Source organism: Cryptomeria japonica, chromosome 1, assembly GCF_030272615.1.
Source record: "Cryptomeria japonica chromosome 1, Sugi_1.0, whole genome shotgun sequence".
Lineage (NCBI taxonomy): Eukaryota > Viridiplantae > Streptophyta > Pinopsida > Cupressales > Cupressaceae > Cryptomeria > Cryptomeria japonica.
Window position 1 is genome coordinate 608,858,399 of NC_081405.1, and position 72,089 is coordinate 608,930,487.

The following is a 72,089-nucleotide window of genomic DNA, read 5'->3' on the forward strand; positions in this document are numbered from 1 at the left end:
TAGGGAAACAACCCCTCTAATGGTTGAACATATAGCATTAAGAAGAGCTCTAATTGCCAAAACCCCAAAAATAAACAAGGTTGAAATTAATAATCCAGGGGAAATACCATCTACATCTCCATCACCATCTCCCTCATCAACCTCCTTTGCATCTTTCCCTCCTCCCAAAACCCTAGTAGCACTCTTCCCTCTCCCACTCATCGTTGGCTATATTTTCTAACTTTTAGTTTTAGACCTTATTTTTACATGAAATTTTCATATCTAGATGCATTAAATTCTAAAAGCTATTTTTTATGTTCTTGCATTATCAAATGGTCATAAAACTTTCACATCATTATGGTATATATCATGTTTATATCAATTGAAAATGATAATTTTTTCTTTCTATGTTCAATTACTTAGTTCATGATGCATCTATTTCATTGTTCTAATAGTGGTCTAGCCTCCCTTATATCACTCTACCCTCTCCTAAATTTCCTTCTATTCCTAAGAAATTTTTGAGGAAATATGATGATGACGCAAGCATGTTTCTTAATGATCTACATTCTAAGGATGAAGCATTGATGAATCATGTTCATCCCTCTCTCAAAATTAGTCCCAACCATCAAGACATTATAATGCAAGAAGAGTTTATTAATAATTCTTTAAAAAAATATTTATCCTAGGGGTGAAGCTTTGAGGAAAGATGTTAATGCTTCTCCTAAAATGTTACCCCCCTATGATGATAATTTGGTTCAAGAGGATGATATCATTGTTATTTTTCATAGTGATACCTTACCTTCTATTCACTTGACTAACCTCCCTTCTATAGATGAAGCATTGATGGGTTATACTTGTCCCTCTTCCAAAAGTTGCCTTACTCATGAGGATACTTTGGTAGAAGAGGATTATAGCACTAGGACTGTTTCCAGTAGTCTCTCCTAAAGATGAAAATTTATTAAGTATAAAGAGGTCAATCACATCAATTTCGTTCATGCTTTCAGCCATGTGAAACCTCAAATTGTTGTCCATATTCATCAAGATACCCCACAACTTGAAAACAAACATGTGCTTGTTACAAAAGCTGTTAAAAATCCAACTATTTGTCGTAACTAAATCTCAAACTATGCAAAAAATTTCACTAAAACAAATATCATGTCACAAAAATATGATTATCATGCAGTATCTCACACATATAACACTCATAATAGTAAGCAAGATGTAATTTTTTTCTCACTTTTCAATGTTTTATGCCTTCATATCCACATCTTTCACAACATGTTCATTAGGAGTATGTACTGTTATGTAGCTCAGTGCTACTCTAATTAAGATATCCCTTTCAGATTTTATTCAAACTTCACCTACATACCATGGGATGCTCTAGGAATCCTTAAAGAAGGTATTTGTCTCACTTTCTACAAGACCAAATGATATAGAAAAATATTTTGATCATATTCATGAATCAAAGATAGATATTATGTTCAAATAACGTGAGTTACCTCCTCTGGAAGTTCAAAATCAATATGATCTCATTATCATTGTTGTGTTCATCAATGGTAATTCAATAAGATATACCATTTTTTATAATGTCATAGGTCTTAATTTTGGCATCTTAGACTTATTATATAAAAATCAAATTTGATACCTTTGTCATTCTTGACCAAAATATTTGTGCATTGATGATTTAGATAATGTTTGTAGATAGTCGTTAGGTGCAATTATATTGTTTATTAAAGTAGGTCTCATGATCTTACCCATGCCTACCCACATGTCATGCTTGATACTCTCAAATACAACCTCTTTCTACATAGACTATGACTCCATGCCATTGAAACAAACTCTTCTACTCTTCACTACAATTTTAAACTCATTTATAACAACAATATGCACACCCTACCAATTGATACGCATTTTCATATTTATGTTGAAGAAGTAGGATGCATACTATGTTTCTTTCTACAAATTAGTATCCATCGACGATGATTTATAAGAGAAACATTGGACTCCTTTATACTTTACACCTTCCTTTCATTGAAATAAACCTCATTGAGGGACTATTTAGGGTTCTTTAAGTGGTATAGCAATGATTGGAAACTATTTGAAACATTTCCCATTCATCTCTACTATCATTGGTGTTGTGTTGAAACCTATTATAGTATTTCCATCAATTGGGAGTGATCTCATTTGTGGGCTAATTTTAGGAAAGATCGAGTGTCTAGAAACCTCTTGATTTTGTGATCATTTTTATGTTGAAGTCCATTTTTTATTTCCTCATCTCTTTGTAGTTTCTTAGTGTTTTGCATAATTTGAGGACCCAAATTATGTTTGGATTTTCTTTTTGGCTAGGATTGAATTGTTAGAACAAGACTAAAATGCCTAGGATGTACTACAACAACCATCTAAGTAAGAAATAATAGACTAGGAAACTTGAACATTGAAACTAGTGTCCTCTATGGACACTAGAATTATCTTTGGGTGCTAGTGTCCTCTCTAGATCTAATGGTTCCCTAACTATTTAATTTTTTGCCTATTTGGTCTTTCAACCATTTCTCAAGGAAAATTTATAACTAATTTTTTTCCTCTTCACCTTGACCATCTTACCAGGTCTTCATTCAATTGATATAATAGCTTAAATTTTATGGCATGTCTTTATTTTGAGAAGCATGTCATTTATTGGATGTGACATGACATTGTTCCAATTAGAGAGTCAGTGCCTCTTAGTAAGGAATCCTCTTTTGAATTTTTTTTGCCTAGTGTTGGTATTGTTTTGATTGGATAATAGATGAGTGTGTCCTCTTCCTACTCTTCATTCTTAGAAACTAATGGTTGCATCATCTAGTGGTGATGTGTTAGCTCCTAGTTTCTCCAACATTTGTGTGGATTTTTGTAGGCATTTTAAGAGATCCTAATTATTTCTTAGTGTGTTTTTAATATTGATGATTCCATCAATTTACCCTTTTTTAGTGTTGCAAAAGAATACAATTGTGGTTTACCACTTGATAACCATTTTCTTGTCCTCGGGTTGGTAAGTGTTCCACCTTTCTCGTAGAAATGGTAAGGTCATCTTTTAGTTGTTATCCTTGTGTTATTATGTTACACATGTCACTTGTGTGCATTCTCTTGTGCAAGTGTGACAAGTTATTTCATCTTTGTCATCATTATTGTTTTAAAAATATTATTATAATATTTTTTTTAAGGTGTTTTGACATGGGGAATTACAAAGAGAGTCTTTAAGATATCTAATCTTATGAAAAACTGGTTAATCCTACATGAGGAGGGAAGATAAGTTGATTTTGGTAATATAAAAACCCATAAAATGGAGTCATTATCAATAATCTAAATATTAATCAACTATAAAATAATCAAAAACATATTAGTCAATGCTATATGTAAATATAAAAACAAAATATAGAACCACCAAAACTACAATGTAATTACTAAACTATAACCTACGCAATAAAAATACTAAAAAGTGCACAAATTTGATTAGAAAAAAGAAACATGGTTCTCACCAAGTATGCTAAATATTTGTTAAAAAAAATGTAAGAAAAATATTCAATCTAACTAAATAAATCCGTATACTCATAATTAGATGTAACACATAGATTAACAAAAGGATTAACAAATGTAAATAAAACAATATTAATTCTCACCAAACCTACTCTTGTTTCACATGGAATATCGGTTACACTCAATGATTATGGATGTGATTGCTCTTTCCATTAGCTTAAGTTTGTATAAGAGGTGAGAGATGTTAAATGGTTAGGGTTGGTTTCTAATTTATAGATTTTTAGAGAAACCAATGAATGTCTAGTATTAAAAGATGAGATCACTTGCTTATAATGGTTGAGAGTCATCATTAAGAGATCAGATTGCTTGCTTATAATTGTTGAGAGCCATGGGAAGATGGGAGGAAGAAAAGTGCACTAATTCAATTTGAGGAGATATGGGGAGGGGGAAAGAGGAGATTTTTTTTTTTGGAGATCCTCCTTGGAAATATTTGGTGGACAAGATGGAAGGAGTACATTGGAGTACCCTTGATGAATAGAAATATCCTTTGACCCATGTTACATGGTATAAAGGCCATTTCAAAAGTACAAAGCCCATGAATTGTGTACAAAGGACCGCAAATTTGTACACCTTGGAGGAATGTGCTTGAGTTGAGGGGAGTTTCAAAGCATTAGATTATCCAAGTGGGCAATTAAGTTGGTTTTTTTAAGTCCATGTAATGGAAAGTGTAGAAAATGGGCAATTAGATAAATAATATATTTATTTAATATTTAAGATAACTTGGACATTCACTTAGGTAAAGAATAATAAAAATTTTATACCTAAGGTTGAGTATGGGAGAGGAATGTATAAATAGTTTAGACTAGAAACCTATGTAGGTGAATAGTGATTTCATTAATCATACAATATAAAATTATTTAATTAATAAGTGGATAAGAATTGGATAACTAATTAAAAAAATAGGATTGTTTTCAATCCATTATATTATTTAAGAAATAGTTTGTTGCTGATGATGATGAATTTTACGTGGCTACAACACATTTCAATTAATGCAATAAAAAGAATCTTGTTCTACACAAACATTTAAGGATCATTTGGGTGACTAAAGAATATTGTTCTCAATCATTGTTCAATTTATGGAGCTTGACTCAGGAGAATTTGACCCCTTATGATTAATTGATAGCCCTTAAACAACTTCTAAAAAACACCAAATCCACAAACACTTTGGAAACACATAAAAGGACAAAAAAGAACAAAAATGGTGCGGTGAAACATAGGACAAATTTAAATAAAATGATGAATTTATTGTTAATATCAATATAAAATTATTAGATTCATCCCTACATAAAGAAAACAAAATTATTATGGCTAAATGATTTCTAATCTATCATCCATTATTCTTGATCTTAAAACTTATCAATATATTATTTTTATCAATATTTATAAATTTTTGAATGACTGAGCTAAATACATTTACTTTTTTTATTTATGCCCACACATTTTAATTTTTTAACTCAATATCAAAATATTTCCTTTAAACTTTTATCCCCACTATACCCTATGAAGAATTCTTCTATAATTGTATGATTCGGTATGTTTAAGTGTCACATTGACTAAGCACACTTAAGTAACAAGAAAAATCTTATTCATCTCCCCATTTACTAAAAAATAATATTATCAAAGAAACTCCACTAATCGTTATTTATTAGGAAAAAAAAGGTGCGGCTGTCAATCGGTCAAAATTTGCGTAGAGGCTAAGTTTTCAGGAAAGATCTGGTCAAAGAAAGTGAAATTTAAGTATAACATATTAAATGATGTTCAGGAGTGCGGTGGCAATGTCTATCTGCTAAGTGGAATGCATTTATTAATTAATTAGAATTCAAAATCCTTTAATTTCGCCGAGAGGCGATCTACAATGGGATTGAAGTTGTCCGTAAACATAAAATGTCTTTAAAAAAAATTTGACGCCTGTTTGGATGAGCTGAGTTGGCAGGTAGTGAAGAAAAGTCATTGTCCCCATGAACTTAAAAACAATAAAAAATTCGTCGTCAGTCTCCCAGAATAGAAAATGCAACGATGCATGGCTGGAATCTGTCAGAGTGGTCTTTGCAGTAACAGAAGGAGATTGAGGGCCATAAATACACCACTTCGGGTTTTTTTTAAATGTATTGAAGAGAAGGTTGTTGTTGGGCGATTCAGATTTGCAGCAGATATCAGTTTTATCGTGAGAAGTTGAGGGTTTGTAAGGACATATGAGAGTCTGGACCAGGCTTGAGTGCTGGGTGAGAGTTGCAGAGATGAATGTTAATCTCTTTATTTTCTATATCGTTTTTGCAATAATAATTTTTTTTTATCTTTTGGTAAATGTATTTCTTTGCAGGTGAAATTTAAAAAGAGGTTGTCAAGGAAAGGAGCTAAATCCTTTCCATGCTCAGCACATGGATGAATCAGTGAACTTAGGTACTCATAATACATTATTTTCTCTCGACTGTGTAGCCATGCCAGGATACGTATTTCACAAAGATTAAGTAGACAACTTGTGATTTCCATATTATTCTTATTAATTTAGTCTTCCTGTATGATGCCTCTCCCAGCTAGAATATCGCCATGGAGAGTGGACGGGGATGAATTTAGTAACATTTCATTTTATTATTATTATTTTTTTGTTTATACGGCCCATGCATTAGATGACTCTATCCATAAACCGATAGCCCTTAGTCGATAGGTATTGATCCTATAATTATATTGATTGTAAATTGTTACTACGGTGAAATCCAAAAAATTGGTAATTGCTCATATGTTGATCTACGCTAGATATATGATCTATGCTAGATATTGAGAAAGGGATGACGAGGTAATTTTATGAATGATAATTCGTATATTTTTATCAAAGCGACTGGGATGAGTAAAATCCTGCTAATAATTTCCAGTGTATACATTCTCTATTCCTGTGGTTGTGAGGAGAGAATAGGTTGAAGAGCAAGCTTCAATACCTTAGTATGGGACCATGTGCAATAGAGTCACGTGTTATTTTCTTCACCTTTAAACGATAATTAGCCTATATGTTAGAGGGACAATATGTACCAAGTTGATATTACATATTTCCTGCATCTTCTAGCAACACTAGCATATTAAATGAATAAGGCAGCATGTGTTATATCCTTCCATGCAAACCATTTTGGCATGAGTATCTTCTCTAATATTGTCATCAAACTGTTAGAAGTATAATTAATGTGAGAGGTATAATTACAGTCCAGCAAATGATTCTCTTATTTATTACTATATATATTTCCATACATTAAATTTAAAAGTGGTAATTAATTTAATATAAAAATGTCCAATATCAATTTATTTCTTTGTATGTAACTTTTGAAGGATGGTGTTAGACATAGCTGGAATAACATCCAGTTTCGCTGGTACATGAGGAGACTGTTTCATATTTAAGTTACTAAATTTGAGAGTTTATATTTATATAGTGAATTATTTTTTTATTATTTCTTTAAAGTTTGTGTATATATTTTTTTTCATCTGAAAAGTTATACAAACAAATTAGTTTAAGTTTCATTCAGTTTTATTATTTTATTATTTTATGTAATGTTCTTTAGTGTGATGCAAGTTTCACTGTGAAAGTATTGAAAGAGATTTTCTGTGTAATTTGTTTTTTAGTCTATTCCCAATTACATTTTAATACAATCTAAATAGAATATTTTTCTTTTTTTGACCAATTTGTATAGACTTTGAAATAACAATGCAATACAATCATAGTAAACCATGAGAAGAAGTTTAATGCATAATTTTATTCAGTTCATTTATTTGTTTAATGCCAAAGATAAAAGATAATAGTGCTCAAATTTCCCTAGACGAATGAAAACACAAAAAGTAAAGATTATTTCCTTTCACATAGGAAAAAACAAAATGATGTTAAAAATAGAATGAATGGTTGGAGGATGTTTAAGAGGAAAAATTATTATAGAGTTGATTATGTATGAGGAAGAAAACCATAGAAGTTTAGGAAAAGATACTAAATTATAAATATCTCATGCCTTTATGTGAAAATGGAAGAATTGTTTTTTCAATATAGTATGTTCATGTCTAAGAAATATGAGAGAATTTAAGAATTATGAAATATTGTTTTAGATTTGACAATAAGATATTAGGAAAATAAAAAATGAGAGAATCTAGATAGAATATTTTAAAATAGATTAAAATTTAAATAAATACATATAATTTTAGAAATAAAATGTAAAACAAAGATAATCAAAATGATTAAAAAATTTAATAAAATGGTATAATTTAATTTAATTTACATTTGTATTAGGATTTATTGAAAGACAATATATTTTTAATTTTTTTAAATGAAAGGGTCAAATATAAGATTGTATGGAAGTTGCATCCAAAGTCCATGAAAATCCACTTAATTTAATTTAAAATAAAAAAAATTAATAGATTTTCTCTAGCAAAATATCCAAAATACATAAATTGTAATGATCAAGTATTAATTGGTGAGTGTTAAAGTGTAACTACCAAGAATTGGGATAGAAATAATTTTGAATGCATGCCATTTTACTTATTTAGAATAAATAGTTGTAAAGTAAAATAAAATTGCTATTTAGAGTGCATTTGAGCGGCAAAGGTAATTGTTTTCTTGCAAGATACCAACATATTACTTCAAAATCAAAATTTTGTATAAATATTTCATAATTTCCATTAAATAGCATGAAATTGTATTATTTGCATATGCAAATTTCAAAATTTAATGTGACTTATTATAATTTTTATTGCAAATTTTGCATGCATTTTTGTCCTTGTAATTTGAAATGCTAAAATTTGAATACACTCTTAATAACAGGATAGTGAAGTGCTTAGCAAGTTAGCTTAATATATATGCAAATCTCAAACCTTAGTTTGATTTGGTGCAACTCTAAAAGTTTTAATTCATTAAATAGAGAGACCAAGATGAAATACTCTATTGCACAAAATTGAAAACAAAAATTATAAATTGCATCTAATTTTTTTCATTTAGATAAATGCTTTATTAAATAGGATGAACATAATTTAGTGTTGTGAAATTTTGCATCCATTTTAGTATAAGGACATACTAGACTACAAATAAGAGCTATTTGTGCTAGAAAAAACAATTTAACTTGAACATTTAAAATATTATCAAATTGTAATGTCATTTTCTTGGAAAAAGTAAATGTCATCTAGAAACTGGAATATGAGACACAAAAGAATTATTTATATCCTTTGCCTTTGGTGGCAATAGTCGTTGTTTTATGGAAGATACTTTGCATATGAGATTATGAGTGGTGGTCTTTTAATTGAATTTATTGCCAAAATAATGGTGGAAACAACCATTGTTTTATGGTAGATATATTAGTATTTGCAAGTATGCAATGTATTTTATGCAGTATGGTAAGTTTGAGACTTTTTTTTATCTATATATCACTATAATCTATAGTTGAGTAGGGATTTTGTATTTTGCTACTTAACAATTCTTTTTTGAATTTGAAATGGTGTAAAGTTGAAAGTTATAGTTGAGCATGGATATTAAATATATATATTTTTTTCTATTGAACAAGCTTGGTTTCAAGCAACAAGTCTTGGTTTTTTGATATTGTAGTATCTTTTTAGCTTTTTTATTTTTAGGGTTTACAAATTTTTTTTTATAATTTAATATTTTATTATATATTAAATTTATAAATTTCATATCACATTTCTTTATGATTTTTTTTTTTTAAATTAATCTTTTTTTTCATAATTATTGTGGGAGTTATTTACATCTTCTTGCATAATTAAGGACATATTTATAGTGAATATTTTGATTGTTGCAAGTATTTTCTTGCATAGCTCTCATTTGTCATATAGAAAGTAGGGTGATTTATTCATTTTTATGAATGTTAAATATTTTGAAATTTGATATCTCTCGGTGAATTTTATATAGATTTTTTAAAATATAGGTATACTAGTTAATAAATACGGTCAAATGCGCATCCTTAATGATGGATACACTATACTTTCTGTTTGTTGAGTCAGCATTCAATGACAAAATTGAAAGAAATCTTGTAGTCGCCAATAGTCATACACATTTGAAAACATTGTCGACTTGGTGTTTCTTATGGGCCTTTACACTTATCATTAAGATAAATGGTCCCTGCTTAAATGTCAACGTGGTCTTTTTTTTTCATAACATTTAATCATAGAGATATTATCCTGTATTCCAAGTTTTACATTGTAATCATTTAATTTTTGTATATAGGTCTATATATAGCAATACATACCAAGTTTAAAATGCATTTAGTTCAGCTTTATTTTAGTTTTTGAAGTGGTAAAATGTCCTCAATTCATGGTAAGTTATATTGTATTTTATTTCAAATTATATCTTTGTTTGACTATCATTATATTTTATTTAAAATTAAAAATAAAAAATTGACTATTTAATTCAATACATGTTAAAAAAATATATAATTTGATATGAATTTAAATTTAATAGAAATATATTTTTTCAAATAAAAATTTGAATTTGAATTTGAAAGAGGTTTTAATAAATATAAATATTTATTGTTTATTATTATGAGGAAAACATATTTTGAAGGGACCCAAAACCTTATATAAATAGATTTAACTAGGATTTGAAATCTATAAGAAAAGTGTTACTAACAAATAAAAAGTGCTAAATAGAACCTAACAATGGCCAAAGCCACCTAAAAAATCAACTCATTATAATAATAGCATTGAGTTTTGAAAAGGCTCCCATAACCCTTAAATAATACAATAATAAAATCTCATTACCTTCTTTATGCACCACCTCTATAGGAAAAAAATGATAGAAGTTTGAACCACACACTGGCTAAACCAAGAAAAGGAAAAACTCCTTGAGGCAGCAACAATAGAAACAATGAGAGAACCAAAACAAGAAAAGTGAAGAGAATAAAACTACTACTACAACCAAATTATAAAATTCCATGACACAACAAGTAAACATTGTGTCTTAAAATGAGGGATAAAAGTTGTAGTTGAAAGATAAAACACCAAAAAGATAAGCAGATTCACCCAAACCCACCACAGAGAGGACATCCCAGGATTTGGTTGGCACAAAACCATCTTCATCTTTATTAGACCCATTGTCTCCCTCATCCATAAACCCTACTAAGCCTCCACCTAAAACCCTACCACCACCCGTCGAATTGTCACTCATGCTCTTTTCTCTTTTGTTCTCAATTTTCATCTTTTATATAAATATTGACTGTAAATTTTATAGTTTAGGTTATTATATGAAAATATTAATATATATTAATGTCCCTTACATCAAAATATATGTTACTAATTAGTGTAATGGTGAAAAAACTATAAATGTACATGAATGTGATGTGATTCTCTTTGCACAAATGTTTAGGGACTAGTCTTAATTCTCAATTCATATATTCTTATGTAATTAGATAAAATCCACGATGAAAAATTGACCTTAAATTTTACATTTAAATTCATATTTTTTTCAGAACAACTCCTTCAAAACTAGTTGTTATGAGTTGACTCAATTAAGAAAAGTTAATTTGTGTTATGATATTTAATAAATGGACAAAACCTTATTCTCTTTTCATCAATATAAAAGCTCTTATATTTTGATTTTCAATGAGTATAAAATGACATTAGTGGATCACATCAACATTTACATCTAACAATACTATTCAATATAATATATAGTTTCCTACTATCTTTAGTGTTTGCACAAAAACCAATATTAAATCTTAGGGTTTTTACTTGAGGTAGAAACCCTTCCCTACAAAAATCCTCAAAGGTGTTTGTCAAAACCACATGTTTTACATATTTATGTTTCAAGAAATGAGATTATTATCTTACAAGTAACTTAAAATTTGTACACCTTTTACAAGAATGGCACCATTAGATCGAGACAAAAGGTTTTATTTTCCAACTAAAGCATGGGTATGGTGATTGATCAATGAGATGCACGTGTTTAGTAATTTTTATTTGGATCATATAGAAATAGACCATGCTACCTAAGAGATCTCAATTTTTTTAAAATCAAATAGTAACAAAGTATTCTAGTTCAAGTTATTTATTCCACTAGCTATTTTCATGATTACTAGTGATAGCGTATGCTAAACCTTGAATCATGCATTCTTATCTCATGATTTCCTAGTGGTAAAGTTAAATCATGAATATTTTATTTTATTCTATATTGACAATATTTCTTGAATGTTTTACATATTTGTATGTTAGTTTCCTTCAGATACCCTTTCTACCTTTATATGTAGATTTATCTAGAGGAACATAATGTTGTTCAATTCATCGATTTGCATCAATAGTTATTCTCATTTTATCTGTTCTATTTTCATTATATTTTGTTGAAAATGTAGGGTAATGAGATAAATTGCACATTTAAATGTCTTCCATTTTTACCTAATTTTTTCTTTACTTATTTATGATGCTTCATCTTCTTTTATTTGTTTATTGTTTATGTACCATGTTTTAATATTTGACACATATAATGTAAGAATATGTTATGATTTTTTATTGTATAAGATGTTTTTTTTTTTTTTTTTTTAATCTTAGATTGAAGGCACATGTTCTTCATTCAAAGAGTTGTTGCAAATTATTTTTAATATTAGCTTATGATACTATTTAATTTTAATTTTGTTTTATATATTTAACTATAACTTATCATCTAGATTTATTTGGCCACTAAAGTGGGCATAAGATTTAATATAAAAGGTATATTGCTTATATTAATCATTTTATGTTTTTAGATTTGTTTAGTGTTCATAACCACTATTATTATTTAGGTTATATTTAGTCCATTCTTAGCCTTTTAGCTACTCCTAGTTTCTACATCATGCGGTGCTTTATATATTTAGTCAAGTTTTTGTGTATTTTTTCAAGTTCTCCAATGGATTTTCATGTTTCATTCTATCCTATGAAAATTTTATAAGTGTTTGGTACTTGGATACGAAGACAAGACATCCACATTCATTTGATACACTAATACACTTTGACAATAGATTCACACATCAACCAATTTTAACTTTCTAAAATCTCTTTTGCTTCCAAACAAAAATAATAACTATCTTATACTCAATAGTGAAATTTGAACAAACAAATTTACATGTTTGAATGCATATTTAGATTCCCTCTCATTATTTGAAGATTTAAATCACATCTTCTCATACAAGTTTGAACTATCTTTCACTTTCTTTAACATTTTATACTACTCTCCTTTGCTAGTGTCCTATTGCACCTTCCTAACCTTGTGATAAAATTCTACTATAAAGAAGATTATTTCATTGTTATTTAATCCTCTATTTATTATTTACATATTCTATTTATTATTCATGTCATGATGAAGTCATCACTCCTTCTTCTACAATACACACTAAGATATTTCTCCCAAAATAGTAGCGATTATTTGTTAAAGATTTACTTTATCGTTGATTTTTATAGTCCTAGAAACACATAATGGTAGAAACATCAAGTGAAGGTATTGGAAATTCCTGATAAGCTCCCAAGAAGCCTAAAATATTTGTTTCTTAGCTACAAATCTTAATATGTTCAACTATATAGAGGTTTACAAGTATCTATTCCCTTCCTTTTCCATTTTTTTCTTTTAATTTTGGCTAGTTATAGTTACTTTTAATCATTTCTATGTTATCTAGTATCCCTAATTTTGTTTCTCTAGATATCCTATATTCTTGTTGCACATAAGGGTTTAATATATATAAAAAAAATTATTTTTATAAATTATATGAATTAAAATGCATGGTAAGGTTGATACCACATAATTGGGTTGGTAGAAAAACGCACAAATGTTGATATGATATGACATCATCCAAAATAGTTAACTTCTTAACTTAGTTACTAGACACATTTTGAGTTCCTCTCTTTTTCTATGAGTTTTATTTTTCTTTTCTATTAATCAAATTTTAATAAATTAGATTGTATCATGTTTAGAAATATGAAAGACAAAAAGGTAGCCAAGACTACCCTTTTATCCATAAAGTATATAACATGATTGTGTTTCTTTATATCATGCTCATTTTTGTGAGTTATAATCTACTCCCTTTTAGTTGATAATCTACTTTTTCTATACATAAAAGAAATTGTATTATAATGTGATCACATTATCTCACAGTTTAAAAAATATAAAACCTTAAACTTGGATTTTTGTCTTCAAAATACAACCCAAAGGGTTGAACTTGTATGTAAACACTTACAAACATCATTTCTAAAAAATATAGAAAAAAATGAAATGTTAAGTATGCCTCCAGTAAGTTTACAAACTTTCCACTATATTAAATTGTTGATTACTTTAGAAAATAAAATTTTAAGCTAGACACACCAAATTTTATGTTACATATTTTTTTGCTAAAAGTTGGAGCACTTTGTGTGCTATGCCTATTTGACCCCTATTAGCATGAACTATTATATTTTCAATTATTTTTAGTCAATTTTATATTAATGATCAATATTAAATGATTATAACATGAAATATATTTTTAATGGATTTATTTTCTATAATCTCCACTCCAAATTAATTCAGTACATTAATTTTTATAAGTTTTTGTGATGGGTTTGAAACGAAATGTGAAATTAAATATATAATATTTATAAATAAGATAAGGTTATAAAGAGTGTCATGAATCAAATGGGTAAGGTTATCTAATAAAAAGGGATGGTTTATAAGTAGGATTATAAAAATTTAATGGTGTGATACAAAATGAAATTAAGTTGTGTTGAATTTTACATCATATTAATGTAAATTATATAGCTTAGTTTTAGTTAGTTAATATATTAATAAAGGTAATGCTTATCCAAAAGGTACTTCTACTATTGGTTACAAAAGAAAGATGTACATATTAATAAAGTAAAAAGTATACATATTGAGCCTCTGCAACAAAAGGACAAATGAATCAGGAGAGAAAGGTAAAAAATGATCCATTTACAAGAATATTTTGAAGACTGCTCTATTGGAAGGTGTTTCTCTTCATCCCCTTGGATGTTCAGTGCCACCCTTAGAGATTCACTACATGGCTTAACCATCGCCTGTGCTTTGTTATGTTTTTTTATTTCATATTAAGCATTAATAGGTCATTCTTTTGGCACAATAACAAAACTTGGCTAACAAATGGTATATGAGCTCAAGTCATGGGTTTAGATCAACTGGTCAAAATGGGAGGGATTGTTGGAAGGTCTGCATACTTTTTTCCCTTGGTTGTTCAACACCACCCTCAGGGATTTGTGACATGGTTTAACTCACTCCCTCCCATAATTGTTTATATTTGGTGTTTGTATCAGGCATTAATAGGTCAATCTTTTGGTCCAATGAGTGACATTAGATAAAACACTATTTTACATAGATATGTGATGGATTTAGTGGATATAAAACTGGATAAGAATGATCCCTTGGTGAAATATTATCTCATATATCTAGTTGATAATTTAAAATTATGAGTTTTATTTAAATTTAGTGCTATGCTTATTATCTATATTTGAATTATATGTTATATTTTTCTTCTTTGTTTCATGTTCTTAGTTAACATGTGGATGACAAAAAGGAACATTTTGTGATGAATGATAACATGAATTTTATTATGCATGGAAGTACTATCAAAGTGTGCCCCACTTGTGATTAGGGTAAAACATAATTTTGGTTATCAAAAAAATGTTGAAAACATTAAATAGAGGTCCTTTAATTAAAGCTACAACACATGCTACTTATTATTTTTAAATTTTTTTACATTTTAAAGCTTTACATGTGTAAAACACCTATAGTAAGTGACGTTGATTTTAAAGATCCTAAAAATTACGGCCATCCATATTAAATTCCTTTGGTGAACATTGAACTTGTATTCACCTAGATTTTAATAGAAAATTATAATTTTTATCAAGGTTTAAACAATAAAGTGATAGTGAAATGACAAGAGATTTAATAGGATTGCACCTCTTGAAAAGATATTTTTTAAATTATTTCATGTTTATCTTTTTATTATTATACTTTTTTTTAATTTTCTAGTCAACATACATTTTCTTATGAAATATAAATCTATTTTGTTAATGAACAAGAAAAATATAAATGTAAACAAAACTAAAATATATGAGTACCCAATATATCGATATATCTTTTTAAAATAAAATAAAAATAATTTGAATATATGCAAATAATATAAATGATACTGGAATAGTAATCTATATTATAATTAGTTTAAACTAAATATATTATTATAAATAAAAAACATGATAAAATATATTAAAAACTATGTATTCTCTTCATATCATTGTAAATTATTATTTTAAAAAATTTATGAAATTTTCTTATTTTTAGAAGTTATTTATAAAGACATAATATCACTAATTATAAATATTATATATTATAAAATAAAATAAAATAACAAAATGTTCAAAACATTAAAAGAATTCTAAAAGAAAAAATTTAAAATGCATTTCTAGACCCACATACAAAATATCACAAGATAACTATTTCACATAATGGAATACTTAATTGTTTCCAAGTGCTATAAGTGATGTAAAGTTTTACTATTAAAAACTAATTATTTAAGTATGCAACATACCACAATAGTATCTTATTGTATTATATGATTCATATCAATTATTTATATACTTTTTTATTTGTTTTCCTTTTGTCTTCTCTCTATGAATTTGGGATGATACAAGCTATAGAGTGATTGCTAACTTTTCATATAATGTGAAAAAAAAAATACAACTTTTGTGTTCTTTGTTTGACCTTTTCCATTTTCATTTATATTATACATTAAATTTCACATCTTCTTTCATGTCTCCCTTATTATGTTTCTCCACTTGGGATCATCCCATTTTATACCTCTTTTTATTATTTTTTATTGATTATCTTGAAGTTACCTAAACCTAATAAGACATTGAAGAAGACATAACTTAATATAGAATATAAACAATGATCTTTTACTTTCATTTGTCTAAAGTGATGTATACAAATGGTGTCAAGATTGATTTAGGTTTAGGTTATTATTTTAACTCTTGTGCAAAGTTAACTCTTGACATCATTTGTATACATTACAAGAGACCAATCATGATAATTTTTTCACCAAATCCTTTAGTCAAGTCAAATCTATGAGTATTTAAATGAGAATAAAATTTTTAAATTCAAATTTATTTTTGACCCTAAGATGACCCCTTTCCAAAAAATTGTTACGAGTTAACTCAAGTGGGATGTGTGTTAACTTGTACATTAAGGTTTTATCTAAAAAAACAAACATTAATTCAATTTTCATCCATCAAATATTTTTTTTTCTAATTTACATCATCAAATAGAGTGCATTACATCATTAACATTGATATTTGGCAAATAATTGTTACCTTCGATATTTATATGAAAATGGTTAAATCTAATACCAAGGGTTTGATCAAGTGAGAGGACTCTTGACAAACAAACTCGTCAAAGTATTTCATTAAGGCAACTTATTTATAGACTTAAATCCAAACACGTGAAGTACTTCAATTTAAATCACTAAAATTTCATAGAACATTTATGTACATAAAGGTTATGTCCCAAATAGAATTCACTTTTACAACCATAGAATTCAATTTCTTAAACATCTATTTAAATAATATAAAATAAATGTCAACTCGTCATTTATTAAAACATTCTGAAACCAGATATTATATAGGAAAACATATTAGATGAATACACTAGATCCTATAATCAATATCAACATACTAAACTAAATTCTTGTCCAAAATGTATATGCTTATCCCGTCAACTTTTTAAATAAATAGGATTAACTATTGTATTGAATTATTGCTTTTCCCTTGCTTTTCCCAGTACAATTGGTTTCTACGGGTAACATACTGCTTACTTCAAACGAGAGCAAGTAATTTGATACGGTGTAATACAAAGTATGTTTTCTTTAACAATGGCAAGCCAGATGGGAAGCTTTGATAAAAAATAAATTAAAAATATCAAAGAGATGTTTATAACGTCATCTTACTGCTACAAAACCAACGGAAAAGAAATTCTGATGAGAATATCTTATGGATTATCATTTATCCTTTTGTTTCGTATTTTTGAATAGTGACATAATTTTTCTTTTTTCTTATAGCATTTTATAAATCTATAGTTTTTTTATTAGATTAGCAAGGAGGTGGTCTTGAACTGGAGAAACAACAACCAACTTATAAGATCATAGAACCATCAGCATACAAAAACCGATCTCTCTTAAAAAATAATAAAAAACTTTCATCACCTTATAGCTATTTCTACTAATAAGAAAAAGCTTTCAGTTGTTAAACCAAATAACAGTAGCTAATCCATTAACCTTCTCCTTAGAGCTAATAATCATAGAGTTCATATCAACATTAAACCTATCATAAACATTTCTAGAAAAGTCATAAACTAAACAGTTGATTGAAAGGGGTTTGCAGACCCCACAATTGTTCTCAAAACGGCAAGTCATAGCCATAAAAACACTAACAGAAACATAGCTAAGAATAGCTACTCTTTCTTGAGTAGATTCCAAAAAAATTTTAACCTACCCAAATTCGAAATCCATGTATCATCCTAGTCCGTGTCCTCCTCCTCATTCAGCTTGTACTCGCTCCTCTTAACCTTCTTCTTTTTATTCCTCTAAATTCTGCCATGACCAGAGATCATCCCCATAACAGCGTTGTTCATGATCCCATCAGTAATTTGCCAAAGTGAATTGACAACATCGCATAATTCATTAATCTTCCTATCTTCCTCATTTTTCTTCTCTAGAGTAGACAATCTTTCTTTCATTTCAATTAGCTGCCCCTTCATCTTATAACTTTCATCATCATCGGTAGGCATGGGAGAGCACTTAACCATTTCATCTTCTTCCGAGTTATAAGATTCCATCGGGCTTCTAAGCAAGAAATCGTTTTCAATTTCCGTTTTACTACTCTCATCGTCTCTTTCCTCTTCACCCTCAGATTCATTTTCAAAATTACTACTAATTCCACTTCTTCCTCCATATCCTTATTGAGGTTATCTTTCTTCTCTTTCCTCTTTATAAACCTATAGTTAATCTAAAGAACCAAGACGATATATTTTTTATTTGGGACATTTGAAATTCCAGTGCGAAACCTCTAAGAAAATTTCAAGGCTACCTAGCAATAAGCTACAGGCTAAGTAATCCAATACTCCAATTTAAGTAGATTACACTCCGTTATAGAAATACACACTTAAAAGTGTATGCTTTGATATATTTAATGATGACACCGGCTTTTGACACAGGTTGTTTATGGGGAAAATCAAATTCCACTAAAGAATTAGTGCGGTGTATTGACATGGTAGAACATTGATTCCAATCTACACTGAGATCTTTTTACTATAATAATATTTTTCTTTTGAATTTATTTGTAAGTGTATGATAAGATCTATTATAATATTTTTTATTTTGACTTCAATTTTAAATGTATGATTAAATTTCTAAAGTTACTATTAATTGTTTGACTAAATGATATTTAAGTATAGGGCAAATGTATCCCTACCTGTGTAAGAAGCATGGAAAACACTCGGACCAATGCTTTCCAAAATGCTTTCAATGTTATTCCTCAATCAGTCACACCCAGAATTACATACGATGTTTTTATCAATCATCGCGGAATCGACTCGAAGGAAACCCTGGCGAGTCTCATTTACCACAATCTCCAAAACAAGGGCTACAATGCCTTCTTAGACAAGAAATCTATTCAGGTGGGAAAGAGAATACCCAAATCAATATTGGGGGCTATTCGCACAGCTTCTGTGCACGTAGCCATTTTCTCGGCCAACTATGCAAACTCAACATGGTGTCTGAAGGAACTCTATCTTATGCTCAAGAGTGGGGTACCAATAGTTCCCGTTTTCTGCGGAGTTCAGCCTTCCGAACTTCGCATGAAAGACGAAGACGGAGAATATGCTCGAGCTTTCCAGATTCACAAGCGCACTAGAAAAATCAGGGTACAAAAGCTTAAGAAATGGAAGAAGGCTCTGAGTAAGGTTTCACGTATACATGGCTATATTTTCAAAGGGTAACGTTCGATGTAAACTCATGCCTGCTGATTGATGTAAACTTTTAACGATCATAAAGTCAAAAATAGTTTATGGAATTATCATTCTTATTATTTTCAATTTTTCTCTTTCAATCTTTCTTTCATTTAAGAGGTTGACGAGCTCATCTAATTTCTTAACAGTTTCTTCACTGACTAAGCTGTACTAAAAGTCTATTGTCAAGCTATTGACATGTTGTATCTACTTCATAATAAAGTATTTTTCTGATTCTATTGTTCAAATATTACAAAGGATAAATACCTTTCTTTCTTTACTTCTTTAAATCTTCTCCACTGTCCTATTTCAAATGGAAGTTGATGATAGTTAGTTGTTAGCTGAGAAATAAGGATTTTGGCTCTTCAAAGAATACTAGTTCAATTGTTAATGATCATACGTAGGGTTGAATTACTGAAGACAATATTTCTTCTTTTCCACTTTATTTCATAAATGTTTTTAGATATTGTTCATAACAAAAACTTTTATCTCTTTGTAATTGATGAAACATGAATTCAAATAGATATTTCATTTGTTCATATATTTTCTATTTTCTATTTTCTTTTCTTTAGTGTTTTTGCTGTGCTTTTTTTTGGGTTTCCTTAGAGCGACTAGCCTCCTACGCTTACTTATGCAGGTTGTTTTTAATTATCTGCTTTGTTGTGTTTGCCAGGGACCAGGGAGAGATGCTGGAGCAAATTGCAACTTCCGTACTTCAACATATTAATGCTGCTAAACATCTGAGACAGTAGCTTCATTGTTCATTATGCAGAAAGTCATGGTTCGAAAATAACTGAAAGCGTGTTAAAACAATACCCATATCGGACGGGTATAAAGCCGTCTGTCTGTAACGCTGTAGGCATAATTAAGTGCCGAGTTCGAATCTCCACCACCCGTCAAGGATTATATACTTTAGAGAAACAATACCCATATCGTTAAATGGTTATCTGATGAATCGCCTTTGCATAGTGAAGTCTGTAAGGCCTGGCTGACAGTCAATGTTTGTAAATATGTTTGTTTATGTGGGTTTACAATTTTATGAATTGTTTATGATTCCTCCGACTGAATACAATTTTTTGTTTTCCATCTACGACAACGATGAAATTGATTACACAACAATGTTATTGATATATTGTTATTTCTTCAGGGAAGAGATTCGAGTACCTATTCAAAACAAAAGTTTGTTAGCTTTTCTTCTTCCTTAATGTTTCACAAACAACAGATCATATCGTTCCAGCAAACCTTTCGACCTGCTTGTTAGCTTTATAGTAAAAACCTATCACCAAATTATAGTACTGTACTGTATTTTACGGGTTAGGAATAAACAAGCTAGCAGAAAATTGAGATCCATTATCATCTTTGGAACATGCTTTTCATTAGTCTTCACATTGTTCTACGCTACCATCGTCATTAGTTAAGATTCCGACTCTTATATTGTAATATTTGATGAATGTCTAAATTATTTTATCTTGAGATTTCTTTCTTCATATTTCTTGTAGAAATGAGAAGATATCTTGGATACATCATGGTTTTTTCTCTCTTTTAAGGGGTTGAGAAGTGGTGTTTTTCGATCTTGGACTATCTATAGCATTTCATGTCAAGCATCCACCATTAATATAACAAATTCCCATTCAACGTGTTCATCTAAACTTCTCTTTTTATTTTCTATTATGGAAAAACTTTTTTTTTTAACATTGAGTTTTATCTTTTCTTATCTCTCAAAGAGAATCTTTCATGTTTTCCTTTTTTTAAGGACTTTTTTACTAACTTTCATGTTTTCTTTCATTGAGAGGATTTTTTTACTCAGTTTTTTTTTTTTTTTTTTTGTCTTTATGAGAGATTCAGTTATACATAGATATTTAATCAAGTATTGTAGATGGGACCCATTTTTACATCAAGTATTGTAGATGGGACTCATTTTTGCATCTTTGTATATATATTTTTTCTTTACGTTTCTCTTCAGGGGTGATTTTAGTATGAATATAGGTATTTTTATAACCATTTCTACTATTGGATTTTATTAAAAAAAATCACTTAATTTTCTATTTATAGATCTAATAGATGCAGAATCTATTGGCACTTGTTAAAAAATATAGGTAAATAATCGAACTGAGAAGTTATTGATTTAAAATAAAAAATCATAATTTTATTAACAATTATATTTATATACAATGAACACAAATTTTCAAAATTAATAAATATATGCTCTTTCCTATCCATCAATTTATTCCATGTATATGAAAGATATGCAAATTCATCTTCCTTAAGACTTGTGATATGCCACAACACCCTAAACATTTACATATAATTTATTAAACATATAGTGGAAATAGTTAGTTCTCTTTAGTAATGAATTGGATCAAGTTTCTTGGTGAGGTAAACACATCTAACATTAGAACTCATGATATGTACAAATATTTGTTCAAAATCTTATTATTGCTATGTGAATATTCCACTACTCAATCTTCATAATGCAAAGCACCTTTTTCAAATTTTTGATAGTAAATTCACCAATTTTTGTTATGATAAGAATTTAAACTAAAATATTAAAAACTTTCACTATACAATTACTTAAAAATCTAAACAAGTATAACATTTCAAGAAAAACTTAAATTTATTTTAATATATTTTTTAAAAAATTTCTTGATAGAAAGTAAGCTTTTAAGTAGAATGACGAATTCTCATTGATAAAATATTAATTCGGCATCTATATTGTAGATCAACATTAGATTTTGATCCCTAGAAAGATGATTTCTCTATGATTAAGTACTAGTTTGGCATCTATATTGCGAATCAACGTTAGCTTTTGATCCCTAAATATGACCAAAGTATAAGCATAAAGTAATGAAATGAAATGACTCCAAATTTTTATAGATGTACACATGTGTGAACATTAGTGTTAGAAAACAATAAAATTATAATGAAAAGTGAATGGATTTGTAAAAGAACTATGGGAGCACTTTAGACACTAATTGTAAATAGTAATTTTCTTTTATGTTTTAAGAGTTAGTGACAATAATTTGACATTATCTTAAATAAAAATTTATTGGTTTGGTATCTTCTTTTAAATCAATGAACATGGTTTTGAAGAATTTTTTTTAGTATTCAAACACATGGTCCTATGTGTTGAAATCATATTGCTTCTTTAAAAGAAAGGTTAACTGACAAAAGATATATTAAACTAGATATATATCTTTGATGATGAATTATTGATGATTTCATTGATTTACAATTGATCTCATCATGTTCTAGTAAAATACATACTTATATATTTCATATTGTTTTTGAATAGGGTAAAATAGGTTTTGAAGGGACCCTGAAACAATTTACATTTAAACAGTTGCCATCAAATAATAGGCAAGATATTCTGGTAAAAAATCATAGGTTTTAGAAATAACCCAAAACCTTCTGGACTTATGGGCATCTAAATTTCAAAACAAAAGTTTGCAAACAAAATAAATAGGAAGACCCAACATCTACAAAACAACCAATACAAGCCAAACAACACATCTAAAAAATTAGAACCAAGCTGGCAGAAATAAATGGTCTAAAACAACAAACACTAGACCTTAGAAAACATAGATCGCGGGTTTATCAAGCACCCTCAGCCAAAAAGAAGGGTTTTCCCAGGCTCCTCCACAACCTATAATAGTATGTCTTGGCCACAACAAACCAAGATTGAACCTAACCAAAAACAAAAACTGGCCAAACATGGCCCTTTAATATTTTCAGCATGTAGTCTATTCCTAACATGAACAAGAGACATAGGGTTTTTCCAGGATCACTCAACCATAAAAGTGGGTTTAACAAGGCTCCCACAACCTGAACGAGTGGGTTTTACAAGGCTACCACAATCAAAAAAGGCCCAGACAACAACATCTCCTCTTGAAGGCACTTTCTGGGACAAACGGTTTTGAAAAGGCACCCGAAACCTCCTACAAAGAAAACCAAGAGGATTTTGACAAGCTCCCTCAATGAGCAACACAAACAACATCAACTTGAAAAGATCCTCAACCCACAACCCATGTAGGCACTCCACCTCCATAGGAAAAGAAATCATCTAAGATAGAGATCCATAGGAGTGGACAAGAGGATCTAAAAAAATCCCATGTGGGTTTTCAAAAGGCACCCAAAACCTTTATCATGAAGAAGACCAAAACTAAGAACATAGGGCTTGCCAAGATCACCACTGTTGGCAACAATAATGAAAGAAAACTGAGAGGGGGAGGGTGGATCAGTTTTCACTGGTATAACAAACTTAACCACATATACAAATCTGATTAACTACAACAACAACAAAGATAATAAAATTGATAGCACAACATACAACACCAAGATTTTGACATGGAAAACCCAGTTAAGGAAAAAAACACGGTGGGAACCTACCCACAATAAGATGATACTTTGCAATAGTATGTGAAAATAATTACAATGGGAAATCCACCCGCATTTCACCACACTACCTAGATCTCATTACTCAAGATAAAATAACTCAGAAGACTACAATCATCAAAGAAGTCTGACTGACTTACAACAAGATTCAGTCTACAAGCCGGAAGAAATGAACAACAATAATAGCATCTGCTAATGCCTTATGATAGTTCTCTTTAAGCATATTTATCTTCTCTACACCAATCTCTGCTCAATACTCCCTTTGTTCACACATACACCACTCCCTAATAATGCAGACACAACCTTGATACCTAAATTACATAAATATGAAGAGGATAAAATCGTGAAAGGTGAGATTAGATTGTTAGAAATCCAAAGAAACTTTCAAAATGCAAATAAAACCATTTTCTACCTTGCAAGCTATCATCTCCCTCAGATTGAGCTTGATGAAGGTGCCCCTTGATGATGCTCCACTTGATGTGGATTGATCTCCTTTGTGCTCAACAAGATAGATTGATGGATTGGATTTGGATTGAAAGATTAAGGATGGATGGATTTGATAGAGGATTATGAAGAGAGTGTGATAGGTGGAGAATTTGATAGAATAAGGATAGAAGAATGGAAGATCCTTTCTGAGGAAATGATCATCCAACTTATAGATTGGAGGAAGCCAAGGAAGGGCCAAGATTTATTTCCTTATGGATGGTTGAGATTAATTTGAGATAGAAGGCATGGATCAAGGGTGCCTTGGGAAAATAAACAGGAATATTAAATTCCTTGGGAAAAGCGGGGAGAAATTTGAATTTCAAACATGAGGAATTAAAAATTCCAAAATAAGGATGCAATGAGGGGTTCAAAGAAATTTGAATTTCTTTGAGAGACTCAATGTTGATGTGACATGAGTGGGAATTAAAAATTGAGGGATAATGATAAGCATGATTATGAAAGATTCTAGAAGGATTAATTAGGTTGAGTGGGATTAGGAAAAGTGATTTGTAGGAATCACATGACTATGTTAATTAATTAAAATTAATTAACTGAGTGGGTTTAGAGGAAATAATTATTGGAGGGGACCTTAGAAGAATAGGAGAATAATTAATTTATTTGATAAATTAATTATTGGAAAATAGTGATAGAATTAATTAAATTAGATTTAATTGATTCTGAGAGGAATGAGGACAACACAATTAAATTAATTAATTATGTTAATAGGCTTAAATTAATTCAATATGAATTTAATTAATTTTAGGTGTCTGCATTTTGCCCCTCTTTGATATAGCATCGTGAAATGATGTTATATCAAAGAAGAATAAAACATAGTGGAAGAAAAGGAAAAGTACTAGTAGCATGATGCCCCAGTCATGAGATGAGGAAGAATGATAAGGAGGAAGGATGATGGGGAAGTAGTTGTATGTCCCCTTGAGAGGACATGTGGGTTCAAAGAACATGGGTGTGCTCTTGAAAGGACTTAAATGAATAAGTGATGAAAGGATGAAGATAAAGAAAGAGGGAACTAGGATGGGTTGGAGTGTTGTGAATGAATGAAACAAAGAAATGATAAATAGATTGGATTTCTTTTTGAGCAAATAGAAAAAAAACCTAAATTTAATATTGCCATGGATAGTCTACACCACTGATTATAAGAACCAGGATAATATGAAGATCCGAGGCGTGTAATCATGCTTAGTCAAATAGGAATGCCTTGCACACAATCATGCAAGTGTTGATAAACACTAATGTAGGGTTGTCGGTTCGTACAAGAAAGACCTTCACACACACCATGCCATGAAAAATATACCCCATTATACATTAGCCAAGACATACTAAGATATATGGTGATTAAGGCAGTCCTGAACAAGTATAGTCCTGGGACACAAGATGAAAACAAAGAGAAAAGCTTAAGCATACAAACAACATACACATGACCAACTTACATCTCTTTCCAAGAGTAGGACATGGATTTGGATAAACTTCTAGACTAGGGAAGGAGGCATCCTGACGGGCAGGTGATGGATTGATTGATGGATGACAAAGGACAAGTTGGATGTGCAAGATCTGTAGATGAGAGGATTGGCACTTGGATTTTATTAGCAAAGTTAGTGCAAGCTTAGGTAGGAGGGGAAAGCTCGGTTTGATGGATTGGATATGATTAGAAGAAGGATAAATGATTAGATAGCATGAAAAGGGGGATGGATGATTGAATAGGATTGGATTGGGGATGGGATTATTGATTAAATTGGAAGAGGTGGAGAATATGATTGTATGAGATAAGATTGGATTAGAAATTGGATTGGAATTTGGATTGGATGTGGTGGATTAGTGGATAGGATTTGATTTAATGGAACCAATGTGTTGGTAAGGGGATGGATGAATGGAAGGAGGGAGTTATTGTTTGGATAGATGGATCAAGTGGATGGATAGGAATTGGAGGAGTGGAGGGTAGGGTGATGGAGATCCAAGGACTATGTAGCAAAGGAGTGAAATGCGCCACACTAGAGGTAGTGGAATTAAGGATACAAGGATGTTGGGAAAAGATGTATGAGGTAGAAGAATAATGTGTAATGGATATGGATGGTAGAGGATTAAGGCTTGAATTCATTTTGATAGGATGAGGGATATGAGATGGAGGATATGGATATGATAGTCAAGATCAAAGATAGGAAAGGAGAATGGACTTAGATATGATGTAGATGGATGGTAGGATTGCGTGGATGAAGCTTTCCCCCAAGTGTAGAGTGCAAGGGGATGAGGAGATTACACATGGCACTTTTTTACCAAGTTTTCATCATGGTACTTACCAAAGGCTCCACAAGAAGTGGTTTTCACCATTGGATGAAATGATTTTTCTTTACTTTTTTCTGATTTTTTTTTGGTATTTTTTTTATTTTTTTATTTTTTGAATTTTTGAATTTTTGGAATAGTTTGGATGGATAAGGATGAGGATGAGTAAATGTGGAAGATAGTGCATGTATGAAAGAGGAAGGGAGGACTCAAGAATCTAGTTCCATAAATGGTATCCCTTAGTATTTCTTTGAAGTGGAGGTATGCTCATAGATGTTGGTAAGAATAATTAGGGAGATGAAATGGATAGGGGATGGAAGATAAGGATTTGGAAAGGATTGGACTAATGGAATGGGATTGTGAAAAGTGGATGGTGGATAATGGATGGGGTTTTGAAGAATTTGTGGAAGATCAACATTGGCACACACCTTGAAGGGTGGTGGAGTAGTGAAGGAGAGTGTTTTGAATTAGATGGGGGATACAGTGTGGATTTTGGAAAAATGACGACCCAAAATAGAAGAAGGGGATGATGAAGTTGGGATGGTGGATTTTGGGACATAAGGACCCAAAATGGATTTTGAAGCTGGAGGAGTGTTAGATGGAGGATTGGAGGACTTATGAATGGATGGAGGTTTTGGATTAACAAGTTTGGATGCCAATTTTGATTTTCCTTTGGGATGCATTGCTTCTTTGGGAATCCACATAGTTTTTGATTTTTTCTTTTGGGGTCTTTGTGGTCTTTTTGATTTTTCTCTCTTTCGGATCACATTTTTCTTTTGAGCATGTCCTTTTGAGGGGACATGTTGATCCTTTAATTTTTGTAGATTTTGAGCTTTATGCTTTTTAGATTGGGCATCCAAATTGCTTCCAATAGAAATGGGATGGGTGCATGAGGATGAATGACTTAAGTATTTTATGGATGGTGGGATGATGAAAGGAGAGTGTTGGGAGGAATTCAATGTTGTGTCTGTTTGTTGATCTTGCTTAGGGATAGTGGATGGAGGGATGTAAGGACCCAAAATGGATGGAAGGAATGGAGGATTTAGTTTTGGAATATCGGGTCCGAAAATGGATATGGATGACAAGGGATAACGGGATTTTGATTTGTATGAAGGAAATTTGGATTTAGGAGGAATAGAGGATGTACCAACATCTTGAGAATTGTCTTGAAGACCCTTATTATTTTAGAAACAAGATGCGAGTCCATTTTGAGGGGGATGAGCCGTGGAAGGAATATTAGGATCTTTAGATGGAATGGGATCATGACATGGAGATGAAGGGATACTTTGATCTTGACTAGGAAGGGTATCATGAGATGGAGTGGGAGGGGTGATTAGACCATGAGATTGAAGAGGATCATGCGATGGACGGAGAGGGTTGGATAGAGGAATCATATGATCATGAGAGGAAGTGGAGGAAATACCATCATTAGATGGAGTAGAGGGAGATGCATTATGAGATGGAGAGGATTCTATGCTAGCATGCTTTAGAAGAATCTTTTGGAATGTTTGGAGTTATGGGGATTATCTGATGGAGTAGGATATGGAAGCTTTGGTGTGAGTAGGTGGGGAAATGGGGGTATCATGAAGTGTGGAGGATTGGGATTTGTTTTGAGGTGGAGGTGATTGAGGTGGATGGAGGACTTGAGAAGACTTGGCCACTTTGCTTCGAGGTGAGGATTTTGTCTCCTTTGCTAGCATGTCTTGGATAAGATTATGGATAATGGATCTGGAGGAGGTGGACAATATGGATTTTGGAGGATTAGGATTAGATGGAGAATTGGGATTAGATGGGGGATTGGGATTGGATGGAGGATTAGGATAATGGATTTGGTAATTAGGATTAATGATTGGAGGACTATGGAGTAAAGGATTTGGATGGGGAGTAGAGGTAATGAATGCATTGTAGAAGGATGTGGATTGGGATGTAGATGGGTGGGGAGATGGAGGTATAGATATTGTATTAGAGGAGTATGTGGATGAGGGATAATATGGAGATATGGATGGGGGATAAGATGGAGATATGGATGGGGAATAAGATGGATTTCCCTTGTCAATGGTAGAGAAAGGATAAGAGATGTGGTATAGATTGGGATTGGGTGTAATATGTTGAGATGGGATGGATGAAGGTATGATAGGCGAGTGGGAGATTATGGGTTTAACTTGGTAGGCAGATTCATGAACTTCCATGAGCATCTTATCATACCAAGCTTTGAAATTTTGGCTAGTCATGTTGAGAGTGAAGGATTATATTGGAATTGGATGAATGTGTTTTGGAGGGGAAAGATTATGAAGATGATGTTAAATGAAAATGAGGATTAGGACATGGATTGGAATGATGATGGATTATATTTGATTGAAATTAATTTGATTGGATTAGTCCTTGGATTAGGACTTGTTTTGATTCAATTGGATTGGTGCTTAAATTAGGACTTGATTTCATTTGATGATTGATTTATTGGATTGGATTAAATTGGATTAGATTGGATTTAATTTAATTTTATTTGATTGGATTGGATTGAGTTGGATTGGATCAGTCCTTGGATTAGGACTTGGTGTGATTGGATTTGATTTGGATTGGTCCTTGGATTAGGACTTGATTGGAATTGGATTGGGTCCTTGGATTAGGACTTGATTGGAATTGATGATGAATTGGATTTGATTTGATTAAAGGATTGGACGATTTCTTGATGGAAGATTGGATAATCGGATTAGGAAGATGGATGGATTTGATTGGATTGGAGGGAGGATGATTATGGAAGAATGGATAGATAGAAGGAAGAATAAAGGGGGAGGCTACCCAAAGTTGGATGAATGATTTGGACAAAAATATTGGTTGAGGAAGGATGATTGTTTGAATAGATGAAACTAGATTGGGGATTGGATAATTTCTTGGATAGATAGAAATGGATTAAAGATTTGATGATGACAAGATGGAATTTGGAAAGAGGGATGATTGATTGGCTACTGGGGATGGACTTGGCAAGAGATGTCAAGTAAAGAAAACACAATGGTCAAAAGAAGTTAGACTCAAAAGACACTCATGCTCCTTCACAACATATCCTATGGTGAGAAAAGACAATAGTCAATGGATCCCAATTGGTTTTCCAGCTATGCTTACCTAGAGAAGACACTTAGATGCTTGAACCCACTAGCTCCCCTCCATGACACTCACTTCTCTGGGGTAGCCAAGTATCAATTCCCATGAAAAATCCTCATAGAGAACTATGCAGAATGTGTTTAGTATGGCTTCCCATTAGGAGCTATGTTTCAGAGTTGCGCAAGTGCAATTGAGGCCTATATCCCAACGAAGAACCAAGAACTTAGTAGTCATGCAAGCATGATTGAGATCTCTAGGATCTGACTAAGCACCCAATGTGAGAGTGAACTCTCAAATAGCCCCAACCATTGATTCTTTCACTCTCAATGGTCTATTTATTATAGTGAGTTGGGAACCGTAGGTTCGGGTGTACTCACTTGGGTCGTTCCCCTCTCACTGGCTCTAAGAGAAACTTGGGAGGGCAGGCCCGCTAAGGGTAGCACAAGAAATAAAATTATAAAAGACCAAAGGGGTCTAGATTTTTAATTTCCTAGATAGGCAAGAGAATTCTCTTCTACCCTTTGACTCTTCAATACAAGATTATTTTACCCCCTAATTATATCTAGGTGCCTAAAAATTGAAAACACACAGTTTAATTGAATCTCCAAGGCAACCTGCAAAACCACATGGTTAGTAGTTTCAAAATGAAGTCTTTGACAAATGTAGGTTTGATTGATGAATCCTTTGACAAATGAGATCTGCAAACACCTGTTAGACTATCAAAATGTCCAAAAACTTCTGATCCTGAAAAGCCCTAAAATTTGACTGTCTGAAATTTGGAAAAACCTCCAAAATATAGATTTTGCATTATAACTCCTAGAAGTTTGAAACCCCTCTCAAACATCCTCAAAATACATATGGAATATAACTTAAAGTATAAGAAAGAGAAAAAAAAAGAGGAAAAGGTCACTTATACTCATGAGTATTCTCACAGTTTTATACAAGTAAATAAAAACTCGCAAGGTTTAGAAAAGAAACTCGTATGGGTGGGAACATAAACTCGTACGAGTTTCTATGATAGAGAAGAAGAAACACAAAATTAGAAAGAGGAGAGATAGAAAGTAGTATCAATCAGAAAATTGTATGAGTTTCTTCAGAGTAGTACAACGATTCCTTAATCCCAGGATGATAAAACATAGAAACTCGTCCTAAGATATGCAGAATGTCATATGAACTTTCGAGCTGAAATGTTGCCTACAACAAAAAACTCACAAAAACTTGCAACGAAGGTTAGATTAGGGACATGGGTCCCACCGGGCATGCCAGAATGAATAGGTTAAAATCGTGGAAGGTGAGATTAGATGGTTAGAAATCGAAAGAAACATTTAAAATCCAAACAAAACCATTTTATACCTTGCAAGATATCATCTCCTTCAGATTGAGCTTGATGAAGTGAAGGCACCCCTTGATGATGGTCCACTTGATGTGGATTGATCTCCTTTGTGCTCAACAAGATAGATTGATGGATTGGATTTGGATTGAAAGATTAAGGATGGATGGATTTGATAATGGATTATGATGAGAGTGTGATAGGTGGAGAATTTGATAGCATAAGGATAGAAGAATGGAAGACCCTTTCTGAGGAAATGATCATCCAACTTATAGATTGGAGGAGGCCAAGGAAGGGCCAAGATTTATTTCCTTATGGAGGGTTGAGATTGATTTGAGATAGAAGGCATGGATCAAGGGTGCCTTGGGAAAATAAACATGAATATTAAATTCCTTGGGAAAAGGGGGGAGAAATTTGAATTTCAAACATGAGGAATTAAAAATTCCAAAATAAGGATGCAATGACGGGTTCAAAGAAATTTGAATTTCTTTGACAGACTCAATGTTGATGTGACATGAGTGGGAATTAAAAATTGAGGGATAATGATAAGCATGATTATGAGAGATTCTGGAAGGATTAATTAGGCTGAGTGGGATTACAGAAAAAGTGATTTGTAGGAATCACATGACTAGGTTAATTAATTAAAATTAATTCATTGAGTGAGTTTAGAAGAAATAGTTATTGGAGGATACTTTAGAAGAATAGGGGAAATATTTATTTATTTGATAAATTAGTTATTGGACAATAGTGATAGAATTAATTAAATTAGATTTAATTGATTCTGAGAGGAATGAGGACAACATAATTAAATTAATTAATTATGTTGATAGGCTTAAATTATTTCAATATTAATTTAACTAATTTTAGGTGTCTACAAACTATATCACCTATTTATACAGTTCATCAACCTTGACAACAAGGTCGGCCAAACCCTTAACTCACAATTATAAAATTAAATCACACAAAACAAAGATCGACAACCAAACCAATATAATGATATACATGATATAAAATGGACCTAAATCATATTCTCAAACACACAATAGCACCAAAAATCATTCCAAGATCCACTACAATAAGCTACACCATCAAGAATACCGCATAATATGAAGAGTATCACATGCTCATGGAAATCACCAACAACTCACACAACGACCAATGGGAATCATCAAAAGAAATAGGAAATAATTATAAAACACTAGCAAGCACGTTACAATTATCTACAATAGCTGGACCAACATCACTTATCAAATCTTCATCAATCAACATCTGAAACTCAAGAATACTCAAACAACAACAACTATCACAAAGAAAGATAACTTGTGAAGCAACAAATCATGAACCATCTAAAACAAAGATACACATGAACATCCTAGACAATCTCCTAAAATATCAACTCAAGATCTGATCACATAGGAATATACCGAAGGAAATACCAAACTTTACAAAGAATCGATCAGAAAAATAAAACTGCAAACTGGATCATATGATATAATCAATTAAGCTTTCAGATCACCAAAACCAATATAGAATGATATAATGATACTAGAAATATTCTATATGCTGAACCATGATCCAATAAACCACTGGAGCATTAAATCATAGGAATATGTTGACATCAATGACAACAACATATCCTAGCAATAGAAATGTCCAATAATCTCCCCCTTTGGCATTGATGGCAACACATGGATGTGAAAAACAATCAATGAAAATAAAGAGAAAATCTCCAATAGACTCCCCCAAGATTGAGTAGATAAAACAATTTTTCATGTGCTTCTCTCCCCCTTTGACATCAATGACAAAGGATCTCAAAATAGAAAACCAAAATCTCCCTAGGCTCAGATAAACATATCAGCTCGTCTAAACCACAAACAAACTACTCCACTAGTGGAAAAGTATAAACTCATCAATCTGAAAAAAAGATAAGATTGTAAAGTCCATCGAATTGATGCCACTCAATGCATCTAGTTCCCATCAGGAGGGGTGGATACCCCTAACTTGTCTCTCAAATATCAACAATTTGTTTCTTTGTAGACACATATTCTAGCTTCACTTCCTCTTTACTAACTTTTTCTCTTAAGAAGTGATATTTGATTGATACATGTTTAGGCTTTGAATGTTGTACCTGGTTCTTTGAGATATTAATAGCACTGGAATTATCATAATATATGACAGTAGGCTCATCATAGATAACTCTGATGTCCTTCAACATTTTCTTCATCCAAACTACTTGAGTGTAGTTACTAGCAGCAACAATGTATTCAACTTCAATAGTGGATAAGGAAATTGAATCATGTTTCTTAATAGCCCATGAATCCAATTTTTTAACCAAAAAAAATGCACCACCATAGGTACTCTTCCAACCAAAAACATCACTAGCCCAATCAGCATTAGTGTAAGCACATAACATGAAATCATCATTCCTCGGATACCACAAACTATAATCCATAGTTAGTTTAAAGTATCTGAATATCCTCTTTACAATAGGGACATGACTCTCTTTTAGATCAGCTTGATATCTAGCAGTCATGCACACAACATGCATAACGTCCGGTCTATTCTGAGTTAAGTATATCAATCCACCAACCATAGATTTGTACAAAGTCTTATTATCTTTTGGAGATTCATGATTTTTAGATAATTTATAGCTAGTCACCATAACAGATCCAATCAATATAGAGTCTTCTAACCCAAACTTATTTAGTAATTCCTTCATATATTTAGTTTGAGATATAAAAATACCTTTTCCAATCCGTGAAATCAACAAACCTAAGAAAAATTTAATCTCTCCTATCATAGACATCTCAAATTATTTCTGCATATTACTAAAAAACTTCAAACTCAAGTTATCATCTCCTCCAAAGATAATGCCATGAATAAAAAATTCAACAATCAAAATGTTATCATTCTCAATCTTGAAATATAGATTACTATCAGTAGTACCTTTATTAAATCCTAATTTTAACAAATACTTATCCAATATAGCATACCAAGCTCTAGGGGCTTGTTTCAATCCACAAAGAGCTTTCTTCAGTTTGCATACCATGTATCCATCATCTAATAATGAAAATCCATCAGGTTGCTCAATGTAAACTTCTTCTTCAAGATCACCATTCAAAAAGGTTTACTTGACATCCATCTCATATACCTTGAAATCCTTTTATGCAACATATGCAAGCAATATTATAACAACTTCAAGTCTAGCTACCAGAGAAAAATTCTCCTCATAATCAATCCCTTCCTTTTGTGAATATCCTTTGCATACTAATATTGCTTTATTTCTGACAATTTCACCAACTTCATTTAATTTGTTCCTGAATACCCATTTAGTACCAATCACATTCTTATCTTTAGGTCTAGGCACAAGTTCCCATGTGTTATTCTTTTCAATCTGATTCAATTCTTCTTCCATAACACTTGTCCAATTTTCATCTTTGAAATCCTCAACAACATCTTTAGGTTCAATTTTAGAAATCAAACATACCTCTTCAGCAAGTAGCCTTCTTCAAGTCATCACACATTTATTGTTATCACCAATAATCTAATTTTTAGAATGATTCAATCTTACATACCTTAGAGTCTTCTGATTACTCTGATTTTCAGGTTCCTGCACCTCTCCATCGACAACAACAATGTTCAGGTTAGCTATCTATACCAGATCATTCTACTTCAATTCTTTAGTTTGAATAGGTGTTAGAACAACATGGTGACCATCATCATATTCACATGCTCTGATCTCTTTCCCACAATTCTAATCAACTTTCACATTTCCAATTTTCACTATCTTTCTTAGTCTCTTATTGTAGCACCGATAGGCTTTTCTCTTTGTTGAATATCCCAATAAAATAACTTCATCACTTCTTGCATAAAAATTTCTTATATCCTCATCTCTCTTGATATAACACTTGCTTCCAAAAATTACGAAATATCTCATAGTAGGAACATGACCAAACACTAGATCATAAGGAGTCTTACTGGTATCACCTTGTATATGCACTCGGTTGAATGTGTAAACAACAATGCTAACAACTTCTCTCCAATAGATCTTCAAAATATTTCCTTCAATTAGCATAGTCCTTGCAGCATCCAGGATAGTTATGATCTTCCTTTCAATAACACCATTGTATTGTGGGGTTCTAGAAGCAGATAATTATCTTCTAATATCATTCTTTTCACAAAATGAATCAAACTCACAGGAACAAAATTCTCCTCCTTTGTGAAATTTTAGACATTTCACCTTCAGTCATGTCTCAGTCTCAACCTTTGCTTTTAATATCTTGAATTTGTCCAATGCTTCTGATTTTTCTTTAAAAAAGAGAACCCACATCATTCTAGAATAATAATCAATCAGTAACATAAAATATTTGTCACTCTACACACTTCTAATGTTTGTAGGTCTATAGAGGTTAGTATGCACAAGATCTAGAAATCAGTTACATGTATACTGATTACTCTTGAAAGTAATTCTTGTTTGCTTCCCCATTTGACATTTCTTACATACTAGATTAGTAGGCTTAATAAATTTAGGAAGATCTCTAACAACTTGTGTGGAACTGATCTTAATCATTGACTCAAAATTAATATGACACATTCTCTTATACCACAACCAACTTTCATAAATCTAAGAAATCAAGCAACTTTTGTCACCAACATTCAAATGAAAGATATTACCTTCATTCTTAGTTCTAGATGCAATCTCTATACTAGAGGCATTTAGGATCCTTCATTTTCCATTCTTGAACTGTATATCATAACCTTTGCCAACCATCTATCCAACACTTCAAATATTATGTTTCAAACCTTCAACATACAAGTCATCATTAGTGTTATTCTTACCATCAAAGGAAATAGATCCTCTACCATGGATCACACATGCTTTGTCATCTCCAAATATTACTATTCCACCATCATACCTCTCCATACTCACAATTTTTCTTTTATCACCAGTCATATGATGTGAAAAACTATTGTCAATTACCCATTCATCTTTCTCTTCAACTTTAGCAGCTAAAGCTTTCTCCTCAATAGTGCATCTTGTGGAGTCAATAGGTACCGATCCATCTTCTTTGATAGAAATAAACATAACTTCATCACCTTATGATTCTTCATCTGTAATACCTTCATCAACAATATAATAACAGTTATTCTCATACCTATCATTCCTATCATATTTATCATGCCTATCGTATTTAGAAATTCTCTTCTGGCATCTAGAAGAAAAATTTCCTATCTTATTGCAAGAGAAACATTTTTTAGGCAATTTTCCATCATACTTACCAGCTCCCTTAGCCAATCTCCAGGCAATCAATGCTTCAAGCTCATCCAATTCTCTTTCTTTCACCTCCATATCTCTTCCATCTCTTTCATATCTGGATATTGTACATTCATCGGGATCATACTTCTGCAATCCAGATATAGATGCTCTAAATGTTGTTTCAGATTTTCCACGTGATTCATCAAATTTGCTCATCTCAAATGCAGAAATCTTCCCAACCAACATATCTCTTGTCCTAGTAGTTACACTTTGCATCTCATCAATAGAAGCTACCTTATGTTTGTAAGTAGGAGGCAATGATATTAGCACCTTAGCAATAATTTCATCTTCTTTAAAAGTTCTGACAAGTTCATTCAACTTATCCATAAAGGATTTTATATTCTCATCTTCTCCCATCTTCAACATCTCATACTTCCCTTTTAAAGTCTGTAACTTAGAAACTTTTACCTGTTTATCTCCTTCATACAAGGTCTGAAGCTTCTCCTAGATCTCATGTGTAGTTTAAAGTCCCATTGCATTAGTCATTTCTGAATCAGTCAGGGTGCTCAGCAATGCTTCCTTAGCTCTAATGTTATTTTTAGCATCCTTGATCTCACTAGTAGTAATCGGTCTATTCTGGGGAACATAATAGGCATCCTTTGTAATCTTCTAGTAATCTTCTCCAAGACATCTTAAGTGCACCTCCATCTAATTCTTCAATATAACATAATTAATTCCATCAAATCTTAGACTCTCCTTCATAAAGAGAACACCTCCAGTTGCCATCCTGGATCTCCTCGAGTGGTTAAGATTCTTCTAGAGGACCTAGCTCTTATACCAATTATCAACAATAATAATCAAAAGAAAACTGAGAGGGGAGGGGTGAATCAGTTTTCACGGGATTAACAAACTTAACCAAAAATACAAATCTGATTAACTACAACAACAAAGATAAGTAAATTGAGAGCATGACACACAACACCAATATTTTGACGTGGAAAACTCGGTTAAGGGAAAAACCATGGTGGGAACCTACCCACAATAAGATGATACTCTATAGCAGTATGTGAAAATAATTACAATGGGGAATGCACTCACATTTAGGTACACTGCCCACAGGTCAGTGCTCAAGATACAATAACTTGGAAGGCTGCAATCCTCAAGGAAGTTTCACTAACTTACAACAATATTCTTACTACAATCCAGAACAAATGAACTACAATAATAGCATCTACTAATTCTTGATGACAGTTCTGGTTAAGCACATTTGTCTTCTTTGCACAAATCTCTACTCAATACACCATACCAAAATATGAATCCCTGTGTTCACACATACAATACTCTTTGATAATGTAGACACAACCTTGATACCTAAATTACATGACAATGTCACCTATTTATACATTTTTTCAACCTTGACAATAATGTCGACCAAATGCTCAACTCACAGTTATAAAATTACATCTCATGATACAAAGATCGACCACCAAACCAATATAACAATATACATGATATAACATGGACCTAAAAAAATGCTCAAACATGCAACACCACTGGAAATCACACCAAGATCCACTGCAACACGCTTCACCATCAAGAATACCGCATACATGAAGAGTACCATTGGTTAATTTAAATTACCAACAAATCACACAATGACCAATGCAGATCATCAAAATAAATAGGACATAATTAGGAAGCACCAACGAGCATGTTAGAATCATCTGCAATAGCTGCACCAACACCACTTATCAAATCTTCAACAATCAACATCTGAAACTCAAGAATACTCAAAAAAACAACTGTCACAAAGAAACATAACTTGTGGAGTACCAAATCATAAACCATCTGAAATAAAGATACACATGAACATCCCAAACAATCTCCCAAAATCTCAATTGAATATCTGATCACACCCAAATATCGGAGGAAATACTGAACTATGCGAAACACTGATCAAAAAAATAAAACTGCAAATCAGATCATATAATATGATCAACTAAGCTTCTGGATCACCAAAAGCAATATACAAAGATATAATGATACTAGAAATACTCCATACACAAAATCATGATACCAATAAACCACGAAAGCAATAAATCACATAAATATGTTGACATCAATGACAACAACATATCCTAGTAGCAACAATGTCCAACAACCACCTCAATAGAGACAAAAGGAGGGAGAATAACCATAAAAAAAGCCTCAGAACCATTCCACCCACAAAATAGAGCACCAAAAACCTCCCAATAGCACTTGCCAGAAAAAACCACAACATCCTTCCCCACCTTAATAGGAGAGGTTATCTCCAATTCCAACCATTTGTACCTCAATAAAAGACAAGGTCGCCTCTATAGGAAAAAATTGAAATAACCAAGAATATTGAGATAAAAGTAACAAAGTTAACATCGATGAGGCATAGAGTGTAAAACCATCAATAGGGGCTAAGGCCTCTTATAGCCCCAAAGACCAAACCAAAAGCAGTAGAAAATCTACCAAAGCTTTAGCCGAAGGGGGAGGAAAACCCTTGAAAGCAACAAAAAATCCACCAGGGTTGCAAACTCCCCTTCCACATCCACACACGAGTAAAACAAAAAGCTAGCTGGAAGAGAAGAGAATACCCAAGATCAAGTATCCAACCAAACAGAACTAGGCACACAGGGCACGACTGAAGAAAACACTCATCGTGGGCCACCAAAGAACTAAGGCAACACAAACCAGATCCACCTCAGTCCCCAAAATGCAAACTCCATCTACATCCCCTACTCCATCTTTCTCACTGGAAACCCTACCCCCTATGCCCCCTTCACTGCTCCCGCTCATTACTCTCTTTTCCATATATGCTGCTTACATATTTCATATTGTTATATACACTTTTATTTGATATAGGTTAGGTTTTATTTATTAATTAAATTTTAGTCATAAAAAAATTTTAAGTTTAATATTTGAAAGAAAAGCTTTAAGAATTATAAACTTGAGCAAAATATCGCTACCTTATCAATAATCATAGAATAGAAATTAAGATATAACTTCTTATAAATCATGGAAATCTAATGATACGAGGACTATTCATATACAAATAGATCATAGTTTATATGTAAAAAGATGGATACACACTTTCTCTAAAAAATGGATCCACTAAAAAATTAAAAATTAACAATTAAAAATTTGAAAAATAAAAACAAATTAAGTAACACAATTAGTATATATCATGGTAAAACTCAAGATTGGGATTGTTATGATGGGGTGATCCCACAATACTAGTCTACACTTTCTAGCCAAACTTGACATTGAAATCAATATTTTGCACTAGATCTTCACTTTTTAATACTTATAGAGGCTAAAACATTTAGAATTGGAAGATGAAACAAACTAATTATTTGTGATAGTTTTATGCATATTCTAGATATATTTTTTGTGTTAACAAATAAACTAAAAAAATTACTATATTTCACAATAAACCACAAGATTAAGATTGTTATGATGACTTTCTCATAAATGAATGTGTATACAAATTGATAATAAGAAATATTAAAATTTATATATAAAATTTGATATAGTAAACTTACTTAAAGACTTGATTCTTGAAAATGATGATAGAAAGTGGTATTTATATTTTTTTATTGGAGCTAGGATCATGAGCTACAAAATAATTTCACTAGAGAGAAAATAATATTTCGCTAGAAGAATAAACAATGTATTGAGACATTTATAAAATGTACAATAGCTCGATTATATAAGAAAAAGGCAAGGCGTGTGAGAACACATGATGAGGCCATGTGTCTCAATAGGATGACAAGATAGGTAGATAGTTAGTTAACATTAAATACCTCTCAACAACCTAGCTACAACTAATAAATGCACCTAAAATAATAAAATCATAACTTGAACTTAAGCTTGAGTAAATAATATTTACTCCAATATCTCCCTTAAGTACAACTTAGGGAGAAAAAATATTATGCAAATGGTGCAATACTAATATGATGAATCAATATATGGGCCTTGGTAGCTAGGACATGTTAGGTACCCATGCAGAACTAATCATCCAAGTAATCTCTTACAAACAAAGAAAGAAAAAACTAATGGGACAAAGAACCTCTCTGAAAAAGTGACAATGCAAATTGTATGCAAGTGAGGAATGAAGTTATTTATGGAGGTGTGGTCCCCAATACCCCCTAAGAACTACATCCATCATGAAAATACAATTGATGTCCTTCTCATAAGAGGGAGAGTGAGAGACTATGTAGCCCCCCCACAATGAATAATATCCTACAAGAATAGTAAGTGTCTAAAAGAAAAAGCATGGTCCAATGCATAAAAACAATTTATCTCCGTTTAGGAAGAAATAAAAGCATATCTAGATGTGGGTATGCTTCCCATTCTAGATAGAAATTGGTAGAAAGAGAAATCCAAATGTATGATGATGTCATTGAAAACTACTCATGTGTATCCTTGTCCATGAAAGATGATGATTCCATAATAAAACTAGGTACATACCCAACCAAAGAAGAAAGTGACAAGATGGAACTATGTGGAAACTGATATAGAACTCGCTCCAAAGATGGATATGATGTTACAATAGGAATGAAATGAATATTATCAAGGAGAGATAACCCCTCAAATGTATCCTCCAAATCTTAAATGTGAGACCGACAAATAATGAACCAACATCTATCAAATAGGAATCCCAATTAGGAAGAAAAATAGATACATCACATAATGAATCAAGACAATGTGTCCTTCTGTGAACTCTAAAAGATAGTGATGCTCTTGCTGATCAAGAATGATGGAAGTCTTAAATGACTTGGGATAAGGAGTCAATGGAAGTGAAGGTGGATCAATTATCTCTAAAGAAGAATCAAGTACATTGGAAGAAACCTCAATCGTCTTTGAAATCTCATATAAAACTCCCTAATAGTATCACAATCATATGGTATCTTCTTTGAAGGATGAAGAGGCACACTACAATTTTAAAGAGGATCATCTGAGAATTGCTAAGTATCAAGATCTCCATATAACTCCCAAAGTTGAGTCCAAAGAGCATAAGGAGACTTAAACTCTAAAACAGGGTCCAAACTGTCATCAAGGACATGCATTGTAATGACTCCTAAGACATGAACTCTCTTGTAATTCCAAAAAAATATAATTTAGTATAAAATATGTGGGGCCATTGATTGGTTGATGAGGAGCCGCTAAATGAGATGTGGTGGGTTCTTGCACCATGTTAGCTCCAAGTCAAACAAACACAATGTCAATTAACAAGTCAAGAATATCATTGATACTTGCAACACGAGGCCATATGCATGTGTGCATGAGCAAGAGTCTTTGATGAGAGGTGGAAATAAATGTGGGTGCTAGGCTCTAGGAATATCTTAAAAAGAATTTACTCAATCCATATGGTATTAAATTTCCAAAAATAACACTCAAACCTTGTGCATAGGGCCCACATAAAAAATACCCAAGCTCTGCCGATAACAAATCATCTAATCAATAAAACTATGGAAGCTCTAAATAATACTTGAAGAGGACATTAGAAGGTTTTGCACACAGTTTTATGGATGCTGAAAAATATAGAAGAGAACGTCATCCAATAAATAAGCTAGGCTAATTCAGCTTCCCTTAGCCACTAAAAATGAAAAGCTGATAGGAATGTGCACTGCCAAATTTGACATTGGGCCTATAAATGAACCTACAAACCTATCGATGCTGATTGGTCAATAATTAATTCCACAAGATAAATGGTACAAGATGATATATAAGAAAAGGATCCAAATGAGATCGACTAACAAATTATTACAAAAAATAAGCCTTCAAACAATATAAGTTGATCTGTAAATGGAAATGTATGTTCAAAACATGCAAATGGATCAGTCCAAAACCCTTCTAACTACAATGAGTGAGATCAGATAGCAATTAAGCTCATCTAATCAGATTAGTTCGGACTGAGCAAACCATGAACAAGGTTGAGCTTAGCAATGAAAGAGAAGACACCCAATGTGTAACACCCCATGCATATGAACCCCTATCCCTTTTGCACTTATTTTTTCAGTTTGTGTGGTTTGACATTTTGTCAAATACTTGGCATGTATTCATTTAAGACTGATTTCTGAGTTTTTTTTCTAGAGTTAATGGCTCTGACACCGCTATAACATACACCCTTATGCCTCCCTTATTTCTTCATGAGTTAATGGCTTTGACACCACTATAACATACACTCTTATACCTCCCTTATTTATTCATGTTTGATTGTAATGTTTTGATGATGAATTTCAATGTTTTTTCATAGCAATATATTGCAGAAAAATAGAAAATATTTCTTCAATTTAATCTCAGTAAAATTTGAACATTAAATAGGAAATATATTGTTGAAAAATTCCAAATTTTTATGCAAGCTTAAATATTCAATTTTTCAAAAAAATACTAACAACCCAATTCATAAAATAACCCTTGTTATCTCAAAGCAACATACCCAAAAAATGCAACAATACTTGGTTTGGGTTACTCACAAAATTCATCCCAGCAATACTTTGAAAGACTGAAAATCTGCAAAATCATTGTAGCAAATTACTATGGCAGGGTACTATAGCAATGACACTGTAGCGAATTATTGTAGCATTGTACTATAGCAACAACACTATAGTGAAGTTACTGTAGCACTACACTATAGCAAACACTATTTTCTCTTTTTTTTATTTTTGGCTGCCACAAATTCCCTCAATCTAAAAAAATATTAATTCTTCAAATAAATCTCCAAGAAGCTCATAGATTTACATTTGCCTACAAACCTTCATGAATTTGTAAATGAAACTCTTCATTATAAATAAGTTATCTCCTCTAATGCCAACTTGCAGAATTAAACTCTTTGAATCCCAAATAACTCCTCAAACTGATCACTAAAGAACAATGTGAACTCTAAAATAAATACATCGATAAATGGAATTGGGTTTTTTTCCAATCCAAAGAACCTAAAGGTTTTCATCCTAGGGCATGAAACTGAAAACTAGAAGCTCCTAGATTCTCCAAAAGAAAATAATAAACCAAGCATATCTAGAAAAGAATACAAATTGCCCTTATACTCTTTCCCAAAGAGATTGACTCCTCTTCCTTGGCAAATGTGGGATAAATGAAGTTCTTTTTTATTTTAATCTTTTAATCTCCTCTTTACACGCACAACGTACTTTAAGTGAAAGGGGACATTTAATATTTATAACATATAACTTTATGTGCCACTAAATTTTTTGATTAAGGGTAAACAGGTTTTGAGGGGACCAGAAACCCTGAACAACAGGTTTTGAGGGGACCCGCAACCCCATAGGTTTTGAAGGGACCCAAAACCCCTAGATTTTACAAGGATTTGAAACCCATAGTACAATATTGCTAAAAGAATATAACATCAATATACTAGCAGCTAAACCACAAACTGGACATAAAATCATCCCTAATACATAAACAAGGATTTTACAAGGCTCCCTTAACCTACAGATGTTTCCATGGGTGTATCCAGGCAGCCATCACCTTCAACAACACCAGATTACAATAGATCTTCATATACTCACAATTTGGACTAATGGGGTTTTGAAAGGCTCCCTTAACCTTCATTAATGGATTTAAACTGGTTCTCAAAACCAACAAACAAGGGTTTCCTCGAGATCACTTAACCTATAACAAAGTATTCAGCCTGCCAACAACACGACTAATCCTTAACCAAAAACCACAACTAGCCAAACTGGGCCCTTCAAAATTGCTAGCATCCAGCTTACCTGTGGGAAAAATAAGGCTCCCACAACCAACACACACTGGAAAGAAAAAAAACCTGAAAGCACTAGCAGCAACCATCTTTCTTGTGGGTTTTACCATGCTCCCACAACTTAAAACCGAAAACCAACCAACTGATTCCAAACAGAACCATGTGTGATTTGAAAGGGTCCCTCAGCCTAGAAAAAAACTGGGTAGTAGGGACAGAGAAGAACCAAACCTTGCCATCAAGAAACACATGAAAGAAATGAAAGGCAACTTCAGTTAGTAGCATGAGCAGTAGCATCATCCAAAAGGCCTCTTCAAACCATCTCCCCACCTCAATAGGGAAGAGGTCCACCTTGATAGGACAAGAGAGAAGGTAGAACGTCAACCCTGAGAACCCTCTATCAACAAGCTAAAACCCAACTGCTCCCAACCACTGAATCTCCACCTCAATAGGAGAAAGGGCCATCTCAGACAGGAAAGGAGAAGAATAGCCTAGAAGCCCAAAAATTTCAATCATAGCTCAACATAGAAAAAGTCCCTCTACCTCAATAAGAGGACAACCCAAATTAGAAAAAGTTGAGGACACTCGAGCTTCTAAAAAGAAAACCTTAGTAGCACCAGATCCGGCCCCAAGGGCATAAGGCATCCCAAAGAGAGAAGGGTAACAAAAAACCCACAAAAGTAGAGCCATGAAAAACCACCTAGGTCCCAAACAAGAGGAACATACCAAGAGCCTACGACTCCCACCAAAGTGGCCCATCAAACCTGAAGCTCATCCAAGCTTTACTCCCTGCACATAGAGATGATAAAGAGCGTCCAATTCCTGCAAAGAACAGGGGAGAGAAGAAAAAGGGAGAAAGGAAGGCAGAAGCCAAAAAAGTTGACTTTAGCACTGTCAAAAATGAACTCCCCAAGAACAACAAAGCATCCCCGTTCACAGTCATCACTGGCCGCTCCCACATCATCATCATCATGGAATAGGGTACAATCCTTAAATTGGACAAGGAAACGATCACCAACATCCATATGATCATCGTCGCCACCATCCTCCTCATCACCTGCATCCTCATTCTTCATTGAACCCCTGGTTTAGCCACTTGCTCTTGCATGCCCACTCCAGTTCCCACCTATCCACCCGCTCATGTATCCCACTAAAGTTATTAAATAACAATAAATTTAATAACTTAATTTTAACTTTATAACTCAACTTTTTTGTTAAATAATAAATATCACCAAATAACTATTAAATCTCTAGTTGGTATTAAACCATTACCACCGACATAATAGCCATCTAAGAATTCACTAGAAATACTGAATCGCTGACTTACTATAAATTGCAAGTATCTCAAAAACACATCAAAATCGCTTGCAATTGAAACTTCCTAGGCCAAAAATCCTCAAGACCCGTTTAACATCTTGATTAGCCTATGGGACCATGGATAAATACACTAACAAAAAAATCATATAGTGAGTGCAAGAAAGGGGACATTACAGTACACCCTTTCCAAAATTGCTTGTCCTCAAGCAATTCAATGTAGCCCCAAGATCACAATGTTGAACCAAATTGAAACTGAGTATGATCCTAGGGTCCTAAGTCAACCTAGGAGATATATAGAACAAACCTTTGAAAGAATTGCCTTGTTGGATGCCAACACAATAGACCTCCTGATAACAACTAGTAAGTAGAGCAATCAAATACTACACCATCTCTATCATATTCTCAAGAAACAAGTCTCTAAGAAAACTAATCTAGAACAGCATAAGAGTAAACACCAGTAATCCAATATTGGCTTCCTCATCTTCAACTGTTGAATTGCAAACCTGAGTGGAGTGATCTCAGGGTTCCAAATCAATCTCAAAAGGGAACCACCATGTTGATGTTGCACCACTCTGATACAACCAAAATACTACAACATCTTTTGAACCAAGTAACTTCCCCATGGAATCCAAACCATAAGGGTGTTATACACGAGCAAGATGAAATGAGTATCTCTCTTCAAAACCCCAAATGTTGATGTCTCATCAATGCTTCAATGGTCAAATCTAAAAGTATAATCCTCTTGATTCCAAACCATATACTCAGTTGTATTTAACAATACAAATGATGGAAACTAATATCCCTAAACTAAAAATTGATTCTCATGAAGAAATCCATTCATAAACATTTTACAAACCAGTGATCTTACCAGATCCAAGTTATCACAATGATATACCCTCATGAAAATATGAATAGAAAATTCATTACCAAAGACATACCTGGTGAGAGCATCTTACCAAAGTCAACTCCTAGAGTTAACATATCCTCTAAGGAGGAAAATGGAAGAGACCCATCAAGATGGGTTGCCCATGCAACCTCATTATGTCCACACACAACCATTTTCATCTCTAATATATCATCTTCTGAAGCTTTCAACAATATTTGATTGTGTTGATTCTATGGTTGCATCCACTTCATTCCCAAAGGAAAGCTAGCATCACCAAACTCGAACACATAGAAATCTCTAATGCTAATGTAAACATGCAATCGGAATCCCATCTATGATGATAGACTAAAATCTTAAAATTAGAATGATTTGGGCCTCATTTGGTCATCTCCAAAGTCTGGATTCTTCTTTTCCTCAGATTTGCTAGAACAAAACATATTTGTGGTATTAATTCTAAAAATATGATTGTTAACCACCTCAAAAGTTTTGTTGTTATCATGGACTGGTAAGTTATCATCCACACCCACCTCCCAATTGTTATTGAGATCAGTATGTGCACACAAAATCATGCAGTCAGCTATTGTGATCACTTGAAAATATGGATTCTTCATGATTACCAACATAGGACAGCCTTTAAATATTAAAGAATAAAATAAAACCAAGGTGCGAAATCTGAAAATTTATTCCTAATTTGTTGCTCATCATAATTAGAAAGAGTGTTGTGTTTGTCAAAACATCCAATTTCCAATTGCATCATCTTCCTCTTAGTTTTAACAATTAATTATTCAAAACCATGATTCTCACGTTCATTCAGACTTCTTGGTATATATATACAAGTAACAACTTTATATACCTTATGCTCTTTAACTATGCTAATTTTCAAATAACAAGGAAGATTCATACCTTCTGTGAGACATGAAACAATAAAGACATCCAAACCTTAGTCAATCTAAAAGTTCATATCTGACATCTAATGAATAACGAGAGTATAAGGACCATTGTTTTTCAATACCAAATCAGCATGTACTTCACACTTTCCTTGAATGGCTTCATGGTGAACAAAAAATTCTTCTTTTAATGTAGGTTTCTTATCAATGGTGGTTGTTTTATCAAGTGTCATCCTCCAAAAATAATCATTATTTTTATAATTACAATCTGCACCATCTTGTAAGTCTTCCTTCTCCAATCTCAAGAGTTAATATTCATGATGTTCTTCCTAGATCTTCTCAACATATGGAATCATGCGAGTATGCCATAACTCTTCCAAATTTGGGTATTTATTATCAAATGCTGATCCAATAGGAGTGTCATTATAAAAGCTACATGCAAAACTTGTTATAACATTTTTCTTATGGCAACAAACTATATCATCATGAGAAAATTGCTCATGAAATTTCGTGAGCTCAACTTCTTCTGGTTCTTGTTGATCTTCACCAAAACATTGTATCTCCTTACAATAGAAAATGTTGGAATCATCATACCTGATTTCATCCTTATATATTGTGTTGATTTCTTCACCAAATTGTATGATCTCCGTAGCCCTATTTTCTTATTGTTCCACATGAGTGGCTACAGTAAATGACTGATTTTCTGCTTTGTACAATGAACAATGAGCCATACTTAGTTGCAAGAAAAGGTCATCAACTTCTTTTTCATTCTCTTTAGAAAATTTGATTGCAAGATCACTATCTCTTAATAGCTGCAAGTGATCTAATGTCATCTTTTCAAATGCTTCTTTGATTATGTGCAATTGAATACTAGTAATTCCTCTTGCAAAACCTTTTTTCCTCTCCTCAATTTGAGTGTTCCAAATAATACCTTCAATGTAGTTGTTAGAATCATCCATCCTTGTCAATACTTGCACAATCTTCTCCTCTATGACCAATAATCTATCATTCAAATCTTGTGTAATGCTAAAGGCTTTTGTTCAAATTTATTTAAGGAAAAAGGGTTGTCACACATTGAATTTTTTGATTCGTTCTCAACTATAGTAACATTATCACCATCACACTTAATTGCCTCTCTAGATGATGCCATGCACTCTTCATGTAGAAATAATATAACATCATTATGAATATACATGGATTCAGCAAGAGATTTTTTCTCTTCATGTTTTTTATCAATAATTATTTATAGGTCACCAATTAAGAGTTTTACATACCCCTCTCCTATAGTGACTGATTCTTCCTCCTTAATATAAACCTTAGCTAATTGGTAGCCATAATCCTTTTTGTGTTCAACATATCCTGTATCAGGTGTATTGAAAATTATTGTTGTAGCTTGCACCTCCTGAGTCAATATAACATACACAACTATATATTTGTCGTTATCATTGCTTGGATACAATAGGTATTTCTCCTTGTTAACTCCATAATTATGATGGCATTAAGTTGTCATTGATGTGAACAATTAAGAAGATACTAGTTTATTTTTCTGTATTTGATTGTGTGTATTTTTCTCCCATCAACGTTTCGAATCACACTCCGTGTATCTTTCATAACTTTGGAATTCTCTTTATCCCAATGATGAATCATGGAGTGTGATTCGAAACATTGATGGGAAAAAAATACACACAATCGAATCCAGAAAAATAAACTAGTATACAATATGGATTGTGGAAATCTCATAGCTTTAATTAAGAAGATGTAGAAAATTATGTGTGTCCCTGAATGTGGATCTGACTAGATAGAGGTTCTAATTGGACAAAGATGTAGATACTTGAGTGACTAGTGATGTTATAAAGATCAAGTGTGATGAGTAATGGTATAGAGGATAAGTGTTATTGTAGCATCAAATAACAGATCATGTTAGTCACACAAGGGAAATTACAATGTGAGTCAAATGGACATGAAAATGGACAAGGAAGACATAATCAATTGAGTTGGAAATGCATTTATGTGCATTGGTAACTCAAAAAAAATTATATCTGCAACTTTGTATAACATGTCGTGTTGGTTACATAAATGTTACAAGCGGTTTGCATAACACGCATGTTACCCCAATCCATGAAACTACAAAAGGTGTCTGATATGCCAATAGCATGATGGTTATGTCATCGAAGATGTCAATAACATGATGAGTTAGTTGTGTTGGTTTCGCGATAATGGATATCAATAATGCGAGAGGAGAGTTACCACTCTATCACGCAATAGGAAGAATGGAAGTTAAACAATACTGTAGGGTAACTTTAGAGCAATGCAAATGGAATCCCCTATCATCTTGCAACAAGTCAGATGAGAGAAAGAAGTTCTTGCGAGGTAACATTACAATGAAGCTATTTGGCTCCCCTACTATCCTATGCTAGGGAAACTTATGGGAGGTGACCGTGCAGGGCAAAATGAACAAGAGGAGGTTAAGGCTTCTGGACATCCCACACCATATAAAATGGTGAAATGATGGTTTTGCAAGGTAACTTGAAGTGAATGGGGAGCTGGAGCCTACTATCTTATGACATTAAAGACTAAAGGGTGGATGCTCTATGGAGAGAGACATAATTGTGACATGCCAAAGAAGATTTATTGAAGATGCTTATCCCACATGGGTAAAATGGTCTAGTTAATGATAATATGGGGCAATGAGAGGAAAGGAGTTAGTGGCTCTCGCCATTCTGCAGTGTATACCGATGAAGAAAAAGTTTCACAAGGTAGTTGACCAATATTGACTAGAGGATAGTGAAATCAATAGATGTGTTATCCTGTTAGCTCGCAGGAAGTAGGTTATTACTAAAAGCACATAAAATGCAATGTTTTGCAATCTACAAAAAAATGTCAGTTCAGCACACCGATGTCCTGGCATATTTGACAAATATTTTTTTGGTCATATCTAGAAGATTGATGGTCCAAATTTAATGTCTTTAAAGAATATAGGTTGCCACAATTTTGTGGGTGTAGGAACTCGAATTGTCGATTGGAGAAAATGAGAATCGACCAAATGGACAAATTTAATGCAACATAAGAAATTAAATAGATACTGCCTATGATGATCTACGATTGGTTGACCTTATGGAGGTGAATGTAGGATGTATAATGACATGGTATGTCAGCCACTCAAACTGATGAATAAAATGATGAGATCCCCATTGTTTCTTTGAAAAGGGTAGAGAGACAGAGATTTGTTGAATTATGCTGGGCAAAGGAGAATAAAGAGTTGCAGAAGTGAACCAGAGTAAAGAAGAAGAGCGTAAGTCAAAGAGATTATTGCAGAGGATAGAAGGCAAAGAACATGGAACATATTAGAGATTTACTTGTAGAGACAAAAAGAAGACGAGTGCACAAATCTAAAAAATAGAGCATAGATCAGAGTGTAGAGGATTAAGGTTGAAAGTAGAATAAAATCAATAAGGTGTTACAAAACCTCACTTGTAACAAGCTACATAAATTGTATTTGATTACATGTTTATTGTAAATCTCTGAGTGGGTGCTCAAATCTAGGGGTTGGTGCTCCTTTGGGTTAGGGCCTATAAATTATAGGGGTTGGTGCTCCTTGGGTTGGTGCCCTAAATATTGTCATCAATTTTCATGGTTAGGTTGGATTGGAGCAATAGACTCCAAAAACATTTCTCTCCGAGGTTTTTCCCATATTGGGCTTTCCTCCTAAATCTTGTGTCCTATGTAGGTGTGTTATAATTTTATTTGCATCTTGAGTATTTGCACACTTAGTTTTATAAAGTTTTTTTATAAATTCACTGATTCAATCCCCCTCTTGGTCACCTATTATGTTCCTTCAAGTGGTATGATAGCACTAGGTTCCCTATTAGATAAGTTTTCTCTTGGTTGGGTAGACTATAATGTTTGAACACAATGGCTAGAAATGAATCCTCCTCTACCAAAGTACCAAGGTTTGATAGGATAAACTATGCCTTCTAGAGTAGAAGAATGTAAACCTACTTATCCTCTTTAGGCTTTGAATGTTTGGATATCGTCGAAAAATGGTTATATTGTTCCTCAGGTACCTCTTATAGACCCAGATGCTAAGAAGGAATATGAATACAATGTGAAAGCCAAACATGCTATTCTTAGTGGTCTATCAAAGATAGAATTCATCTAAGTAATGAATTGCACTAGAAAAGATACATGGGACAAGATGCAAAGAATATATGAAGGAGATATCAAGGTAAAGGAGGCAGAACTCCAAAATCTTAGAGATTAGTTTGAAGGACTAAAAATGAAGGAAGAAGAGAAAATAGTTGAATACATTCAAAGTGTATATGAAATTGTAAATGTTATAAGAGGACTTGGAGAGGATCTCATGGTTGAAGTTATTATAAATAAGGTTTTGAGATAATTAACCACAAAGTATGACACAAGGGTCTCTACAGTAGAAGAAGCTAAAGACCTACAAGCTTTCTCCATGGATGAATTATTTGTCTCCTTATCACCTTATGAGATGAGGAAAATTGGTAGTGAAACCTCAAAGAGAGCAGCTTCTTTCAATACTACAAAGAAAGGAAAAGAAGAAGTTGTCAATATGGAGGAAGTTGACTCTGATGTTACTATAGAAAACTTTCCAAGGAATCTCAAAAAGGGTTAAGGAAAATACAAAGGTAAGCTCCTTTTAAAAGGTTTCAACTATGGTAAGATTGGACACTTTGCATCTAAATGTTCTTATGGGGAAAATGATGAAGACATGAGAATAAAATTATGAAGGCCTTGGGTACAAAGAAGATGAAGAAATCTTACAAGACCAGGAGAAGAAATTATTTTAGGAGAAAGAATAACCTTTATACATTTGAAGAAGATGCTACTAATTAAGAAAGTATGTTAGATGAGTGCTACAGTGAGGGTGAAAGAGAAGTCAATCCTTTTATGGCACAAGGATAGTTGCATGATGAATATGTTGTTGATGATGATGAAGACGAAGTTGAAGTCTAGGTGGATCTTGAAGGTGAACTAGTAAATGCATTTGAAGAACTTAGAAAGGTGAGTAGAGAATACAAAAAGGTTTAGTATGTTGCTACTAAAGAACAAGACAAATTGAGCAAATGTCTTGATGAGTTTGAGAAAAATATTTCAAATCTGAGAACAGAGATGAAGCCAAGACAATGTGTGAGGTAACTAAATCAGATTTAAAGAACAAGGAGAAATAGTATCAAAAGATGGAGGAAGAAATTGTAAATCTTAGAAAGGAACTTGAAAAGTTCAAAGATGAATTCAAGGTGACAATCAAGTACGAGGGCAACACTGATGCACTAGATAAAATGTTGAACAAACAAAAGCACTCCAAAGACATAGAGGGTGTTGGATTTTATGTTGGTCAATGCTCTAAAGGTGAAGACCTATCTAGTAAAGAAATACACTTTACCTGATCAAGTGAAAATGGAAGCAAACAAACTTTTACTTCCAGGAAACCAATAAAAGGAAGACAAATGCTATTGCTACAAAGAAACAACATGAGGATCCAAAAGGAAAACCCAAGGTAGATGATGAAGGCTTCACAAAGTTAAATGACACAAGGAAGAATTCAAGAAGACCGGGTTAGGTTTCTTCATGGAGACCAATGAGAAACACATTCAACTATAATTGGTATGTACCCAAATTTCATGGCTAGTACTATAAATGTAATACTTATGGTCATAAAATTGTTGTGTAAACGTATTCATAGGTCTCCTCCTAGTTTTGAAAGAAGAAATCCTTTTGGTGCTCTTAGAAATATTGATATAATTTTTTTTCATTGCAATGGTGTTGGTCATAGAAGTTATGAGTGTAACCAAAAACTATCTTAGCCCTATAGCAATTTCCCAAGTTCATCATTCAATAGGAATGTTAAATGTTATCATTGTCAAAATATTGGACTTGTGGAAAAGCATTGTAAAATTAGAGCTTCTAAACAAAAGAAGAAAATTTCAACCTTGGAGCCTGAAGAAAATTCAGTTCAAAAAATAACAATAGACAAGAAGAAAGAAACCAAACAAGTTTGGGTAAAGAAAGAAAAGGACAAGGCTGAGTCAAGTCTGATTGTACAAATTCCCCTACATGCTGAAAGGAAGAACTTATGGGTAGTATATAGTGGCTTCTCCAATCATATGACCAATGATAAGAAGAAATTTATCAAGCTTCAAGACTGGAATGGTCGTTTAGTAAGGTTTTGAGATAATTGTTCAATCAAAATAAAAGGTAAAGGAATTATAAGCATAGATGGTAATCTAAAGGCACAATATGTATATTATGTGGAAGGTCTAAAACAAAATCTACTGAGTGTTACTCAAATGTGTAACAAGTTTACTTTTGAATCAAAAGGATGTGAAATCAGAAAAGAGAGCAATGGCAAATTAGTTGAAGAAATAAAAAGGACTGAGGGAAATGTATATAACTTGAAGGAGTGTTATGAGTCCCAATGCATGATAGGACAAGTGGATGAGAGTTGGTTATGGCATAGAAGACTGGGTCACATAAATTTTGATAATCTATTTAAGGTCAACAAGAGAGGGTATGTAAGGAACATACCACAAATCATCAAGCCTGCTAGCACTTTTTGTGATGAATGTCAAAGAGGGAAAAAAACTAGAATGAGATTCAAGACTAAAGAATATTCAACTACAATGCCACTAGAGCTTGTACATACTGATTTATGTGTTCCTACTAGGACAGGAACACTAAATGGAGAAAAGTATTTCAGGTTTCTCATAGATGATTTTTCAAGAATGACATGGAACACCTTTTTACAATATAAGTCACAGGAATTTGAAAGATTCAAAATTTTTTAGAAGATTGGTTGAAAAATAAATTTGTTATAAACTAAAATGTCTCAAATCAGACAGTGGAGGTGAATTCACATAAATGAATTTGAAGACTACTGTGAAAAACATGGAATCAAAAGATAGTATGCAGCCCCTAGGACACCACAACAAAATTGTGATGTGGAAAGGAAAAATAGGACAATCAAGGAGATGGAAAGAACAATGTTAAATGAAGAAAATATGCCTTGTGTATACTAGAAGGAGGTAGTACATACTATTGTATATACATTAAATAGAGTTCTACTAAAATTGAACATGAGAATGACACCCTATGAACTATAGCATGATAGGAAACCCTCAATTTAAAATTTCAAAGTGTCTGGTAGAAAAAGCTTTAAAAAAAGAGATGAAGATGGATTAGGAAACTTTGAATCAAGAAGTAATGAAGGAATCTTCTTGGGGTATTCTATTCACATCAAGGCTTATAAATGTTTCAATAAAAGGCTAAAGAGAGTGGTTGAAAGTGTGAATGTCATGATAGGTGAGGATCTACACAAAGGAAATCAAAACATAATAAATCATATTGAAGAACCCTACATTGAAAATGATGGGCAATCTGAAAGTGAACAAGAAGAATCTCCATGGAAAAAACACAATAGGTATGTACAAAATAATCATCCTGAGGATCAAATTATTGGCAACAAGAATGATGGTGTGTAAACTAGGAAAATATTTGCAAGGAACAATGAGTAAGTTAATTTTTGCCTCTTGACTAAGATGGAACCAAAGAATTATGATGAAGCCAGCAAGAGTGAAAAGTGGATAAATGCTATGGAAGAAGAGTTGCAATAGATAGAAAAGAACAAGAAATGAGAATTGGTTCCTAGACCTGCTGATAAGAATGTAATTGGGACTAAATGGGTCTATAGAAACAAATTGAATGAAGAAGGTAAGGTCATGTGAAATAAAGCCAAATTGATATGCAAAGGATATGCTCAAGTTGAAGGAATAGATTATGAAGAAACATTTGCACCAATTGCAAGACTTGAAGCCATAAGGATGTTTTTGATATTTTTAGCATATCAAGGATACAAGGTGTATTAGATGGATGTCAAATATTCCTTCTTGAATGACAATATTGAAGAAGAGGTTTACATTGAGCAACCTAAATAATTTTAGCTACATGAAGATGAGAATTTTTTAAGGAGGTTCAAAAAGGATTTATATGGTTTTAAAAAAGCACTAAGGGTATGGTATTCTTGGTTAGACAAATATCTTCATCAACAAGGATTAAAAAAGGGGAATGCTAACAACAACTTATATATTAAGGAATAAGGTAATCACATGATCATTGTTGTGGTATATGTAGATGACATCAGCTTTGGAGGCAACAAGGATATATTATGCAAAGATTTGTCTGATCAAATGCAGTCTGATTTTGAGATGTCTTTCATTGGAGAGTTGTCATTTTTTCTTAGTTTGAAAATTTCTTAATTAGATAAGGTCATAGTTATATCACAAACCAAGTATGCTAGAGATATATTGAAGAATTTTCAGATGGAAGACAACAAGCTAGTTAGTACTCTCATGGTGACAAGATGTAGACTAAGAAAGAATGATGAGTCACCTAATGTAGATTAGACCTTGTATAGATCCATGATGGGTTGCCTATTATATCTCATAGCCTCAAGGCCTAATATAGTCTAATTAGTTTCCATGGTTGCTAGATTCCAATCTGCTCCAAAGAAATCACATGGGAATTTTGTAAATAGAATCTTCAAGTATCTATAGGGAACACTCAATTATGGCTTATGGTATCTCAATAAATGACACTTCACTCTACAAGCTTATATTGATGCTGATTGGGTAGGATATGTAGTTGATAGAAAGAGAACAAGTGGTAGAGCATTCTTCCTTGGACACAAGTTAGTATCATGGCACAACAAGGAGAAAGAATCCATTTTCTTATCCACTACTGAAGTTGAATACATTGCTATTGCAACTTGTTTCCCTCAAGTGTTATGGATGAAGTAGACACTCAAGGACATTCAGGTAGAGTATTCAAATCTCATTCATATCATGTGTGATAATTCAAGCACATTTAACATTTCAAAGAATCTTGTAATGCATTCAAGGAAAGATTACATTTCAATAAAGTATCATTTTCTTAGGTAAAAGGTTGCAGAGAAAGAGGTAAAAGTTGAATATGTGTGCATTGATGAACAAGTATCTAGCATCTTCACTAAGCCACTTCCTAAGGATACATTTGAATATTTGAGACTCAAATTTGGGGTTGTCCCACCTTCTTTTAGCACTTAAGCATTTTTATAGAGTTTGGTTCAAGTAGACCATCCTGTTTTATTAGATCCATCCTTAAATCTCATGGGGAGATCTTTCAGGTGATATAGGTAGTCAAAATATTATGCATTCAGTGATAATAATAGGGGGAGAATGCATATTTATAACAAAACAATTATGTGTCTATTCTGTCAAGCCCTTTGCCATTGTTTCAAAGGGGGAAAAGTTTTGTGTGGTTTATAAAGGTTGACATCAATGCCAAAGGGGGAGATTGTTGGCATTAAGTTGTCATTGATGTCAACAATTAAGAAGATGAAGAAAATAATACGTGTCCCTAAATGTGGATTTGACTTTATAGATGTTTTGATAGGGATAGAGATGCAAAGATCTGAATGACTAGTGATGGCATAAAGATCAAGTGTGACCACCAACAGTATAGAGCATAAGTGTTGTTGCAACATCATATAACACACCATGTTAGTCACACAAGGGAAAGAAGGATGTGAGTCATTGGGACATGAAAATAAATAAGAAACACACAAGAAATTGACTTGGAAATGCATTTGTGTGTGATGGTGACTCAAAAAAAAAATAGCTACAACTGTGTATAACACGTCATGTTGGTTACACAAATGTTACAAGTGGTGTGCATAACACACAAGTTATCACAATCTATGAAATTGCAGAAGGTGATTGAGATGTCAATAATATGATTGTTGTCACCAAATATGCCAATAACAGAATAGGTTAGTTGTGTTGGTTTTGCAAGAGCGGATGTCAATAACGTGACAAGATAATCGCCCTGCTATCCCGCAATAGGAAGAATGGAAGTTAAAAAATTATGTGGTGTAACTTTAGAGAAGTACAAATGGCATCCCCCGTAATCTTGCATCAAGTCAGAGGAGAGAAAGAAGTTCTTGTGAGATAACATTATAATGAAGCTATTTGGTTCCCCCACTACCCCACGCTTATGAAACTTATGGGAGGTGACCATGTGGGGCAAAATGAATAGGAGGAGGTTAAGGCTTCCCGCCATATTTAACCATGTAAAATGGTCAAATGATGGTCTTGTGGGGTAACTCGAAGTGAATGAAGAGATGGAGCCCACTATCCCATGATATTAAAGATTGAAGGGTCGATTCTCTACAAGGAGAGAAGTAATTGTGACACACCAAGGAATATTTACTGAAGATGCTTATCCTGCATGGGTAAAATGGGCTAGTTAATGATAATACGAGGAAATGAGTGGAAAGGAGTTAGTGGCTCCTACCATCCCATAGTGTATGTCGATGAAGACAAAGGTTCATAAGGTAGTTGACTAACATTGACTAGATGGTAGTAAAATCAATAGATGTGCTATCATGCCATCCCATAGGAAGTAGGTTACTACAAAAAGCACATGACACACAATGTTATACAATCAACAAAAAATGTCAATTCAGCACACTGCCATCATGGTATATTTGACCAATTTTTTTTTGTCATATCTAGAAGGTTGATGGTCCTGATTTAAAGTCTTTGAACAATATAGGTTCATATGATTTTTTGCATCTGGGAACTTGAATTGCCAACTAGAGAAAATGAGAATCGACTAAATGGATGAATCTAATGCAACATAGGAAATTGAACAAATCATGATAATGATGTAAACCACCTATTATGATCTATGATCGACCAACCATATAGAGGTGAATATAGAATTTATAAAGACATGGTATGTTCACCAACCAAGCTAATGAAAAAAATGATGAGACAACTATTATTTGTTTGAAAAGGGTGGATAGACAAATATTTTTAGATCTATGCTATACAAAGGATAAGAAATAGTTGTAGAAGTAAACCAGAGTGAAGAAGGATAGAAGATGTTAGAGAGATAATTGTAGATGATAGAAGGTAGAGAACAAGGCAGAAAACAAAGATTTTCTTGCAAAGATGAAAAGAAGACAAGTTCAGAGAGTCAAAAACTAGAGCAAATATCCGAGTGTAGAGGATTAATGTTGAAAACAAAAGACAATTAGTACGGTGTTACAAAACCTCATTTCTAACAAGGTACATAAATTGTATTTGTTTACATGTTTATTGTAAATCTCTGAGTGGGTGCTCAGAGCTAATGGTTGGTGCTCCTTTGGGTTACTGGCCATAAACTATAGGGGTTAGTTCTCCTTAGGTTAGTGCCCTAAACATTGTAATCAGTTTTCATTGTGAGGTTGGATTGGAGTAGTAAACTCTAGTAGAACTTATTATCAATTTTTTTCCCATATTACGTCTCCCTCATACATCTTGTGTCTTGTGTGTATGTGTGTCTTGAACATAATGTACCCCTCAAACGGGGGGTGAATCAGTGGTTCCTAAAATATTTTCTTTTTAAACCAATTCTTGAGTATCGGTTAACAATGTAAACACTAAAAAATCAAACTAGTAAGAGAAGAGTGGATATCAAAAGAGCCAAACACACAAATGCATAACCCACAACACCAGATGTACGAGAAAAAACCCATTATGGGAAAACCTTGGTGATAAATTTTGCTAGAGTCTACTACTCCAATACAACCTCACAATGAAACAATAGATTACAATGATTTAGGGCACCAACCCAAGAAGAACTAACCCCTATAGATTTAGGGCACCAACACAAGGAGCACCAACCCCTGCACTAAGCACCAACTCAGTGTAATATAATGCAATATAATTTTAATGCAATGAAAGCATCTAGTTACAAATGAGTTCTGCAACACTTGATCAACCAATGTCTTTTGGTGAACAACCTCCTCTTCTTCACTGGTTCTCACACTGTCAGTAATTAGATTACTATCTCTGATCACTCACCAGTTACTCCTAGCCTTTCTTCTCTCTCTCTCAGCCTGACACTTCACAGTGTCACTCTTGGATGCCTTTCTAACCAATCACTCCTTACTAGTACACTTGAATTTTAAGATTGTAACAGTTTATCGGTTACTCTGTCTCTACCGGTTAGACCCTCTCACCAGTTTAGCCTCCTAACACACACTCTAACTCTCTCAGAAATACCCTTAGGCAAATAATATTTCTTCTTTATTAAGTTCTCTTTCCTCTCACACCTTACATTCAACATCAAATCCTTTCAATATCAAGTTGACATATTTATCGGTGAGGGTTCCCACCAAAAGCAACATTTAAATGGTGTCTGGCTAGGTTTTTCCTTCACCAACTCAATGCATATTAGATTTGATCTAATATTCTTTTCTGGAAGGATTATTTGCATCACACCGAACAACACCAACAACTCCTCTCTTTTCAATGTGTGCTTTCTTTTTTTGGATGTCTACGATACACTTTTATATGTTTTTCTATCAATCACCATTAATGGCCTAGTTATTTCCTTGGGAAAGCAAGTACAGAGATCAGATCATCTTGCAAGATACGTTCAATCACCTTGCTACCTTGTCTTCCTCAAGCAGCAACATTCTGTCATCCTCCCATGATTTTTGGGTTCTTCATTAATTCTAACCTATTTGTTGACTATGACATTGATGAATACCTCACCGACCTCTGCGTGCTCGCCACCCGATTTCCACCTATCATCCTTGTCAACATCCACCTAAGATCGGTTTGCAATGTCTGTTTGGCATCATCTTCAGTCTTTTATATTGATTTGACATCCTTCACCAACCAAGACTAACAACCGGGTCAACCCACCTTACCGATATAACCTAACTTCACTGATTGACCTTCATACCTGGTGACCTATTCTCTATCAGTGGATCAACTTAGCCTTCCATCAAACATTCTAGTCCATATACTATCTCCATTTACCAGTAGCATTAGACTTCTCTATGTATACCAATTCACATCCTTTTGTTCTTATTTTCTTTCTTACTTTGCCTTGTAGGTGGGCCTTCTTTATCAGTAGATGATGCATTTCATGTGTACTGGTAATATACCTTTCTATTTGGTAACACACATAGTGGTTGACATCATCATGTCTTACTTCACCCATACCGGTCACTAGTACTTACTCACCAGCGACCATGCTTTACTAGTTGACATCAATGACAACACTAACAATCTCCCCATTTGGAATTGATGTCAACTCACTGCAAGTCTTCACACCAGTAGATTTCTCCCCCTTTGACACAATAACAAAGGGTCAGGATACTTTATTCTCCCCCTTAGGCAAAACTTCTCTTAGTGATTACAGTCAATGCTGAGACATACAACCCTAAACTTTTCCTATGATCAATATATGGTTCAAGAGATATAGATACTCCTATGAACTCCCCCTAAACCAAATATCTCCTTACAAACTTAAGTGCATGAGGCAGGTGATACAACTCCCAACTCGAGTCTTAAGTACCCAAAAGTGCTTACTGGTAATGGTTTGGTAAAGATGTCTACCACTTGTTTTCCTGTAGGGACATATTCCATCTTTACTTCCTATCCTTCAACCTTATCTCTAATAAAATGATACTTGATGGCTATATGCTTTGTCCTTGAATGCATCACTAGGTTCTGTGATATGTTGATGGCACTTGAATTATCACAATGGATGGGAATAGGATCAGAGATGTCCACCTGTATGTCCTTGAGGGTTTTCTTCATACAAAGCACCTGAGAGAAACAATAATGTATTTTGCTTCAACAATTTAAAGGGAGATTGAATTTTTCTTCTTACTAAGCCATGAGACCAACCAGTCGCCTAGGAAGAATGCACCACCACTTGTGCTCTTCTAGTCTTCAATGCAACCTTCCCAATCAGCATCAGTATATGCTTCCAAGATGAATTCCCCTTGTTTAGGGTACCATAATCCATAATTGAGTGTCCCTTACAGGTACCTAAACATTATGCTTACTGCATTCATATGTGACTTCTTAGGTTCCGCTTGAAATCTATCCACCATACACACTGACTGCACTATATCTGGTCTAGAAGTAGTAAGATACCATGGATCTATACAATGTCTATCACAATATTCTTTCTTAGTTTGCTTCCAATCACCATAGGGGTAGTCACCAGTTTGTAGTCCTCCATTTGAAACTTATTTAGCATATCCTTTGCATACTTGGTTTGTAAGATAAAGATTCCCTTATCTAGCTATGATATCTGCAAACCAAGGAACTATGTCAATTCTCCAAGCATTGACATCTCAAATTTTGACTGCATCTAATCAACCATATCTTTGCAAAGAGTGTCCTTGTTGCCTCCAAAAAGGATTTCATCTACATACACAACCACAATGATCATGTGATTTCTCTCTTCCTTGATGTATAGATTGATGTCAGCACTTCCCTTTTTGAATCCTTTCTCCTTCAAGTACTGATCTATCCTTGAATACCATTCTCTAGGACCCTACTTTAAACCATACAAGGCTTTCTTCAGCTGACATACAAAGGTTTCATCATCATGTAACATAAACCCTTCCGGATGCTCCATGTACACTTCATCTTCCAAATTTCCATTTAGGAAGGCAGATTTTACATCCATTTTATATACCTTATAACCCTTGTAGGTGGAAAAAGATAGAAACATCCTAATTGCTTCTAATCTAGCTACCAGTGCAAATGTTTCTTCAAAATCAATTCCCTCTACTTGAGAGTAACCCTTGCACACAAGTCTATCTTTATGCCTAACAATTTTACCTTCTTCATTCATCTTGTTCTGGTAGAGCCATTTGGTGCCATTTATGTGCTTGTCTTCTGGTCTAGGGACTAATTCCCAAGTCTTGTTCTTCTCAATCTCTTGCAACTCTTCTTCCATGGTATCCATCCATTTCTGACTTTTGTTGGCCTCATTCAATGTTTTAGGTTCTACTTCAGTCATGACGTAGAAATTGACTCGTTCATCATTTCGGGCAATTCTTCTCCTAGTCCGTACACCATCACTCTTATTACGTAAAATTTGTTCTTCTGGATGGTTTATATGCACATACCAGTTAGCAACCTTTTTTTATGCTTCTTTTAGTTCATTGTCTGACCAAGCTTCTTCACCTTCATCACCAGAATCATCATACTAGTTCCCTTGTACTTGTCTTCCTTTGTGCATATCCTCATCAACTCTTACATGCACACTCTCAATGAATCTTCTTAGTCTTTTATTGTAGCATTTATAAGCCTTGTTGTTAGTTGAGTAAACTAGGAAGATTCCTTCATCACTTATAGAATCAAAACTACCTAAACCATCCATATGTCTCTTGATAAAATGCTTACTTCCAAATACCTTGAAGTACTTGACTGATGGTTTCTGGTCATACCATAACTCATAAGGTATCATTATGTTGTTTTTTCTTAGTTGAACTCGATTCAAGGTATATGCAGCAGTATGAACCACTTCCTTCGAGCACATGTCCGACAAACTTAGCTCATTTAACATGGTTTTGACCATCTCCCTGGCTATCATGTTCTTCCTTTCTACCACACCATTTTTCTATGGTGTCCTAGGGGATGAGTATTTCCTTTTGATTCCATGTCTATCACAATAATCTTCAAACTCAATTGATTTGAATTCTCCCCCTGATCTGATCTTAGGCATTTCAACTTGCACCCACTTTCCTTCTCTACCATTTTCGGAAAGATCTTGAATCTGTCAAATGCTTGTGAATTGTCTTGTAGGAAAGTGACCCATGTCATTCTTGAATATTCATTAATGAAGAGAAAAAAATATATTTGATTGGCAAGAGCTCTTGTTCTAGTTGGACCACATAGATCTGTATGTACAAGTTCAAGTGGTCTTGAGATGTTGTGTTATTTTGTCTTGAAGCTTGATTTAGTCTACTTCCCTTTCACACATTCCTCACAGAATATGCTTACCAGTTTGACGATGGGTGGAATGTTTCTCACATATCCCTTTTTGCTTACTAAAACTAGCTTATCAAAATTTATGTGGCCTAATCTTCTGTGCCACAACCAACTTTGATCCACTTGTCCCAACATGCATTAGGATTCAAAACATTCTTTCAAATTGTATACATTACCATCTATCTTCTTAACTTCAGCTGCAACCTGACCGGTACTCTCCTTATTTATCTAGGAGCCAGTAGAATTAAAGGTGAATTTATAACCTTTATCACACATTTGACTCACACTCAATAAATGTTTCATCAAGCCTTCCATATAATACACATAATGTGGTTTCATTTTGTCATCAATATTTAGAGTACCTTTTCCCTTTATCTTGATAGATGAGTTGTCTCCAAACCATACTGAGCCACCATTTCTTTCTTCAAGTTTGATATATTTATTTTTATCACCGGTCATGTGGTTGGAACAACCACTATCTACAACCCATAGATTTCTTCTTTCAGCATGTAGGGCAGTCTACACTATCAGACTTGATTCTACTTTGTCCTTTTCTTTCTCAACCCAAATCGGTTTATTTTCCTTCTTCTTATCGGCTGCAATTTCATTCTCTGGTTTGGCTACTGATTCCTAATCAGGATCTATCCTCTTCTGCTCAATTTTCCTATTCTTACAAATCTTTTGTATATGTCCAAACTCTTGACAACTATAAAATTTCACATTTACATTGAAAGATGAATCTTTGAAACTATTTTAGGACATCAATTTACTCTTCCTACATTCAAAACTCCTATGACCAAATCCATTGCACTGATAATAGATAACTTTCATATCCTTGAGTGCATTAAATATATTTCTACTTTCATAACTCATAGTGGGATTATTTTCTAATCTACAATCAGCTAACCTATGTCCAAATTTGTTACATCGGTAATAATAACGATGAAAGTTTGGAACATATCGGTTAGGTTGCCTTGGTGCTACAAACGTCTATCTCACCAGGGGTCTTCCTTTTATTCTACTAACTAGTGAATTCTTCAAGATCAACCCTTGTATTTCTCCTAATATATGTATTCCGGTACATTGAGTGTGGCCTCTAGTTTATTGATTGCATATATTGCTTTGTGTGGTGGTTTCTAACAGCTTTTGCATAAGTCTTCTTGTCGCTGTGAATGATTTCTTTTCTTCACCTTCACTAGAAGAACTAAACCGTATCTCCTTACCGGATGTGTCTTTTTTTTTGAACTTTTTCCTTCTTCAAATCCTAAGCCACCAGTATCTTTAGATTGCTTCTATTTGCTCAACATCTTGTGTAAGGCTTTTGTGCTACCCTCAAATTTTCTCTTCATTTCCAGTTCATCCTTACTCTTTTCAAGCTCTTTTCTGAGCTTCACTATTTCTGCTTCTAGATCTTGATGCCTTGTTTCCTTCTTCATTAGATCAGAGGATGTAACTTCACATATCCTCTTGGTTTCTTCCAATGGGAATTTTAAGTTAGAGATAACTTGATTGGACTCATCCAAGGATTTCTTCAAGACACCTTGTTCTTCTATTGCAGCAAGCTTGACCTACATGAGTTCTCTTCTTACCTCTCTTAACTCCTCAAGAGAACTTATGAGCTAACCTTCTAGATCCACTTTGGCTTCAATGTCTTCTTCTTTTGCATCTTCACCAACTGGTTCATCTAGTGCCATAAAGAGATTAACTTCTCTTTCATTCTCATGTTAGTAATCTTCTCATGCACTTTCTTCGTCTGTGGCATCATCGTCAATAGTTTACTATTGTTCTACTTTTGGTAGCCTCTTCTTCCTTTCCGGTAGACATTCCTTTCTTTCTCTTTACCAGTAGATCTACCAAAACTTCTTTGCTCATCTCCACCGGTTTCATTATAAGGACATTTTGTAGCAAAGTGTACAACTTTACCACAGTTGAAGCATTTGAGTGGTAACTTTCCTTTATACTTGCTGGATTCTCTCTTGACATTTTTGATAAATTTTTCTACCTCTGCATCTGAGTCTTCATTAGATCCTTTATGAGAAACCTCTTCCTTGTCTTTTTTGGTGGAGTTGAATGCTTCCTCTTTCCATGAAGATTCTTCATCGGTTGTTCTCATTTCATAGGCTGTTAGAGAGCCAAATAGCTTATCCTTTGTAAAGGTCTTCAGATCCTTGGCTTCATCTATGGAAAAAACCTTAGTACTATACTTAGATGTAAGAGATCTAAGTACCTTCTTGACAATAATCTCATCAACAATTTCTTCTCCAAGTCCTCTGATGTTGTTCACAATTTCATCTACTTTGTGAAGGTAGTCTACAATCTTTTCTTCATCTTTCATCTTGATGCCTTCAAGCAGACATCTTAGTGATTGCATCTTGGCCTCTTTGAATTTAGCATCTCCTTCAACTAACCTCTATAATTTATCCCATGTCTCCTTTGTGGATGCATAGTGCATGACCTTGACAAACTCATTATCTGACAGCCCACTTAAGATAGCATGTTTAGCCTTTGTATTATTCTCATACTCCTTCTGAGCATCTGGATCAGTGGGAGGAATACTGGAGACAATATACCCATTCTTGATAGACATCCACACATCAAAAACAAGAGAGGAAATTTAGGTCTCCATTCTTCTACTCCATAAGCCATAGTTAGATCCATCAAACATGGGATCTTTTGAGGACGTAGATTCATTTCTTGCCATTATGTTCCTTGACAAGAATCTACCCAAGCTAGAGAAAGATTTATTCAATTGGGAACCTAGGATCTGATACCAATTGTTGGACATAAAGTACCACTAAGATGGGGGTGAATTAGTGGTTCCTAAAATATTTTCTTTTTAAACCAAGCCTTGAGTACTGGTTAACAACCTAAACACTAAAAAATCAAACTGGTTAGATAAGAGTGCATATCAAAAGAGCCAAACACAAAAATGCATAACCCAGAACACAAGATATATGAGGAAAACCCAATATGGGAAAAAAATTAATGAGAAATGTTGTTGAAGTCTACTGCTCCAATCCAGCCTCACAATGAAACAACAAATTGCAATGATTTCTGGCACCAACCCAAGGAGCACCAAGCACCAACTCAGTGTAAGATAATGCAATACAATTTTAATACAATGAAAGAATGTAGTTACAAATGAGTTCTGCAACAATTGATCAACGAATGTCTACTGGTTAACAAACCTCCTCTTCTTCACTAGTTCTCACACTGCCAGTAATCAAATTACTCTCTCTAATCACTCACTGGTTACTCCCATCGTTTCTTCTCTCTCTCTCTCAGCCTCACACTTAATAGTGTCACTCTTGGATTCATTCCTAACCAATCACTCCTTACCAGTACGCTTGACTGTTAAGATTGTAACAGTTTACTAGTTACTCTTTCTCTACCAATTAGACCCTCTCACTAGTTTAGCCATCTAACACACACTCTAACTCTCCGAGAAATAACTCTTAGGCATATCGCATTTCTTCTTTCTCGGGCTCTCTTTCTCCTCACACCTTGCATGTAGTATCAAATCCTTTCAATCTCGAGTTGACATATTTATCTGTGAGGGTTCCCACCAAAAGCAACATTCAAACGGTGTTGTCTTAGGTTTTTCCTTCACCAACTCGATCCTTATTAGATTTGATCTGATCTTCTTTTCTGGAATCATGATCTACATCACACCAAACAATACCGCCACCTCCTCACTTTTCAATGTGCATTTTCTATTTTTGGATGTCTACAACATGCTTTTCTACATTTCTCTCTCAATTGCCATTAATGGCTTAGCTATTTCCTTCGAAAAATGGGTATAAAGATCATATCATCTTGCAAGGCTAGTTCAATCACCTTGCCACCTTGTCTTCCTCGAGCCACGACATTCCTTCATCATCCCATGATTTTTGGGTTCTTCATTAATGCCGACCTATTTGTTGACTACTATGTCGATGAATACCTCACTGACCTCTATGTGCTCGCCACCTGGTTTCCACCTGTCATCCTTGTTGGCATCCACCTATGCTCAGTTTTTTATTTTAGTTTGGCATCATCTTCAGTTTGCTATGTTGATTTGACATCCTTTACTGACCAAGACTAACTACCGATTCAACTCACCTTACCAGTATAACCTAACTTCACTGGTGGATCTTCATACCTGCTGACCTCTTTCTCTGTCAGTGGATCAACTTAGCCTTCCATCAAAGATGTTGGTCCATCTACTAAGTCCATTTATTAGTAGCATTAGACATCTTTGTGTATACCAGTTCACATACTTCTGTTCTTCTTTGCTTGCCTTCTTTTCCTTGCCAGTGGACCTGCTTTACCGGTAGATGATGCATTTCATGTGTATCGGTAACATTCCTTTATGTCTGCTAACACACATGTTTGTTGACATCATCATGTATTACTTCACCCATACGAGTCACCACTAGTTACCCACCGGTGACCATGCCATACCAATTGACACCAATGACAACCTAATCCCAACAATGTGTGTTCTAATTTGATTTGCATCCTTAGTATTTGTACACTTAGTTTTTTTTTCTAAAAAATTATAGATTCATTGATTCACCCCCCTCTCAGTGACCTATTCGTTTCCTTCAACTTATGACTAGGTGTCCAAGTCTCTTGACACGTGAAACAAATTTTCTCTATTCTAATTTAGTTCTTACTCTTTTTGGGAGACCCTGTAACCTATAAGCCCATTGAGATTAGTTCATATTTAGTCATTTGTTTCTTGAACCTTTCAATTTTCTGCTAAATCAAATCCTTTGAAAACTCATAAGCCATAAGTGATCTATTATGGTCCTTTCTCCAAATGGATAACAAATCTAATTGCAACTGCCTAGAGATAGCATCATCTTCCTCCACAATTAAGGACAAAATAGTTTGCATACTTACTTTAACACTATCTGAATGTTGCTTTATGATTTTGTTTAAACACATTAAAACATTTGAAGAATCAATTTATCACATGTTTGAGCTCCAACATAATAACAAATGATCTAGTTGTTGCCTTAATTTATAAGATCTTAGCCCTCTTACCAGAAGTAGGGGCTTTGATATCATGTAACCCATGAAGAATCTCCTCAATTTGTAGAAACTTTCTTAGTAAATCATCATTGTAGGGTGCTACAAGAGTTATTATTATTTTAATTGCACTAAGACAACAAGAAACTGTAAGTCTTACCTCTTCACAACGATGTTCCAAAAACTTGTGGTGAATCAAAGTGAGTATTGTTGGCTTCAAAGCCCAATTGAAATTCCTCCAATCTGATTGGTCTCCATTGGACAAATATGAGTTTAATTCCTCCAACAAAGAAAGAACATCACCTAAAATTTTCATAGACTCCAATTCTAATCCAGGTATATAGAGTCAATTTCCCACTTCCTTTCCTTTTTATTGATCCCTTGACTACTCACACTGAAAAAGTATCATTAAATTCTTTTGAGAGAGGACCCATGACAAGTTCTTCTTTTGGCTTCATAATGTTTTCCCTGAGTTAACTTTTGTATTCTTCACCACTCTTAGTATAAACTTTGACATCCAACAATGTAGGTTGGAAGACTCAATAGATCTGATACCACTGTAAGAGCCCTTGTCCTTTCAACACTTGTTTTTTCATTTTGTGTGGTTTGACATTTTTTCAAACACTTGGCATGCATTCATCTTAGAATTGAATTTTGAGTTTTTTTAGGAGTTAATGGCTCTGACACCACTATAACATACAACCTTCTAGCTCCCTTATTTTTTAGTGTTTGTTTTTAATGTTTGAATTGTGTTTCTGCAAATGGTTTTGATGATGAATTTCAATATTTTTTCATAGCAATATATTATGGCAAATTAGAAGGTATTTATTTAAGTTAAACTTAGTAAAATTTGAACATTACATAGGTAATACATTGTTGAAACAGATTTTTCCAGCAAGCTTAAATATTTAATTTTTTAATAAAATACTAATAATCCAGTTCATAAAAAAACCTCTATAATACAAATCCAACATATCCAAAAAGTGCAGCAATACTTTCATTTGGGCTACTCAAAAAATTCACTCGAACAACACTATGAAATATTGAATATCTACAAAATCACTATAGCAAGTTACTGTAGCAGTGTACTATAGCAACAAAATTGTAGTGAAGTACTATAGTATTGTACTGTAGCAACAAAACTATAGTGAATTTACTATAACAACGTCATTGTTGCAGGACACTGCAAAAATCTCTTTTTTCTTTTTTTCCTTTTTTTAGTTGCCACAAATGCTCTCCATCCAAAAAATCATAAATTATTCAAATAAATCTCCAAGAAGCTCATAGATTTAAATTTGCCTACAAATCTTCATGAATTTGTAAATGAAACTATTCATCATAAATAAGTTATCTCCTCCAATGCCAATCTTAAAAATTAAACTCTTTGAAACCCTAATAACTCTTGAAACTGATCATTGAAGAACAATGTGAAATCTAAAATAAATCCACTGATAAATGGGATTGAGATTCCATCCAATCTAAAGAACCTAAGGTTTTTCATCCTAGGGCATGAAACTGAAAGCTAGAATCTCCCAAATTTTCTAAGAGAAAGTGATAAAACAATCATATCCAGAAAAGCATACAAATTGCCCTTATATTCCTTCCCAAAGAGATCAACTCCTCTTTCTTGGAAAATGTGGGATAAATAAAGTTCTTTTTTATTTTAATCTTTTAATCTTGTATTTATGAGTGCCATGTACTTTAAGTGAAAAGGGACATTTAATATTTATAACACATAAATTTATGTGTCCCACTAAATTTATTAAATAACAACAAATTTAATAACTCAATTTTTACTTTAGAACTCAGCTTTATTGTTAAATAATAAATATCACCTAGTAATTAAACCCCTAGCTGGTATTAAACCATTACCATTGACATAATTGTCATCGAAGAATTCACTGACCTAGCCACTCACTTACTATAAATAGTAAGTATCTCAAAAACACCTCATGACACATCAAAATCGCTTGCAACCTAAACTGCCGATGCTAAATATTCTCAAGGTCCCTTTAATGTCTTGATTAGCCTATGGGAACATGGAGAAATAGGATAATGACAACATCATATAGTGAGTGCAAGAAAGGGGACATTACACCATGATAATCCATGGACAATGCAAATTAAAATAGATGAATGACCACCTAGTGAATGAGATAGATGCTCGTTTCAAAGCCAATAAAGATTAGCAATCAACAATAATGAAGAATATGAAATCAACTAAGCCTACCTAATCAATAATAAAAATGCCTATAAAAGCACCAAAATACCGATGCAAATGAAAGAAAATAATATGCCTGTGAACTTTGATGCAAAAATTGAATACATAGTCACCAGGGATAAAATACTCTAGTCAAGATGAAATAGCAGTGAAAAATAATAATTCACAAACAAAATAGTAAATCATATTGAATATATGATTGCAACAGATAATAATAGAGAATTTTCTCTACCTAAGATAATTACACAATAAGAAGATAGTTGAGATCTCCAAATGCAGTCTATAACAACCACGTGGAATGGATGAATGGCCCATTATTAGATTGATGATGATAATGTGATTTAATGGGAAATAAAAAATAGAGTAGATTGGGGGCTACCAAATGAAATAACAGGAGAGATATATCACCAATTTATAATATTCCAAGGACCTTAATTATTTTGGGGAGATCTTTCAAAGATGGAAGCAATGCAGGTCTCCTGCTCTGATACCCTGTTGGAGTCGGGATGACTACCTCCTGAAAACTTTCACAACAAAAAAAATTATTAGAAGAATGAAAAATGTATTGAGATGCTTTAAAAAATACATGATACTATATTTATATAGAAAAAAGGTAAGGGATGAGTCAACACAAATGAGGTCATGCGCCTTAATAGGATGATAGGGTCGGTAGAGAGTAGATAAACACCAACTACTAATCAACAACCCAACAACAACTAATAAATGCACCTAAAAGGATAAATTTTTTAGTTGAACTTCAGCTTGAGTAAATAATTTTTACTCCAAAACTTTTGATAAATTAAATGAAGGATGAGGATTAAATAAATTAATTAAAGTTAACGGAGTCCACTCAAGAATTTGGATAAGATAACTAAAATAATAATAAAAACATATCTTTTTGAGGTCCTAGGGGAATAATATTATATTAAATTAATTCATTAAATAGATAATGAGGAGTTTTTGATTTAAAAGATGAGATTGATTAATGAGATGGTAAATAGATTTTTTTTTTAAAGTCGAATAATTAGATCAAAATAATAAAATATTATTTAATTAATTACTAAATTATATAAAACAATAAAAGATAATTATAATTATAAATGATAAACGACGTGATAAATGACTATAATTAATCTATAAATAGTAAATGATTTGATAAATGACTAATGTAAGAGGAAAAAAAGATTAATTACTAATAAGTGATGATGGTACACTAACAATTAATAATGAAGTTTACAATGTTATATTAATATTTATAATAATAATAGATACCATTAATATTATATTTTTGCATCACAATGTGCCCCATCGTGTGCATACTACCTCCATCTTTGCATGCCTTATGTATATCTTTAGCCATGGATTTGTTGGAACCTCTAGCACTTTATCCTCACAGATGGTTTTAGACCTACCCCTAGATTTGTATTTGGACTTCACAAATTTGCATGGTGTTCTAGGAGTATTTTTCCTCAGGTTTCATCCCCTACCTATAACACTAAGTACTAGAAAATGGCCAAGGAATCTATGTCTTCTATATGCATGAAATCTTGACAATTGACATCTTACTCTTCTCATGAAAAAGGTTGAGGACTATGCTATTGTGATGTGGTTCATATCGTGCATCCTTTTAATTATTTAACTTTTTTAATGTAAATTAAGTTTTTTTGATATATATTTTAGTTTGTAGTTAAAAATTTGTTAATTTTCAACTTCGGTTGGGTTTACCAATGGTTGAAAATCAAAACCCAATGCAACC

General features: G+C 33.1%; 1 protein-coding gene across 1 annotated transcript; it reads left to right on the plus strand.

Moving 5' to 3' along the window:
• Positions 1–19,021: 19,021 nt before the first annotated feature.
• LOC131060097 (probable 2' cyclic ADP-D-ribose synthase BdTIR) lies at positions 19,022–20,295 on the plus strand. The gene is made up of 2 exons (XM_057993201.1): positions 19,022–19,530; positions 20,217–20,295. The coding sequence occupies exons 1-2, from the start codon at positions 19,022–19,024 to the stop codon at positions 20,293–20,295; spliced, it is 588 nt and encodes a 195-aa protein (XP_057849184.1).
• Positions 20,296–72,089: the final 51,794 nt, after the last annotated feature.

Coding starts and splice junctions, on each gene's coding strand:
- LOC131060097 (XM_057993201.1), top strand. CDS start 19,022: ATGGAAAACACTCGGACCAATGCTTTCCAAAATGCTTTCAATGTTATT. Junction 19,531..20,216: donor CATGGCTATATTTTCAAAGG/GTAACGTTCGAT, acceptor TGTGTTTGCCAG/GGACCAGGGAGAGATGCTGG.